Source organism: Triturus cristatus, chromosome 8 (assembly GCF_964204655.1).
Source record: "Triturus cristatus chromosome 8, aTriCri1.1, whole genome shotgun sequence".
Taxonomy (NCBI): Eukaryota; Metazoa; Chordata; class Amphibia; order Caudata; family Salamandridae; genus Triturus; species Triturus cristatus.
This window is the reverse complement of record NC_140591.1, coordinates 1,498,599,877-1,498,671,965: the sequence shown is the minus strand read 5'-3', so window position 1 is coordinate 1,498,671,965 and position 72,089 is coordinate 1,498,599,877.

Here is a 72,089-nt window from a genome sequence, read left to right as displayed (position 1 = left end):
GTGTTCCTGTGCTGAATATACTTAGCTGTTTAAGTGGTGCGGGTTTTACCGGTGCTTAGTTTCACTATCTCTTTTGAGACACTCGTCAATTTTTTCATTCAATTCAATTTAATGTCCTTAATATACATACAATAAAGGGACTTTGTTTACTCTCCCCATCCTCTGCTATACACTATACAGAGTGTTTAAACAACTTTATTAACATACAGATGTATAGGTAGTAAAGGTGGTGTAGTGCCACTGGGCCCATTTATAAACTGTGCTATGGGATGGTTTATGTTTCACCCGACAATTTGCATGTTTGAATACTTTTGGATGATAAGCGTTATGGAAGACATCTTTAAAAATTAAGCCCGAGTATGGGTATAGTGGCGCTACTAGGAATGGTGGCGGTTTCTCTTGGATTTTGTACGGTTAAGCAATGGCGGGGGTGGGGGAGGTGGGTATGTTGGTGAATAAAACACAAACTTTAGTAACCTGCAGATGTCTAGCTACTAAAGGTGATGTAGTACCACTGGGACAATTTATAAAGCGCCCTTTTGCATGGTATATGTTTTACCCGTAAATTTGTATGTTTTAATACGTTTTACTGATGAGTGTTTCGGGAGATATCCGTTGAAATTAAGCCTCTGTATGGCTATAGTGGCACTTCCAGGTTTGCTGGGGCTCCTTGTTTTATTGCGTAAAGTTAAGCAAGGGCGGGTGTGGAGGTGGTGTAGTGGTACTGGGATATTTATAAACCGCCTTATGGTATGGTGTATGTTTCACATGGAAAATTGCAGGTTTCAATACCTTTTGCTGATGAGCGTTCCAGCAGACACCTGTTGAAATTAAGGCTATGTATGGCTATAGTGGCGCTAACGACAGTACTGGGGATTGTTGTTTTGATTTCGTAAGGTTAAGCAAAGGAAGGGGTGGGGGTGGGAGAGGTGGTTATGTTGCTGATTATAACACAGACATTTGTAACGTGCATACGTGTAGCTAGTAAAAGTGATGCAGTGCCATTGGGTCAATTTATAAAGCACTCTATGGCATGGCATATGTTTTATCCAGAAATGTGCATGTTTTAATACCTTTTGTTGCTGGGCATTCCGGCAGAGACTTGTTCAAATTAAGTCCCTGTATTGCTATAGTGGCTCTACCAGATTTGCTGGGGTCTTTCTTTGATTTCGTAAGGTTAAGCAAGAATGGGGATGAGGGTGGTGTACTGGGCCCATTTATGAAGCGGTTTATGGTACGGTATATGTTTTTCTTGCAAATTTGCATGTTTTAATACATTTTGGTGATGAGTTTTCCAGCAGACAGCTAGGCAAATTACTCAATATTTCTGTGTATAACAAATCTTCGTGCTGATAGACACTCTTGCACTGTGGTAGAAGGCTGCCAGCATTGATAGCAAATTATGAAACTTGGTGCAATTGTTCGTTTAAATGGAAGCTTGTACCATTTCTTTGTTACTATGGTGCAGTGAGGACTTTAAGTGGGAAAAAACTGAGGGTGCCCTAAAAGGGGTGGGGCAAACCTTTTAAAGGGGTGTGGGCTATCCAAGTAGGGGTGTGGTCTACATGAAGATAACTAGCATTGTGTGCTTAAGAAAATCCCCTTGAATTATCCTACTTTCGGGAAACAAGCTCTTTAAAGGATTGCCCTTCCTCCTACAACGTGGCTAGCGTAGCATGATGTCTCCACTTCTCAGTAGTGAGCAAAATGAGTATGCGCACATCGATGTGCATGCTCTGACTGCAGTCCAATAAAAAAAAAAGAAAACTTGACTACTTCTACTTTTGCGAGGGCCGAAAATAGAGCCCGATAGAGACCTGTTTCGAGTTTTTCTGAAAATAACTGCCGTTGCTCAGAGCCGGCTCACTTAAAGCCCTGCGTCCATTCATCCTAAGCAATGCGCCATCCAACCATTTTTCAATTCATTCAGACATTCCTACCTACATACATACATCTGTCCCTGCAGTTATTCAATATCTATGAGCCCACTGGCCTATGGTAAGCACTGTGCCATCCATCCAGTTATACCCCCATATATTCATACATACATCTGTCCCAGAACCAATCCTATGCATCTATCAGCCCACCCGTGTATCCTAAGTACTGGTCCATGCATCCATTTATCTTTCCATTCATCCATATATCCATATACTTCGGATGGAGCCTAAAACAGGTTAACTGCCACCAACAGACTTGCAAAGAGGGCTGAAAGGAAGAGTGGTGAACTTACCTTTGGATTTTAAGAAAAATATTGAAACTATTGCTGGAGAGAAAGAGGAAAATGAGGCAGTAGTCATTCTAGTAAGTGGTGTACCGACAAAGACTTTGAAAATATGGCAAGAATTTGTGGATGTTAATAAAGTTGAAAAGGCTACCTTTTATCTTATAGAGAACAATATTTATTACAAAACTGTAAATGTGGATGAACAGGTAATAAGTGTAGAAGATGAATGTGACATTTCAAGTGGTCAAATAGAGAAAGTGGACAAGTCAAGGACTGAAGAGATTTATGAACATTACACAATATGTCCTTTGTATTCAAAAGAAGAAATAGGAAGCAGCATTACGTTATTTCAAATAAAAAAAGCACAGGGAACTCCAATGAGTGTATTGAAGAAGAGCTTGGAAGCTCGTTGTTTTCCACAGCTGTTTCCTACTGGAGAAGGTGGACGATATGATGACTGACCTGTACATATTCCTGCTTCAGAATATCGGTCAACAAGATTGTATTCTGAAGATCCTAGATTTCGACAGTGCATTCCATACATATTTCACCTTTTGTTTGAAAGTGATTTATTTTCTCTGTCGTATGCAGTGAACCACATACTTAAAACTGGAGTTCATCAATCACTTCTTTCTGCAAAAGAATTTGTGGAGAAAGTTGAAAAAATAGATGAAAATTTAGAAGCACATTTAATCAATTTGATGGCATGTCAACGTGGAACAAATGAGTATTGGTATCGTCATCATGGAGAACTCAAGTGTATGTTTTGGAACTTAGGTACACCAACATGGTTTGTCAAACTTAGCTGTGCAGAGTAGGCATGGGAAGATTTGCTTCAGTTTCTAAGAGAAGTGAATTCCAATATTAAAAATGTTGAAATAAAGAGTCCTGGTGAACTGTGTTCATTGGAGCATGTAAATGTGTGCAGATATTTTAATCATAGGTTTCAAGCTATGATGTCTTTCATCTGCAATAAAAAGAATCCACCTCTTGGAGAAGTTACCGATTTCTTTTGGAAAAAGGAGTACCAAGTAAGAGGTGCACCTCATATACATATGCTACTATGGGTCAAGGATGCACACAAAATTTGGAACTGATTCTGATGAAACAGTATTGTCTTTCATCGAACAGCATGTGACATATGATATTCTCAGAGAAGAAGGAGATAGAAACTTGGGACAGCAAGTTTTATGTTTCCAAAGTCACCATTGTGGAAAGTACTGCAGATGAAAATACAAGTCTAAAGGAAAATTTTACACCAAATGTCGGTTTGGTTTTCCACGTCCAGTCATTTGTAAAGGAAGAGTAAATTCTTTTTTTTATTTTCTGTAAGTCACAATCTCCAAAGAATACTGACAACTTAAAAAGAACAGAAGTGTCAAAGTATATCAATGACTACAATCCAGTCATTTTAAAAATGTGGAATGCGAACATGGACATCCAGTATGTTGCAGATAACTCAATTGCTGTTGCCCGTTATGTTACATCGTACATAACAAAATCAGAAAAAACTGAGATGAAACAAATGTGGGAAGAAATTGCCCAAGCAAAAAGCGGTAGCAAAAAATTGTACAGCTTTACTTTGAAAATGCTTTCCCACCGAGAAATTGGATCCTATGAATGTTCAGACTGCTTGAGCACTTCAAGTTTATATTCAAAGTCTCGAGGAATCATTTGGGTAAGTTTAGGTCTTGCCTGCTCAAAGAATAGAGTGTTGAAATCATTAGAATAAATTGAATACTTATCAGCAAATGAAGCAGACAGTACAGACATTCTTAAAACTAATATGTTGGACACATACTACTCGAAAAGGAGTCGACATCTGGAACAGCTATGTCTGTATGAAGTACTTCAACATTACAGCTACAAAAGAAATGTTAAACAGAATTTAAAAGAAGAAAACTATGCAGTAGTTGGATGTCATGGTTGTTTAGTAAAACATGCAAAGGATAATCTTATAAACCACAAGAAACTCAGTTGTGAAACTCCAGATGAGCGAGAATTTTACTATTTATCCCTTCTCAAACTCTTTAAACCATGGCGCAGCGAAAGTGAATTACTTGAAGACTTTGACTACTATGAAGATCCTTTTAATGCATGTAAAGATAGCATTGCATGTACAATTTTCCCTACATATTTAAAAATGTTGAATGAAGAAGTTGAACAGGAGAAGAATATTACAGCTGAAATAGCTAATGAAAGTTCTCAAGATAGTCAAAGTAGTGGTCAATGTAGTCAAGATCCTCTTGCACAACCAATACTGGAAAATGAAGCCGCGATTGCTATGCATGAAGTTGAAATTGCAATGCAACAAGCACACACGGAGAATATTACATTGGAAAAGTTAGAAGAACAACTAAATGTTGAACAGAAAGAAATATATGTGCAAGTGAGAGAATAGATAGAACATGGTTTGTTGCATGAAAAAAAAGAATGTGTATGTTTATCTTTTAAATGTCTTCTGATGTACATCAGTGGTCAAGCTGGGACAGGTAAATGTTTTTTCATTAAAGTTTTGACCAGTTATCTTAAAAAAACTACTGATCCACATGTATGTTCTGTGGTAACAGCTCCAACTGGATTAGCTGCACACAATGTTAAAGGAGTTACTTTGCATAGATTACTGATGTTACGAGTTAAGCATGATAGTAAATTACAATATCAGAAGTTGTCTGAAGAAGCTTCTCATGAAATGTCAAGAGTGCTGAAGAAAATGAAACTATTAATTATTGATGAGTTGAGCATGGTCTCAAACTTAATGCTTGCTTTTGTAGACTTAAGATTGCAACATGTATTAAAAACAGATTATGATGTTCTCTTTGGAGAAAAATATTTAATTGTATTTGGAGTTCTGCTACAACTAACACCTGTAAAAGGAGAACCAGTGTTTAAAACTCTTCTACATGAAGACACAAATACATCTCTGGGAAGTATTGAAAATATGAATCTGTGGTTACATTTTGAATATTATGAATTTACTCAGACTATGCGACAAGCAAGAGATGAAGATTATGCAAATATTCTAAAAGATGTAAGAATTGGTGTTCTAAGCAAACATGGTAAAGAAGATTTTCAAAGTCGTCTACTAAAGAACTTGTTTACAAATGAAAACACACCAGCAGAAGTAATGTACAAGAACATGAAAGAAACAAGTCTATAGTTTGCTTAATTCCTACAGTGGAAGAGTGTTATACATTTAATAGAGAGCTTATGAAATTGGAAAATCAAGAAATAGTTCACATTGAAGCTATTGATAAAATCGAGCATCAAGGAATAACAATTCTTCTTTCAGAAAAACTACAGATTAATTTGGATTCTTTGGAAAAGTCTGTATCAAAAACTGCTGGCTTAGAATTTTTTTTAGATGTATGTTTAAACTGTCGGGTACTTTTGAGGCGTAATCTGAATGTAGAAGAAGGTTTAGTGAATGGATCAATGGTGAAAGTTGTTGATTTTGTGAAATATCAAAACAGAAATGGAATTGAATTCTTGAATGTTAAGTTTGATCAGATTACAGAGGTAAGACAGATTGCGAGTTGTGCTGTACGTTTTTTGCTTGTAAAAGACTTGTATGTTTGTAGAAAACAGTTTCCCTTCTGTTTAGCATATGCAATAACTATTCATAAATCTCAATGTTTAAGTGTAGATAATGCTTTGATAAATGTAGTAAGAACTGTGTTTATAGAGGGAATGGTATATGTTGCATTATCTCGAGTTAGAACGTTGTCTGGTTTGTATTTAATTGATTTTGGTGAGAACAAGGTTAGTGCTGATGTTAATTGTATAAGAGAATATAATCGTTTGAGAATGCTTTATGCTCCAAGTTTAGGTGAATATCCTATTTATGAGAAATGTGTTGTGTGTTCAAAATGCAAACATGGTGAAGAATCAACTATGGTTGGAAAGCAGAAACAAAATCAAGAGAAAAAAAAGATGTAAAGAAGTAGAAAATACAAACAAGTGATGATGTTGTCGGATTCCAATTAGAAAATGCTTCTGGTGTCAACTTCTATGGTAATGGTATTCTAATATTATCTTGAAGATGTTTATGGTGAAATTATGGAAAGTCAGGAAAAAGATTATGTTCGGCACTTTATACTTTATTTCAAGAATTGAGAACTGATAGAAGTATGATCCATTCTGCTTCTGGTATTCGCCAACTGTTGGATACATGTACTGGATCTTTAACGTTCACTGCTAATATACAAGATGCACAAGAATATTTGGGAATTATGCTTGAAGTACTAGAAGATGAAGGAATTCAGATTGAGAGTTTATTTGGACTCAGTTACAAATGGGAACATAAATGTGAACAGTGTTCGTTAACTTCAAGCACTATAGTTGACAGAGAACGATTTCTATATTTGACAATACCTGACTGCAAATCTGTACCATTTTCCAAACTACTAAAAGAAGCAGAAGATCTGTTCTTGTTGTAAATCAACAATGCTCTCTACATTATGCCTACAAAGATATAGAAAATATTTGATTATTATGCTACAACACTGACCAAATGGAAGAAAAGTGGAAACCAAATTTAAAAATATGTTGCTAGTCAAGTATCTATTTCTGGAAGAACTTTTACAACAGTTGCTATTGTTTTCCATGCTGGAAGTACTACCACAAGTGGATATTGTACAGTTTATTTAATTAAAGTGTAATAATGGTTGAAGTCACTGCAACGATACACACATGGAAATGGAACTGAGATTGCCTTATGAATTACCCAACTCATACTTGATATTTCTGAAACAAAGATTTTAGATACACCATTCGGCTTTGTGGGAAGGTGCAAAGATACTATCAGGAATTCATACTGGATGCTTTCAAAGTAAAATCTTTGATACATTATTTGGTGTATTAGGAAAATGTTCACAGAAACTACGAAGTAAAGGTAAGATTTGAAGATTGGAAATAGTATTGGATGTGTTATTTGTGTTGATTTTGTATTATATTTGTGAGCATTAGGGATTTGTTTTTTTTAACAATCTAGTTGATTGTTTTTTTTCCCCTCTGCTGTTTATGATGAAAATACTCTAAATTGTATTCTGAATGTTAAATTATTTTGTATTATTTAAAAACTCACTGTAATTTGTGAAATATATCACATTACATAGTAGTTTTGCAGTTTATTTTATGTAGTTGAAAGGTAGAAAAAACAGTAGTAATGACAAATAGCACAATAGTAGCTCGATATTTAAAAAACCTTTGAAATTCACTGAAAATCCATAGGATTTACAGACGTTATAGTTAGAAATGTGCTTTTAAAAACCTTAGAAATTCACTGAAAAAACCATAGGTTTCAGAGATGTTATAGTTAGTTGGACATTTGACTCATATAAAACCAGAGAAATTCGCTTGTTATAGTTAGTTGAGCTAACTATAACTCGCCCGCTCGCAATGCACTGCTGATGACGTCACATATTACATCACTCATGACATGGTCAGTGACATCACTGATAACATGGCTGATAACATCTCAAATGACATCAGAGATGTCATGAGTGATGTCACTGACCATGTCATGAGTGATGTAATAGGTGACATCATCAGCAGTGCATTTCAGGCGCGCGAGTTATAGTTAGCTCAACTAACTATAACAGGCGAATTTCTCTGGTTTTATATGAGTCAAATGTCCAACTAACTATAACGTCCCTGAAACCTATGGTTTTTTCAGTGAATTTCCAAGGTTTTTTAAATGCTAATTCCTAACTATAACGTCTGTAAAACCTATGGTTTTGTCAGTGAATTTCGAAGGTTTTTTAAATGCTAGTTTCTAAGTATAACATCTCTGAAACCTCTGTTTTTTTCAATGAATTTCAACGGTTTTTTAAATATCGAACTACTATTGTGTATTTGTCATTAATACTATTTTTTCTAACTTTTCAACTACATAAAATAAACTGCAAACGTACTATGTAATGTAATACATTTCACAAATTACAATGAGTTTTTGAATAATACAAAACAATTTGACATTCAGATAACAATTTTTCTCTCTTTTTTTGCTTTTATCAGCTACTACTTAACTTCACTATTACCAGTGATGCCAGCGTAGCTTCATCATAAACAGCAGGGGAAAAAAACAATGAACTACATTGTTAAAAAAAAAAAACGTAATTCTCTCAAATATAATACAAAATCAACACAAATAACACATCCAATAGTACTTCAAATGTTCAAAGATTACCTTTACTTCGTAGATTGTCTGCAAATTTACCCAATACGCCAGGTAATGTATCAAAAAGTTCGCTTTGAAAGCATCCAGTATGAATTCCTTCAAGATCTTACGTAGTTTCTCTGCACATTTTCCCAATACGCCAGATAATATATCTAAATTTTTGCATTGAAAGCATCCAGTATGAATTCCTTAAAGATCTTACGTAGTTTCTCTCCACAATTTTCCCAATACACCAGATAATGTATCAAAAAATTTGCTTTGAAAGCATCAGGTATGAATTCCTTAAAGATCTATACACCTTCCCATTAAAGCCGAATAGTGTAACTAAAATTTTTGTTTCAGAAAAATTAAGTATGAGTTGGGTAATTCATAAGGCAATCTCGGTTTCATTTCCAAGTGTGTATCATTACAGTGACACCAACCATTATTACACTTTAAATGAACTGTATAATGTCCACTTGTAGTAGTACTTCCAGCATGGAAAACATGCAACTGTTGCAAATGTTCTTCCAGAAATAGATACTTGATTAGCAACAACATTTTTAATTTTGGTTTCCACTTTTCTTCCATTTGGTCGACAGCGTTGCAGCATTATAATCAAATATTTTCCATTTCTTTGTAGCATAATGCAGATAGAATTCTTGATTTACAACAAGAACACATCATCTCATGATCAGCTTATTTTACTAATTTGGAAAATGGTACAGATTTGCAGCCAGGTATTGTTAAATATAAAAATTGTTCTCTGTCAACTATAGTCCTTGAAGATAATAAACACTCTTCACATTTATGTTCCCATTTGTAACTGGGTCCAAATGCACTCTCAATCTGAATTCCTTCATCTTCTAGTACTCCAAGCATAACCATCAGAAATTCTTGTGTATCTTGCTGTTTATTAGCACTGAACGTTAAAGATCCAGTACATGTATCCAACTGTTGGCGAATACCAGAAACAGAATGAATATTACTTCTATCAGTTCTCAATTCTTGAAATAAAGTGTAGAGTGCAGAACATAAAGATTTTCCTGACTTTCCATAATTTCACCACAAACATCTTCAAGATAAAATATAAAATTTAGAATGACATTACCATAGCAGTTGATACTAGAAGCATTTTCTAATTGGTATCCAACAACATCATCACTTGTTTGTATTTTCTGCTTCTTTACATCTTTTCTTTTCAGTTGATTTTCTTTTTGCTTTTCAACCATAGTTAACTCTTCAACATATTTGTATTTTGAACACACAACCCGTTTATCATAAATAGGATATTCAACTAAATGGAGAGCATACAGCCTTCTCAAATGATAATATTCTCTTACACAATTAACATCAGCAGTAACCTTGTTCTCATCAAAATCAATTAAATACAAACCAGACAACGTTCTAACTCGAGATAATGCAACACAACCCGTTTATCATAAATAGGATATTCAACTAAATGGAGAGCATACAGCCTTCTCAAATGATAATATTCTCTTACACAATTAACATCAGCAGTAACCTTGTTCTCATCAAAATCAATTAAACCCGTTTATCATAAATAGGATATTCAACTAAATGGAGAGCATACAGCCTTCTCAAATGATAATATTCTCTTACACAATTAACATCAGCAGTAACCTTGTTCTCATCAAAATCAATTAAATACAAACCAGACAACGTTCTAACTCGAGATAATGCAACACAACCCGTTTATCATAAATAGGATATTCAACTAAATGGAGAGCATACAGCCTTCTCAAATGATAATATTCTCTTACACAATTAACATCAGCAGTAACCTTGTTCTCATCAAAATCAATTAAATACAAACCAGACAACGTTCTAACTCGAGATAATGCAACATATACCATTCCCTCTTTAAACACCGTTTTTCCAACATTTAACAAAGCATTATCTACACTTAAACCTTGTGATTTGTGAATAGTTATTGCAGATGCTAAACAGAAGGGAAACTGTTTTCTCCGAAGTCTTTTACAAGCAAAAAACTTGAGGCAGAAAGTGCAATCTGTTTTACCTCTGTAATCTGATCAAATTTAACTTTCAAAAATTCAATTCCATTTCTATTTTGATATTTCACAAAATCAACAACTTTCCCCATTGCTCCATTAACTAAACCTTCTTCGACATTCAGATTACTCTTCAAAATTACCTGACAGTTTAAACATACATCTAAATAAGTTTCTATGCCAGAAGTTGTTGATACAGACTTTTCCAAAGAATCCAATTTAGCCTGTAGTTTTTCTGATAGAAAAATTGTTATTCCTTCATGCTCTATTTTATCAATAGCTTCAATGTGAACTATTTCTTGATTTTCCAATTTTATAAGCTCTCTATTAAATGTATAAAACTCTTCCACTGTAGGCATTACGCAAACTATAGACATTGTTTCTTTCATTTTCTTGTACATTACTTCTGCTGGTGTGTTTTCATTTGTAAACAAGTTCTTTAGTAGACCATGTTTGCTTAGAACACCAATTCCTACATCATTTAGAATATTTGCATAATCTTCATCTCTTGCTTGTCGCATATTCTGAGTGAGTTCTTTATATTCAAAATGTAACCACAGATTCACATTTCCAATACTTCCCAAAGATTTCTTAGTGTCTTCATGTAGAAGAGTTTTAAACACTGTTTCTCCTTTTACAGGGGTTAGTTGTAGAAGATCTCCAAATACAATTATATGTTTTCCCCCAAAGAGAACATCGCAATCCGTTTTTAATACCTGTTGCATTCTTAAGTGTACACAAGCAAGCATTACCTTTGAGACCATGATCACCTCATCAATAATTAAAATTTTCATTTTCTTCAGCACTCTAGACAGTTCATAAGAAGCTTCTCCAGACAACTTCTGATATTCTAATTTATTATAATGCTCCACTGGTAACATCAATAATCTATGCAAAGTAACTCCTTTAACATTGTGTGCAGCTAATCCAGTTGGAGCTGTTACCACACAACATAAATGTGAACCAGAATCTTTTTGAAGATAACTGGTCAAAACTTCAATTAAAAAACTTTTACCTGTCCCAGCTTGACCACTGATGTACATCGGAAGAGGTTAAAAAGATGAACACAGACATTCTTTTTTTTCATGCAACAAACCATGTTCTAGCCGATCTCTCACTTGCACATATATTAATTTCTGTTCAACATTTACTTGTTCGTCTAACTCTTCCAATGTTATATTCTCCTCGTGTGCTTGTTGCATTGCAATTTTGACTTCATGCATAGCAATCACTGCTTCATTTTCCAGCATTGGTTTTCCAAGAGGATCTTGACTACATGGACCACTACTTTGACTATCTTTAGAACTTTCATGAGCTATTTCACCTATAATAGTCTGTTCCTGTTCAAGTTCATCATTCAACATTTTTAAATATGTAGGGAAAATTGGACATGGAATGCTATCTTTACAAGCATTAAAAGAATCTTTGTAGCAGTCAAACTCTCCAAGTAATTCACTTTCGCTACGCCATGGTTTAAACAGCTGCAGAAGTGCAAAATAGTTAAATTCTCGCTTATCTAGAGTTTCACAACTAAGTTTCTTTTGGTTTACAAGATTACCCTTTGCATGATTTACTGAACAACCATGACATCCAACTACTGCAAACTTCTTTTAAATTCTCTTTAACATGTCTTTTGAAGCTGTAATGTTGAAGTACTTCATACAGACATAGCTGTTTCAGATGTTGACACCTTTTCGGATAGCATGTGTCCAACATTTTAGTTTTAAGAATGTTTGTACTATCTGGCTCATTTGCTGCTAATTGTTAAATTTCTTCCAATGATTTCAACACTCTATTCCGTTTGCAGGCAAGACCTATACTTACCCAAATGATTCCTTGTGACTTTTAATATAAACTTGAAGAACAGAAGCGGTCTGAACATTCTTACGATTCAATTTCTGGGTGAGAAAGCATTTTCAAACTAAAGCTGTAAAAAGTTTTGACTCTTCTCTTGTGCAATTTCCTCCCACATTTGTTTCATCTCTGTTTTTTCAGATTTTGTTATGTACGATGTAACATAACGTGCAACAGCAATTGAGTTATCCGTAACATACTGGATGCCCATGTTCACATTCACATTTTTAAAATGACTGGATTGTAGTCATTGATATACTTTGACACTTCTGTTCTTTTTAAGTTGTAGGTATTCATTGGAGATTTCCGAGTTATTGTGTGCCTCACAGAAGAAAAAAAAAAAATGTACTCTTCCTTTACAAATGACTGTACGGGGAAAACCAAACCGACATTTGGTGTAAAATTTTCCTTTAGACTTGTATTTTCTTCTGCAATACTTTCCACAACGGTGACTTTGGAAACATAAAACTTGCAGTCTCAAGCTTCTATCTCCTCCTTCTCTTGGAATCTCACATGTCACATACTGTTCGATGAAAGACAATACTGTTTCCTCAGAATCATTTCCAAATTTAAGTGCATCCTTGATCCATACTAGCATATGTATATGAGGTGCACCTCTTGTTTGATACTCCTTTCTCCAAAAGAAATCAGTAACTTCTCCAGGAGGTGGATTCTTTTGATTTCAGATAAAAGACCTCATAGATTGAAATTTAGGATTAAAATAGCTGCACACATTTACAGGATCCAATGGAGTCCAGGAGTCTTTATTTCAACATTTTTTATATTAGAATTTGCTTCTCTTAAAAACTCAAGCAAATCTTCCCATGCATACTCTGCACAGCTAAGTGTGACAATCCATGTTGGTGTACCTAAGTTCCGTAACATACACTTGAGTTCTCCATGACGACGATACCAATACTCATTTGTTCCACTGGACAAAAGCTAATGCGGCACACCCTAAAATGTTGAAGCAGGTCCCACACAACAATCAGTAAAGAGGACCAAATTTGAATTCATATCAAAAAGAGAATCCAATAAGTGATAGGCTCATGTATGGCAGTCCAAGATCCAGTCCGACAAAAGGAGCAGTCCAAATTATTTTTGATAGGTGATGTTCTTTTTATTATTGTTTCTTCATAAACACGATCCAATTTTCTTTTATTGTTATTTCTTCCTGAACACAGCCAACACATGTTTCGTCAGTACTTATTGGCACAAAGACTTTCTCAAGGCTGTAGACATAAATATTTGCATCATCAGAACAAATCGTACTGCAATACAATCCCACACCCACCTCGGTGCAAAGAGAACGTATGTTCTATAGTGACTCTGAACAAATGTTCCAAAATACACCAACTCGTGTCAAGAAATAAAACGTTCAGAGTGATTGAAGTCAAGAAAAAGAGATGAAGGAAAATCAGGTAAAGATTGAGAGAAACAGAGCACTCAGATGTTAGAAGTGCGTGCTAACGGTGATCCCATATAAGGAAAAAAAAAAAAGGAAGTAGCCACAGGAATATCCACAACAAAAGCTGGCAGTTCGAAACTACCAGTACACCCAATAGAAATATCATGGCACTCAAAAAATGTTTTGAAAAATTAGTGCTGGAGGGTGAGCCATTAAGTAGCTTGTGAGATGTAGTCACTGGACCCACCTAATAAGGAGTTATATAAGTTCCAGCAAGTAAATGAAACTGGATCGTCAATAAAAGTTATGTTGCAAGTCCACATCCTATAACAAACAAGAACTTGTAATGAATCCGAACAAGAAAGAAGGAAATTGTTAGTCAAAAAATAACAAAAAATATGAGAGAGAATCAAACTGCTAGTTATTAAAAAGAAAATCTAAACAAACAGAAGTCTCATGTCATCTTGTGGATTACAAACAATTCTGCTGTACATCTACAGAAACCATATAATACACACGTAAAATGACAATATATATTAAAAAATGAAACGAGAATTGAATCATAAATGGCATACAAGTAGAAACACTAAACCCAATAAGCAGGATAGTGCATACAGCGTGCTCCCTCCACCTAACCAAACATAGTGATAGGTAATTAGATGAATATCATCTTGATAAAATGAAAATTGTTAACTAGCCCCAAAACAACAGAACGCCACGAAGTTTCAGAATACTATTCAAACTATTACTCACAAGTATCACCCCTCTCTAATCATAAAAGTCACCATCCTCCTGTTGCCTAACCTTGTCGGACGAAAAATGCCAATCAAGAAAAATCAAAAAGGGTGTTGGTCATATTTTCATGTTCATATTAACAATTGTCAAGAACAATAAAGCTCACCTATAAAACCAGTGAATTGTGGACAACACATGATAATCACCAAGATAACATCACAATCATGAAGTATCAAGTCCTGAAAAAAAACAACAATGGTGATGTTATAAATAAAGCGAGGAACTACACCTCACTAGTCTTATATTCCTGTTTCAATTACCGAAGTGCTCACCTTATAAGCAGCATATGAAATGCAAACGAAGTACTAGCGCCTGATAACGCTCCCCAGTATGCCATGGTCGTTAGCGAGATGCCATCTTTTAAATAAAAAAAGGGAAAGTCATGTGAAGCACGCGATCACAATAGACATGTGATCTACGAACTAACTATTGAGAACGGACTAGTCTGTCAACGAAGGCACCATCTTATACATAGTAAATAACAAGGCAGTATACTCTAAATCTAGAGTTAAACCAATAATCGCTATTTCTAGTATAAAGTATACCGAATAAGATGAATAATCTATAAAGACTCACATAATACTGAGTAGGTCATATATGCAGTCGAGTAATTTAGCAACCTAAACAATATGCGCGGTAGCAGCATGGTTACTAGTCCGCCCAACTAAATTGGAAATTGTCGTGCAGTTGTATATGTTAATCGGCGTCCGCCATCTTAAGTAGGAATTTGGCAGTTAAGAAAAACGCAAGTATGGTATAAAGTGTGCATGGCGAAAAACAGTGTAAAAAATGAGCCACATTATTAAGCCCAAATGTACCATACAAAAATTGAAGAGAGGCTAGTAGAAAGATAAAAGATGAGCAAATGACAAGCAATAGATAATGTTTGAATATGAAGAACCAATAAGTGTTAACAAAAAACTTAACAGAAAAAAAGTTCATGAACATAGTTGGTAAATAAAAAACAATTATGTTGACCACTTGAAATTTCAAAATCATCTTCTAAACGTATTACCTGTTCATCCACATTTACATTTTTGTAATAAATATTGTTTTTAATAAGATATAAGGTAACCTTTTCAACTTTATTAACATCCACAAATTCTTGCCATATTTTCCGACTCTTTGTGGTGTAGTAAGGACTCCCTTAATACGTACATACATTGTTAAGTTAGCATAACCACGTCAGAAGTTAGAAAGCCATCTTGCTGCTTTTGCACACAACACTGCGTTCACATGTTATTGCTTAAACAAACTGCTGACTCGAGTTTTGCCTCACACGAGAACAATCTGTTGTTACCATCCCGAGCTCTGCGCAGCGACCTTGGTCTGCACACGGTGTGACAAACAGTCTGAGTTGTTAGACAATGCATGTTTTCCACTCTAGGTTGATCGACCCACTATTTAGTCATAACACACAAGCAGCTGCACATACCTGAAAGTTGGTGCTTTTAATATCACGGACATCATGTTTATTATTCAGACCGAAGACGAGCCTTCCTGCGAGAAGACTCCTGATGCTCCTGTGATGTGATTTCACTAAGCTGATCTTTGAGGTATGGGGTCCCCTATTCAAGCCTAAGAGACCTTCTGTTAGTCTAATAATAATATTAGCTTCTTAGTAAAGGGAAGGTGGTAGTATCCACTGTCATTATAACATGATCACCCCTTTTATATTCTATGGAATTGTAACTATGCTGATGGTTTTGATATTAATCATTTGTCTGCTTGTATTAGCCAAAGTACTGCATATTAGGACACGTGGTCTATAAAAATAAACTCTTTTTATTTTCACCGTGTCTCTGTTGATTCTTGTTGTGGATTGATGTGAGAATAATATACGAACAGGTATTTCCGATTCCCACCATTCCTGAGTCGCTTGTTCTGGGTTGTCTTTTCATTGGGACCGCCGAGCTAAATCTCGGATAACGAATGGGACACTTATGCTAGCCGGATACTGGGTTCTGGGTTCTGAGGTGAGTTTCTGGTACACCACAACTCACTGAGGTCCTGGGGTTCTACGCATATTTCTGTGTATAAGCAGAATCCCTGCAACAGTGGGTACACCATTTACTAAAATAACTACTGCCTCATCTTCCTCTTTCTCTCCAGAAATAGATTCAATGTTTTTCTTAAAATCCAAAGGTAAGTACACCACTCTTCCTTTCAGCCCTCTTTGCAAGTCTGTTGGTGGCAGTTTACCTGTTTTAGGCTCCATACGAATTATAGTTTGAAAAGGATGAACAGATTGAATTAGAACCAACTCACATGTATTCAATTTGGACAGCTCCTGCGGAACAGCTACTAACTCCAACTTATTATGCACTGCTGTAGCAGGCATTTTCTTCTCTTCTAATTTGTTTTAACAATATTTACATATACGTTGATCACTACCTAACTCAAATCGACCTTCAACAAACAAGTAAGTTGCAAATTCTTCCCACTTACCATTGTTCTCCTTTTCACTTTTCAAATACAAATCAACATTCCTACTTTGACTTTTATAATGAGTACGTCGCCAACAAACACAAACATATTTTCGTATTTCAGAGCACACTACATTAAACTTTCCAATTTCTTCTTGAAACTAATCAGTGCTAATCACTTTCTCATCTCCTCCAGCATCTGTAATTATCAAACTTTCACTTTCTATGAACAGCTCTTCTGAACCAAAATATCGCATAGCATCACACTTTTTTTGAATATCTGATGAAGAACCATATAAAAGACTTCCATTCAGTTCACTTAAACTTAATGCAGGACTTTTTACATACTACAGTTTCTTTACAAAGTTCTGCATTTCTGAATGGTGTACTGCTAACATCCTCAAATGATGAAAAACACTTTCACAAACTTTTCTTGAAAATCAAGCCAGAGAATGGCCATTCTTCTCAGTATATTTTCTTACATTACATGGATCTAGTCCTTGTAACAACTTAATCTTCTGTTTTATACTTTTCTGAGTATATTCTCGTAACAAATTTCTCATTATATCAATGGATTCCTGTTGAATACTACAAATGCTACTACAACTCCACTTATACACAGGAGCTTGTGGACGTTTCCCTTGCACTTCTTCAGCTATTAACTCTTCTGCACTTTTACCAACCATTTCCTCCTTTGGAAGAGGATCACCACCCTGAACTTCGTAGCAACGACCTCCAGTATCAACTGCAAATGATAAACTATTTTCCTGGAAGTAACTTTCCTCATTAAAAAAATGCAGAGATGGAAAGGGATTTTATGAGATTATTATTGGTAAATCTGGTCACGCGGTAAGATCTGGCTGGTTAATAGATATAATGGAGTATGGCTAGCTTAAAGTTATGCTCGTGGAATATCGCGGGCCTCAACGACAAAGGGAAAAGGGATCGAATGTGGGGAATGATCTCCCAGAATACGTTCGATATAATATGTCTTCTATACCAATAGAACAAGAGGAGTTGCTATTCTGGCAAAATCCTTTTTAAGACCACCTATACGCAAGACAGTTGACCCTATGGGTAGGTGGGCGATTGTTGAGCTCAAAATAGGTATCACGATATGCTCTATTTATGCACCTAACCAGGATGATCCATCTTTTTTTTTCAATCTAGAGTTGGAATTAGCATCCTGGACCTCCACATTAATTTTTTGTGGAGATTTTAACATTTCTCTGACCCACGGAGGCCCGATATGTAACCATGACCAATTTAAATATATTGGATATAAACCAAAGGTATATAGAGCCATATTACAACTAAAGGAAAGTCTAGGCCTAGCCGATGTGTGGGACACGAAACGACATCCGGGGTATACATATTTCTCATATCCACATAATAAATATGTCCGCATCGACTATATCTGGATGACAAGTAGCCAACTCAATGAGACACAAATAAATAAACTTCCAAAAACTATTTCGGATCATTATCCCTTAGTGCTCACAATAAGGACTTTATGATTAGAGAGGGGTGATACTTGTGAGTAATAGTTTGAATAGTATTCTGAAACTAATAATCAGGTCAAGCTGGTCCTTCGATAGAAAATTATTGGTTAATAAGGATTATATAGAATATATCAAGATATGGGCACAGGGATTTATAGACGCTAATCGATATAGCGCCCCACGAGATGTGATTTGGGATTGCTTTAAAGCTTCAATCCGAGGGGAAACAATAAGCTATGTTGCCAGAAAAAGGAAGGAGCTTGCTAGAGCAAATGAGTCATCTCTCCTAGAACTAGCTAGGAAAGAGGAGAAACATACTGCTATAATAATGCAAGGTGGTGATGGAGGGCCAATTTTAAATGAAATGACGATTCTTAAAATGGAAATTAATAGCAGGCTGACCAAGAGAGCTGCAGAGATCTACCAATCCCATCGCAACGAGATATATGAGGCAGGTGAGACGGTCGGCAAGCAATTAGCTCTCCGCACTCGACAAAAACAATCCCTTAACCTAATTGCTAGTATTAAGGCAGACGGTCAAGAACACACAACACCTCAGGCTATTCTAGAAGATTTTAAAAAATACTATCAGAAGCTCTACCAAAGCGAGGATACGCAGGACCCCCTAACAATCAAGGATGAACTTGCTAGGTGGGCAACTGAGCAGGGGGGTAACCTAGGATTAGAGGATAATACTAGACAAGATCTAGAAAGAGATATAACCCTTGAAGAGGTGCAAACGGCCCTTGCAGATCTTGCTCCAGGCAAGGCTGCAGGCCCAGATAAAATACCATTGGAGCTATATAAAATTCTTGGTATTATTATAACACCCCTCCTTCTAGATTTATTTATAAGTATCCAGGTCCGTGCTACCCCTCCTAGCTCTTGGAGGGAAACGAATATAGTTGTCTTTCCAAAAAAAGATAAACCGCCCAATCTAGCTACATCGTACCGCCCAATCTCTCTTATAAATACTGACTCGAAACTCTATTCTAAGATCCTAGCCAATCGTCTCGGGGGGATCGTCGAGCGTCTGGTTTCCCCGTGGCAACACGGCTTCATTCCGGGCAGGGGCACTACGGATCATATCCGCCGTGCTATTGCCCTGTTTGAGGCCGTGGGTGTCTCGGGCGCCCGGATGTCGATGATCCTCCTGGATGCGGAGAAAGCTTTTGATAGGGTTTCATGGGCATTCTTATGGGCGGTACTCGAGCAAAACAAAATCGGTCCGTGTCTCATGAAATCCATCAAGGCCATGTATTTTACACCAAAGGCGAGGGTTCTGGCAATGGGTCTTGAGTCAGGGTATTTTGACATATCTCAAGGGACTCGCCAGGGGTGCCCATGTTCCCCGATTCTCTTCGCCCTCTATATAAACCCCCTAATTCTGAAACTGTTCAAAACAGAGTCTATCAAACCTGTCACAATAGGCCCATTTGACACTAAAATCCTCGCTTATGCCGATGACGTGGCTATAATAACATCTCACCCTGCCAAGGCTTTATCGACAATTGAGCAAATTACTCAAGTCTTCGGCCGCTTCTCTGGATATTCTCTAAATAGAGATAAAACAATGGTTATATGCACTTATAATACCCAATTTGCTGACCCAAGAAGAGTTGACAGTGCAATTTATTTAGGAGTTCGGATATCCTCAAAAATAGAGGAAATAATTCATATAAACTACGACCCTCTTCTCCAAAAGATTAAGAATGACTTAAAAAGAGAAGATAGTCTACATCTCTCAATTATTGGAAGAGGGAATTTCCTCAAAATGAATATACTACCCAGGGTCTTATATTTATTTCGCGCAATTCCGCTACTAGTAGATGATAAAATCATTAAGGCCATGGAATCTCAGATGGTTAGATTTATCTGGGGGTATGGGAAAATAAGGAATTCAATCCTGTTTTCTCTCTCTACCAACTATGAGAGGGGGCCGCTCTGTTCCGAATTTGGGATTTTATTTGTGGGCCACCATGATCCAACAGATGACAACGCTATTCTTCGTTAAAATACCCGAAGAAGAAATAGGGGATAAATGTATACCGTCAATCTATGAGCTCCTCATAGGAGAGAAGGCTCACGGTCTACTAGTAAAACAGTTGGAACCCTCCTACTACAAGAAAACTAAGTTTAAGATCATAACTAGTGCTTGGGGTATCTGGAGGAAAATAATGCGTCATCTTAATATACCCAAATATAATAAGTATATTTCTCTGTGGCACTCTACAGCTCTACCAATACATATATACGATAGTATGGCTAGAAGATGGGAACACCTGGGAGTTCTAACGATAGGGGACTTTTTGCTACCATGTAATATTAATAGATTTCAAGCCCTGCAAGGTAAATTTTATATTCCGGATAACAATATATTTAAATTTATTCAGATTAATACAATCTTAAAATTAAAGAGTGCTGATCTCTCTTTGAGTAATATTCCTATATTTGAATGTATGGCCAAATCTACAACTAGGATTGGCACGCTGTATGGAATTCTAATTGAAAACCACCAGGATGATCTGGAAAATACGGAAAAGAGATGGTCAAGCAATTTAAATAACCCCAACGTTGACATCGATATGTCCCTATACCTCTCAATGAAAGTATTTGTTTCGTCCAACTTGAAAGCTCAGTTATATAAGACCATATATGATCTCTATTTTACACCAGCTAAACATTACTCCTGGGGAAAACGGGCGAATTCAGAATGCCCGAGATGTGGAAAAAGTGGGGCACATCTACTCCATATGCTCTATGAGTGTAGTAAACTTGTTCCTCTAAGAGACTTGATAACTGGTTTTTGGCGCGAAGTGTTTGGGCACTCAATACCTGAATCCCCCACTCTATATATGCTGGGCTATGACAACACACTCGGTCATACAAAGAGAGAAGGAATTTGTTTGTTCCTGGGGACAGCGATCTATAGAATAATTTTAAAAGCCCGCTGGAAGGACACAGACCCCCCAACTTCCAGGTCTGGCTAGCTAGGCTGTTGGCTATGTATAACCAGGAGAAGGCTATTTTTGCATGTAAAGGTAAAAAGGCGAGAGCCTTAGGCAATATGATTTGGAAGCCGATTGAAAATTGGAGGAATAATAATAGAAATGTATGATTATAATATGTCTAGTTATAGTTTCAATGGTCCCCCTGATTGCTTGTTTGTTTTCAAATGTAGTTATTGTATATCTGATTTTCTATATATGACTAATGTCTAATTCAAATTTCCACTTCTGCAAGTAATTTCAATCCTTTGTATACGGAATGTAATTTTTGTAACGGCTGCAATAAAAAAAAAAAAAAAAAATGCCCAGTACTAGAAGTATGTCTCCAATCTTTGAATTGGAACATTCTTCTTTTATATTTGCAGCATGTTTTCAATAAATTCTTAATCACTCTAGATCGAAAAAGTCTCTGACGAATTTCTTGAAATTGTTTTTGTCTCCGAGTACCAGATACTATTTCTTTATCATCTTTCCTTTTCCTCGTATTTGAAATTGAACTCTGCTTCACCTTACTTGAAAAATTCTTCTTTTTGCTTTGTGTGATGTTTTTCTCATTAAATGTTCGTAATATTTTTTTCAAAAATTGTCTTTTGCTTTTACTCGAACAAACAGTTTCTCTACTACTCCTTTTCGCCACACCCCACCACCCCACATCACTTTCTCTGCAACCAACCACACACAACTTTATAAATAGTATTTTTTTAAATGTTAATCTATGTACTTAGAATGATATTATCAACCAAACAGCACACATAAAAATTTCCATTATTACCTAGCAAAATCATTAAACAACTTCACAAACACAACACTGCACGGAGGGCTTCAACTGGAGGGGGTGTCTGTGGGGATGGGATCACCAGCACTTTATTTTTGGGAGCCTCGAAACGGGTCTTTATAGGGCTCTATTTTCCGACCTCATAAACGTAATCCGTTTTTTTTTCTTTTTTGCACTGCAGTGACACTGTGAGAGCATGCACATTGCTCACTACTTAGAAGTGCAGACATCATGCCAAGTGACTCGCATTGTAGGAGATGGGAAATCCTTTAAAGAGAGCCATTTTCTCTCAGTATTTCCCTTCTCTTTTTGCAATGCACCAGCAACATCATCGTGGGGTGATTAGTAGACAGACCACCAGGCGCGCAATGCCCATTGCCCCGGACTCTCTGACACAGAGTAGTTCACCGGTCTTCAAAACATCATTTTTTTGTAAAGGAGACTCTGCTCTTTTTCACTCCTTTTTACAACACCTACATGCCCACTCTGCCTATTGCTGAAAGAATTAGGCTCCCCCGAAATTTCCCTCTGGTTGCGTCTCTGCAAACGACCACAACAAGGCAACTCCAGCACGAACCTGCTCTCACCTTACACACGGTCTTGTTTTAGTGCTACGAAAACACACACTTTGCCTGCCTCACTAAGTTCTCACACCCCCTCTTTAATATGAACATAAAAGCTTTCCAATTACTTTTATATTCCTATACTGTACATCACATGGAAATATAGAACTCAAGGTTCTCACCACCCCAAATTAGCTCTCTGGTATACTTTCTCAAATATAAGAAGTACAGGTATTCAGGTATTCAGTATCTGCCAGTCACGGCCACTTTAAAACAGTGTACCTATAAACAACTCGGCAAAATGTAATGTTTCTAAATTTCCATATTACACTTAAAAGCTCCTTTACATTTCTTTCGCTAGATGTTTAAAACACCACCAGAGAAGGGTGTTGAAGTATGCTCCACAAAGAGTAAGTCAAAGCTTTGTTATTCTTTATTAAAAAATCTGCCTGTCAATGCTTTTCGCAAGTCTTTTCAACGCCTTAAGAGGGTAGCTGGATGAGTATAATACGTCGTATTTAAGATCGTGGCAGACGATGCACGTAAATAAGAACGTATAGTTGAATAAAGGGCGAGTGGATGCATGGCCAGATGCATCAATGGATAGATACATAGATCAATGTATCAATGTATGGATGGATGGAAGGATGAATGAATACAAAGACCAGTACTTACGATAGACGGGTGGGCTGATAAATGCTTAGGATTGATTCTGGGACAGATATATCTATGCATATATAGGTGTATCGCTGCATGAATGGCACAGTGCTTACTATAGGCGAGTGCGCTCATAGCTGCTTAAGATACGCGGACAAATAGATTTATGTATATATATAAGTAGGAATATATCCATCAATTAAAAGATGGTTGAATGGCTCAGTGCTTAAGATGCATGGATACTGCGCTTTAATTGGGCCGGGTCTAGGGACCGGCACTTATTTTCAGGCAGCCTCCAAACGACTCTCTACCAGGCTCTATTTTCGGCCCTCTCAAAGATAGTCAATTTTTTTTTTATTACACTGCAGTGACAGCATGCACATCAATGTACGCATGCTTATTTTGCTCACTACTGAGAACTGGAGACATCACGCTAGGTTACCCACGTTGTAGTAGAAAGGAAAATTCTTTAAACAATGTTTTTTTCCGAACATACGGTAATTGGAGAGGATTTTCTAAAGCACACAATGATACTTATCTTGATTTAGACCACGCCCCAACTTGCATAGCCCACACCCCTTTAAGAGCTTTGCCCCCCTTTAGAGCACCCCCACTTTCTTTCTCCCACTTACAACTCTAACTACACCATAGTAACAAACAAACAGTGGAACCTTCCATTAAAATCTACAATGGCACCAAGTTTCATAATTTTGCATCAACGCTATCAGCCTTCTACCACAGTACAAGAGTGTCTATCAGCATGAAGATGTCCTATCCAAGAAATGTTGTGTAATTTCTGTACCTGTCTGCTGGAACACTCATCATCAAAAAGTATTAAAACATGGAAATTTGCCAGAAAATCATATATCATACCATAAAGCGATTCATAAATGGGCACACTGCCACTGCACCACCTTCTTCCCCATCCTTCCTTAACTTTAGAAAATTAAAGAAAGAGCCACACCAAACCTAGTAAATACACTATACCAATACAAGAACTTCATTTCAATAGCCGTCTACCGGAACGCTCATGAGCAAAGAGTATTAAAACATTCAAATTTGCGGGGAAAACATATGCCATGCCATAGGGCACTATAAAGTGCCCTATGGCATGGTATATGTTTTACCCGCAAATTTGTATGTTTTAATACGCTTTTCTCATGAGCGTTCCGGTGCTCCCAGTGTTACAACATCACCTTCAGTAGCTCGACATCTGCACGTACTAAATTCTGTGTTTTAATCAGAAACATACCCACCTCCCCCACACCCACCCCCCCTTCCTTAACCATACAAAATCAAACAGAAACCCCCACCATTCCTAGTAGCGCCACTATACCCATACACAGGCTTAATTTTAACAGGTGTGTGCTGGAACACTTATCAATAAAAAGTATTCAAGCATGCAAATTTGCTGGAAAACAAAAACAATACCATAGCACGGTTAATAAATATGCCCGCTCAAACTACATTACCTTTACTAACTACACATGCCCACATTACAAACGTCCGTCTTATAATCAGCAACATTCGCACATCCCCCACCCATACCCATGCTTAACCTTACTAAATCAAACAACAAGCCCCTGCACTCCCGTTACCTCCTCTATAGCCATAAATAGACTTAATGTCAACAGGTGTCTGCCGGAACGCTCATCAGCAAAAGCTATTAAAACTTACAATTTTGCAACTCAAACATACACCATACCATAAGACGGTTTATAAATAGTTACAGTACCAATACACCACCTCAACACCCACCCTTGCTTAACTTTACGCAATGAAAGAAAGAGCCCAAGCAAACATAGAAGCGCCACTATAGCCAAACAGAGGCTTAATTTCAACAGATGTCTCCCGAAACGCTCCTCAGCAAAACGTATTAAAACATGCAAATGTGCGACTAAAACATATCCCATTCCATAGGGCACTTTATAAGTGCTCCCAGTGGTACTAGATCACCTTTAGTAGCTTGACATCTGCACGTTACTATATTCTGTGTTTAAATCAGCAACATAACCACCTCCCCACACCCACCCCTGCCCTTGCTTAACCGTACAAAATCAAACAGAAACCCCCACCATTCCCAGTAGCGCCACTATACCCATATACGACGTTAATTTTAACAGGTGTCTGCCGGAACACTTATCAGCAAAAAGTATTCAAACATGCAACTTGGCGGGTAAAACATAAACCATCCCATAGCACGGTTTAATAATGGGTCCAGTCTAACTACACCACCCTTACTAGCTAGACATCTATATGTTACGAAAGTCGTTTAAACACTCTGTAGAGTGTATAGCAGGGCATGGGGAGAGTAAACAACGTTCTAATTCCCAAACTTTTGATATACAGTCCCTTTACTGTATCTATATTAAAGATATTAAATGGAATGAATAAATTGACGAGTGTCTCAAAAGGGAAAGTGAAGCTCACCATCAGTAAAACACGAACCACTTCAACACCTACATATATCCACCACAGCGACACAGCCTGACAAATAGTATCCCTTATAGTATTACATGTAGTTCTCTAATGTCAACAAAGTCATACAGAAAATATACCACATATTTACATTTTTTTTATCTCTCACAGATTTATAAAACATCTCTTCTAAAGAAGCACTCCCCAACTACTTCTATTCCATAAGAACAGACAATAATTAATACTTTTACTACCATATATTTTAGTATATCTACCTTTTTATTATTCACTAGTCAGAAACTACAAAAACTATTACCTCCTCGTTAGTCTTCCTCGCCACATGACTAACAAAGTGAGCTTCAGCTCCACACCAGAACCCTCCAAAGCAAAAAAGTCAGTCTCCCATGTCTCCCATCCCTTCCCAATATGGCGGACCCATTACACCCTTGACCTCTATAAGAGGCGGGCCGGTCCAACCCATCAGCCTGTTTTTTTGGTTCTGCGCTGCAGATTCTCCAGAGCGTCTTTCAGGTAAGTGGTTCCTGCTGTAGTAGAACTTTGGTCAATGGTTGGTGGTCCTGCTCTAGCGGACTCTTGGGATCTAGGACCTCTCTCCCCTTCCTTCCCCCAGGTTCCTGTCTGGACCGGTTAGGCTCTGCCCTAGCAAGACATGGGTTTACAGGGGGTGGCCGGGGTGGTCTGGGGCTCTGCCTTGCGGCCCCTTCTGACCCCCGTCCAGGTTGGCTCTCGGGTTGTGTTCATTGTTGATGCTCCTTGGTTCTGAGGTTTGCTTTCATACTAGCTTTTCCTCGGGTCTGGTGACATCTTGCTTTATCTCCCCATGCCTCACAATTTGGTTGTGCTCAGGTACAGCCCTCTGAGACCCGATTTCGGGTCTCGTGCGCGCTGGGTTTTGGCTTTCGTCTGTGCCTGGGCCTCCTGTTGGTGCCCCTTGCTCCCGGGATTCACCTTGGGTTTCTGGTGGTGCGGCCGACAGGCCGTTTTTGCGAGCCTCGGCCGCGCCCCCATTGGTCTTCTTGCATAGGGTGTCGCGGGCCCCTGCTCTCTGCCCGTGTTTTCTGCGTGGGCTGTGGGGCTTCTCATCTTTTTAGTTTCCGAGCTCCTTGAGGCTTATGGGGCTTTCCTGCTTGTGGCCGGGGCGGATTCAGTCCCCGCACAGGCTGCTGCCTCCAGTGGCAGTCACGGCATCTCCTTCGGGAGTTCCTCGCGGCTCTTCCTCTTCCTTTGGCGGCCTCGGAAGGGAGTAGGCGCCCACGTCCCCAGGTGGTTGCTTTCAGCCTGCAGCCTCTGTTCCTTTTGGTGCTGCATTTCTCCCCGTTCCTCAGGTCGAGGGCGTGCCGCTTGTAGGTTGCTGGGGTCCTTTGCGTGGCTCTGGTCCTTGATGGGTTTTGTGGTGTGTTGTGTTTCTCTCCCCTTATTTTATGGGGCTTCCTTTTGTGTTGTGGTTGTTTGCGGTGTCTGGCACACGCGCATGCGCGCTGAGTTCTTCTCATGCCGTGAGACTATCCCTGACTTTCAGTGGGCTGGACCTTCTGCTGTTTCGTTTCAGGCTTGGTTGGTGCCCTGCGGGGGCATGTCGGTTCTGCGGGATCGTCCCAATGTAAATGTATGTATGTGAATGTATGTGTCTTGTAAAGCGCACTGCTACCCTGAGGCCTCGTAGCGCTGTAGACCGCTGGGGAACCCGTCCTGGCTATCCCTGTGAGATGGTCCCTCCTGGGTATCTCCAAGGTGAAACCAGGCATCCCCGGCGAATGTGGGGGGCCGTTGTGGAGATGAGGCAAGCTAATGCCCAGAGTTGCCGAGTGTGTTCCTGGTTAGAGTAGGTACCGAGGCGAGAATTATCGAGTCAGTTTTGACCCTCGTCCACGACCCTGCCGCGTCGGGAATTAAACCCTGGTCCCTGGCCGATTCTCTGCTTGCGGATCTGCCGCCTCTAACCAGTGAGCCACACCTCTCCACCGTGGGTGAGTGCGTGGTTTCTGTGTTAAAAAGAGTAACTCTGGCCTTATGGTTAAGGTCTTAGCCTCTTACTCTGAAGATTAGGTGTTCAATCCCTGGTCTTTCAAGGTCACTGTTTGCTCTGCCTAAATTGTAGGCAATACATGTGTTTTTTTTATTTCCTGGAGGGTTTTGGATGCTGATCCTGTGCGTTTCTGCTACCTCTCTGCGCCACAACATGTGTGTTTGCGAGTTTCCTTAATACGTGTTTGGTCACTTGTACACTCATGTACGTCTTGTTCTGTGTGGCTTCTGATGTCTCGTAGCGGAGCTGCGGATGTTGGAACCCAGTGTTTGGGGGTTCAGGTTCTGCCCTCAGCATTCGGCCTGGCAGCCACGAATCCTGCGGTTGCCGGGTGGTCTGTGTTTGCCTACCCGCTTTCCTCGATGGTTTGTGCTGACTTTGTCCATTCTGGTTTTCCCCCTTGTGTTTCCAGACCTGCTTCTCCTCACTACATGTGGTTGGGGAGTAGTGGGGGTGTAGCCTTTGGGCTGGGGTCACCCCGGTGGCTGGGGGTCCCCTGTTTGGGTCTCGGCACCGACACTCGGCATCCTGTGATTCTGGCCTTCTCTCTTTCTGGTCAGGCTCTTTGCGTTCTGCGTTTCTGGCACACTACTGGTAGTTTCTGGCTATGTTTGTGGTGCGATGTGGTGACTTCTTTGCTGCGGTGGCGTCCGGGGGACTTGTGTGCGCTGTTTCTGTGCACTGCTTGGGGCGACGTTGGGCTCCTCCGGGTGTTTTCTACTCCGGGCTTTGGCTCTCTGTTGTGTCATGTGCCTCAGGTGCATGGGCTCCCACAGGTCAGGGGTTGAGTCCTGCCTCTGCTTGCATGTTGTCCCCTTATGGTTGTTGTTCATACATTCCTTTTCGGTTGTGTGTTCCTGTCCTGGTGTTTTACTGGGGCGTTTGGGATGTTTCGCGGGGCTGTGGCTTCGTTTGTTGGTGGTGTTTGTCCCTGACTCCTTTTTTTCCCCTTCAGGCTTTGGGCCTGCGGTCCTTCCGTCCTGAGGGCTCCTGTTCACACCTGCTTTCCTTTGGGTGCAAGGTCTATCCTGGTCGGTCTTGGTTGATATGGCCATCCAGGTTTCCAGGGGCTGTGGGCGACTGCATGTCTGATGGGGGCAGACCTCTGTTTGCTCCTGTTCTTCCTTCTTGGGGCTGTTTCTATGGTCTCCGGGTGGGCCTTGGCTTCTGCTCCTGTTCCTGGAGTCCTGCTTTTCTTGTCCAGGATCGCAGCGGTGGCGTCCCCTCCTCCTCTTGCTCCATGGCTCGGCGGGCGTCCCTTGCGCCCTCCTCCTGTTCATGTTTCTCTTTACTTCCTGGGGGTTGGGGCTCTGTTGCCACTGATGGGTCACTCCAGTTGTCAGTTTTTGGGCTCCCCGGGTCGGTTCCACATACTTTTGCTCTGTGGTTGATCTCCTCCCTTGGGTGGCTGTCCCCCTTTGTCTGGTTTTGTGTGGCCCCCCGGCAGTTCATATCTGGGTTGTCTGCCCTGGCCTTCTGTTGGGAGGGTTTTGGGATTCTTGTGCCTTGGTGACTGGCGGTGCTTGCCCGGTCTGTCTGTTGGGGGTCCTCCCCATCTGGTTGGTCCCGGTGCTCTGTGGGTTTTCCCAACTTCGCCTGTTCTCGTAGGTGTCCCTTCTCTTGCCCCTTTCTGCCCTGTCTACCAGTGCGGCCAGTGGTCTTTGTGTTCTGGTCTCCCCTTCCCTGGTGATAGCAGCCTTTTCGGCCTGTGGGGCGTGCATGGGTTCCCGGTCTGTGCTGTGTTGGTTGGTACACCTATTAGCAGATTTTTTGTCTACCTTCTGTTGGCTGTTCCTTGGCTTGTTTGGGGTTTGCCCCTGCCCCGTGGGGTCTTCGTTTTGCTCTCCTGAGCGGCTTTGTACCCTGTCTCATTCTCCAAGCGGTTTGCCCCTTTGATTTTTTGGCAGGGTGAGGCTGTCCTTGCCTCGGTCACTTTCTTCTGGGTGGTGTCCCCGGTGCTGGCTATTTTCTGCCTTCTCCTCTGGGCTCCCAGCTTTGCGCTTCCTATGGTCCCTTTGCTTCCGTGGGATCTGGGCTTGTTGGCCTGGCCGGGACGTTTGTCCTGTTGGTGAGTCTCGCCTGGGTGCTTCTTGATTGGTTTCTGCTCCTGCAATGGTGGACCTGGGTGATTTTGGTCAGTGGTCCGTGTTGAGCCTCTTTGCTGGTTCTCCCAGTTCTCTTCCCTGGACGGGGGCTGGCGCTCCCTGTGCGGATCGTTTCGTCTTCTTCTTTGTCCCTGGTTTTGGGGTGCTGGCTGCTGGCTCGGGTTTGATCCCTGGGGGGTTGACATTACTCGGGCTCGTTCCGCCCGACTCTTCTGTCCTTCTCGCCTTTGGTGTGTTGCTGCCTGTGGCCTTTCATCTGTGTTCACTCCGGTTCCTGTTGGATCTCCGTTGTTCAGCTGGGTCGGTCCTGGGTGTTGGTTGTGTAATTTGTTTGGGTGGGGTGCTGGTTTCCTTTCTGCACCTACGTCTGTTCTTGTAACTCCTGCCGGTCTGGGATGGTTCCATCTGGTTCCTCAGCTTCTGCCCTCGGTTGCCACCTGGCCTGGTGGGTTTTTGTTTGCTTCTCCCCCTCCAGTCATTGGTCTGGGGGTGGTTCGACTCTCTCGCTGTTGGTGGTCCACCGTGCGGTATGGATGGGCTTTGGTCGGACTGTGTCTCTTGGTGCTGTGGCATTTTTTGTTGGGTCACTGTGGTGGGGATGCCCTCTGTTCTTCTGTTCCTCTGTTGCGGCTTTTGCTCCCCTCTCACTTTTGGCTGTCCATTGGGCAGTCTTGGTGTGTTTGGTCCGGCTTGCTACTTTCTGTTCTGGGGCCTTTTTGCTGTTGCTTTTGTCTTCTTGCGGTCTGGTTCCATGCCTTCTCTGTCCTCCTTCGACCTTTAGTTGGGCGGGTTTTCTGGCGACACTTCGTGTCTCGGTGGTCTGGGTTTTCGGCCCTCCCGGTGTCTTTCTGTCCCTGGCTGGTTCTTCCTGCTCGTGGGTACCTCTCTCTTGGGTGGTTCTTCCACTCGTCTGGTCTGTTGGCTTTGCCCTCTTTCATGGGCGTCCCATTCTGGTCCATTGGTTTCTTGTGAGTTTTCATGAAGCCGCTTGGCTTTGGTATGTGCTCTCTTTGTTAGTCATGTGGCGAGGAAGACTAACGAGGAGGTAATACCCCGGTAACCTTCATTACTCCGAGTATAGTCTTCCTCACCACATGAGTTCCCATCCCTCCCTCCCTGTCTGGCTTTCGGCTTCATGTTTGTGTTTGGTAGTTTCAGGCTGATGGGTTGGGCCGGCCCGCCTCTTATAGAGGTCAAGGGTGTAATGGGTCGGCCATATTGGGAAGGGGTGGGAGGCATGGGAGGCTGACCATTTTGCTTTGGAGGGTTCTGGTGTGGAGCTGAAGCTCACTTTGTTATGTGGCGAGGAAGACTATACTCAGAGTAATGAAGATTACTGGTAAGTAATCGGGGCATTCACTATACCCAAATGCATATTCATATTTATCTCAACTTAGGATCACATGATTCAAACTATGCATACATATAAAAGGAACGTATCACTTTTCCTATCTCCATCTCCTCTCCATGTAATCTCCAAACACTGTACACGGCCCCACTGTACAACAACCTACCCTGAATTACATTCAAAGCTACCTCTCAGTGTCAAAAATAAGACCGCAACCTGCCCACATAACATTTCTGCATTTTGTTTTATCGCTTTTAACTTAATAACACATACGTCTCTTACCACCACCCCCACCCCACTATTTCCACAAAAAGTATCAGTTGCAAACGTGCAACATTTTCTTTATCTCCCCAAATCCATTGAAAACTCAAATTAATGCTGTACCTCATTTTCAAAGCAATACAGTCCTATAAAGATGACAAACTACACTTCTTCTCTGTGAAGAATTCCTAAACATATATAAAATACTTATATAACAACAGCTCCAATTTTATGCATATTTCATAACCAATATCAAACACCACACTTTACTAACACTATATTAACTTGAAATATAAAATACTTTCAAAATTAAAAACATCACCTCAAATACTTAATCAATACTATAAAACACATAACACACCTTGTTCATTTCTAACTCACCCTTGTAGTTGTTATCCAGATTTCAAATGACACACGCATACAATTCTCTCTTTCTCACATAGTGCATGTAAAGCTCCGACTTCATCAAGAATGAAACCAGGAATGGAACAATTTCTCTGTCGCCTCGCGCATAAATACATGTAAAGAACAAATCAGAATACCTCATTCCTTCAACGACATTCCAAAACTTACCTCCATTGGTTAATTTTGAATTTTCCTTCCGAAAAGCTACTTAATATTCTGCGCCACATACAGGTCACAAGTTCAACCTATTTTATCACCACACTTTCTGGAACCTTCTATGACACCTGCAGGTTAAAAGTTCATCATTTTTTTAACCTCACGACATACTTTTGCAACATTTTATCAAACATTCAACGGCACGTGCACGTTAAAAGTTCACAACAGGGGTCAGTAGTTCCCAACTCCAACAGCACCTCACCTTATGCCCCCAGCACCATCAGACCCGTAGGAGTCAGTGCTTTCCACTTTCCAAATACCAAAGTAATTTTATACACACACAAATTTACCTTCGCACTCCCTATATAACACCCCCTAAGCACCATACACAAGTTACAATGTTCGAAACAAAAGTTCCTCCAAGTAGCTATAACTACATGCTGACATACTTGCACAGATGTGGCACAGAGGCCAGAGCACATGACTGCACAGAATATGACACACAGTTTGGGCTTACGCTTTCATCCCTGAGTCCGGCAGCAGCACAGCTTAGCAGCATGAGACTCTACACACTACCTCACATATTTTCCGTACCCCAGAACTTTCAGACCAGTACGGGTCAGTAGTTCGTCCTAGTAGTTATAAACACATGCTGACACTATTTCCACAGCTGTACTGCAGCGGCCACGGCACATGACTTCACAGCATAAGACACACAATTTAGACTCAAGCTCTAATCCCCGAGTCCCGCACCACCTCACCTTAGCAGCATTACACTCTGGGCAATACCTCACTTAATTTTCGTAGCCTAGCACTTTCACACCAGTAGGTATGATTAGTTCACTTTGCACCCCTTCTATAGCACACCCTAAACACCCCACAGAGATTATAGTGCTCCTACCCTCCTATTTCCCACTTTTTTCACCCTTTTTCCCCATACTCGCTTCAACGGAATAACAAAATGGCAGCCAACACTTCCTCCTTCCATGAGACTCTAGACAATACCTTACATATTTTCCATACCCAGGACTTTCACAGCACTACTTCACTAGTTCATCCTAGTATGTATAAACACATGCTGACACTACTTCCACAACTGTACTGCAGCGGCCAGGGCACATGACTTCACAGCATAAGACACACAGTGTGGGCTCACGCTTTAATCCTCGAGTCACGCATAAGCTCACCTTAGAAACATCACACACTAGTCAATACCCCAAGAAGGTTACAGTTCTCCTACCCTCCTCTTTCCCACATTTTTCGCCATTTTCCCCCTTACTCACGTCAACGGAATCACAAACAAAATGGCGGTCAACACTTCCTAGTTGCAAACGCTCGCAGCCAATCTGCAGCAAGCTCGTGCTCATAACGCCTCAGCCAATCAGATGGCAGAATTCCCAAATATCGATATCTGTAAATTTTGATATTTCTCAAAAACTACTTAACGGATTTACACCAAACAAAAGCGTGCTTTCTAGACCAAGACCCTTCTCCCTGCCAAACTTGGGGTAATTCCGTACACCCGTTTGACCTGCAGCCTTGTCTAAAGTTTCCTATGGAAATTAACATTGAAAAAACACGTTTTGGGACCCCCTTTTTTCTCGGGCCCCCCTTGACAAATCACCCCCGAACGTTCCACATAGGAGCTGATATGAACAAAGAATTAGTTTTGAAAATTTCACAAAGATTCATCAATCGGCGCCAAAGTTATTGTCGATAGAATGTTGCCATTTTCCTATAGTAATTAGGTCCGAACTATAACTACCTACTGGCAACTGCCAGTAGATAATATATATATATATATATATATATATATATATATATATATATATATATATATATATTCACTTCAAAAACCATAGGTTTCACACATGTTATAGTTAGCAGGACATTTCACTCGTGAAAAACCAATGAAATTCCCCCGTTATAGTTAGTGCAGGCAACTATAACTCACGCGACCGCAATCTTCTGCTGATGACGTCAGATATTACATCACTGTATTTAGACACTTATTTACCCATGTCTTCTTCCATTAATTTTTAGCTATACATATATCCTTTTTTTTTTTTTCAGAAAGACACATATGTCATCAGTGATGTAATATCTGACGTCATCAGCAGAGGATTGCGGTCGCGTGAGTTATAGTTGCCTGCACTAACTATAACGGGGGAATTTCATTGGTTTTTCACGAGTGAAATGTCCTGCTAACTATAACATGTGTGAAACCTATGGTTTTTGAAGTGAATTTGCAAGGTTTTTGAAATGCTAATTCCTAACTATAACGTGTGTGAAACCTATGGTTTTTTCAGTGAATTTGTACGGTTTTTTAAATGCTAAGTTATGTATTTATTAATATATTTTTTTATATTTTTTTTTTCCTTTTAAATTTTTTTTTTTTGGGGGGGTTTTTCACCGGCTAGGGGGTCAGGAACTCTCTACCCTGCCCCCTTTTCACGTTCGCCACCTTCCTTTTTCACTCTCGCACTGAAAACAAACAAAATGGCAGCCGACACTTCCTGATTTCGACCGATTCGAACGTTGACTAACATTTAACCACCAATCAGAATTACGCTCGCGCACGTTAGGGTGCTCGCACGGTGCGCGCACGGTGCGCGCGTATAGATATATATATGCTTTTAAATGCTATTTTCTCAGAAAATACTGAACAGATTTACACCACACCTGCAAAAGGCACTTCCTTGACCCTATGGCTATCTCTCTGCCAAATTTCACGTAATTCTGTGGGACCCCCCTTTTTCCCGGCCCCCGCTTGACGAATCGCCCCGAGACTTTCAGGGTAGGAGCTGAACGGAGCGCCCCATTAGTTTTGAAAATTTTGCGAGGATTCGTCAATCGGCGCCAAAGTTATTCAAAATAGAATTTTGAGATATCCTATGGAAACTCGGTCCTAACTATAACTATCTACTGGCGACCGCCAGTAGATAATATATATATTACCTACTGGCGGTCGCCAGTAGGTAGTTATAGTTAGGACCACGTTTCCATAGGAAATCCGCAACATTCTATTTTGAATAACTTTGGCGCCGGTCGACGAATCCTCGCGAATTTTTCAAAATAGGTGGGGCGCTACGCTCCGCTCCTACCCTGAAAGTCTCGGGGGGATTCGTCAAGCGGGGGCTGAGATAAAAGGGGGGTCCCAAAACGCGTTTTTCCCATGCATTTTTCCATAGGACCTTTAGACAGAGCTACAGCCCGAACGGCTGAACAGAATTTAATGAAATTTGGCAGAGAGGTAGTCCCCAGGTCAAGGAAGTGCCTTTTGTAGGTTTGGTGTAAATCTGTTCAGTAGTTCCTGAGAAAATAGCATTTAAATCAATATATATATCTATGGCAGCTTACGGTGCGCTTACGGTGCGCTTATGGTAAGCTTACCGTACGCGTACGGTGCCGTGCGCGAGCGCGATTCTGATTGGCTGTTAGATCTTAGTAAACATTCAAATCGGTCGAAACCAGGAAGCGGCGGCCGCCATTTTCTCACTCGCACTGTCAGGGGGGTGAATAAAAAAGGTGGATAATGTGAAAAGGGGGCAGGCTCGACAGTTCCTGACCCCCTAGCCTTGGTCAGGGGGTCCCAGAAGGACCCTCAAGGGCAAAAATGAATTATTTTTTTTTTTCGAAAAATCGCCGTATGCGCGGAGCGTACGCGCACGGTGTAACCTGCGTAATTCCGCGAAATTCGTGGAATTACGCGTACCGTGCGCGCACGGCAAAAAAAAAATTTGCAAAAAGGAAAGCTTAAAAAAAAAAAAAAAAGTGAGGTAAGGTTGGCTCTTATAAGAGCCGTTGGGTTAATACAGGGATAGAGGAAAGAAAGAATGGGAATATTATAAGCGTCTACAAACATGCTGGTCTATCTTATTGTTAATAAGGGGAAGACTGATCTCCCCATAAACAATAAGACCACCACATCTTGTACACCTCATTTCAACCCTCCCAAATCGAGGGTTAATGTCCACAGGAAAAGAAGAAGGTGATGCTCCCACCTCAGAGGAAGGGCTCAGCTGAGCTGCCGATGATGTACTCGGCTGAGCATCTGAGGTTGGGCTCTGGTGACTTACTGAAGAGTTTTCTCCAGTATGTCGAGCAAAGGTCCTGGGATGTCTATCCTGCAGGTGTCTTTTCATAGAGTGATTTCCAAAGGAATATTTCTTCCTTGGATTTCCTCTAGATAAAACACGGCCACAGAGTATGCAAGTGACCAATTGAGCATTCACCTTTTTCTCCCCCTCTGGAAAAGAAAAATACTCCCATACAAAAGAAGTCTTTTGTTTCCTCCTTCTCTGGATCATGGTGGTGCTGCTGGCCTCACTCTCAGAAGAGCTCTGCTGTTCTGCCATTGTATCCCAATGTCAATCCAGCTCCTTCTCCTAAGGGATCTCAAGCAGTAATTAGGGGAATGGGTGGGGTGTGGGAAGTTTCTGGAACTGAAAGTACTTTCAACCAATGAAAAGTGTTCTTTCAAGCAGTAATGAGGGGAATGGGTGTGGTGTGGGAAGTTTCTGGAACTGAAAGTACTTTCAACCAATGAAAAATGTTCTTTCTAGCAGTAATGAGGGGAATGGGTGTGGTGTGGGAAGTTTCTGGAAATGAAAGTAATTTCAACCAATGAAAAGTGTTCTTTGTGGATCACATGACCTACCGTGCGCGCTCCGTAAGCTCACGGTACGCGCTCGTACACAAGTACGCATGCGCAAACGTGACGCTTACGGAGCGCTTACGGAGCGCGTACGTAAGACGCACTCACGCATGCGCATTACACGCCCCTGCGTAACCGCGACGTTGCTTCCGTGTGTACGCGTACGTCACGCACGTATCACGTAGGCGCGGTGTACTTATGACTTGCTGAGCACGTAGCGTCAGCTTACGGTACGCGTATCCTATTAAGTACGCGCACCGTACTTATGACGCACGGAGCGCGTACCGTCAGCTTACCGTACGCGCACGGAAAAAAAAGCATAAAAAAAAAAAACCTTTCCATAATGCATTATTTTATACATAGGTTTACAAAAAAATGTCAAAAAAAAATTTGCATTTAAAAAACCGTACAAATTCACTGAAAAAACCATGGGTTTCACACACGTTATAGTTAGGAATTAGCATTTAAAAAACCTTGCAAATTCACTGAAAAAACCATAGGTTTCACACATGTTATAGTTAGCTGGAAATTTTACTGATAAAAAACCAATGAAATTCCCCCGTTATAGTTACTGTAGGCAACTATAACTCACGCGACCGTAATCCTGTGCTGATGACATATGTGTCTTTATGAAAAAAAAATATTTGTAATATATGTATAGCTAAAATTTAATGGAAGAAGACATGGGCAAATAAGTGTCTAAATACAGTATTAGCATCAGCAGAGGATTGCGGTCGCGTGAGTTATAGTTGCCTACAGTAACTATAACGGGGGAATTTCATTGGTTTTTTATCAGTAAAATTTCCAGCTAACTATAACATGTGTGAAACCTATGGTTTTTTCAGTGAATATCTATATATATATATATATATATATAGATATATATATATATATATATACACACACACACCCCCATATGTACCTGTGGTGAATTCTTACATTTTTGTTGTAATGGCAAGTGTGGTAAAGGCATATGCTTATAAAATGTTGTGTGGTAAGGGCATAGGTGTTGTAATGGATGCGTCCGTTGGTAAAGGCTGTGTTGTAGAGGCTGTTTCCCACAGACATACACTTACACTCAGCCCTTTGCTCTCACTCATATAGACAGATTTACAACTATTCACTCTGCAAAACAAACATACATGTACTTAAACAACTACATACATCCATTCACATTCATTCATGTAGATGAGCAACTGGACCCATACATACATATCCTCACACACTCAGTCAAACACATGCAGCCACACTCTGTATACATTCACTCACTGGCTCATATACATACATACATACATACATACATACATACACAAGCAGTGACCTTCACTTAGACACACAGATGCATGTACTCAATCAATCAATCAATGCTTTATTGTTTAAGTTAATAAAAACCATAATAATATCCTTAAAGAAAGAAGGTCAGTTGATTTAAAGGCATTTACATTGTTTAAAGGCATTTAAATGTTTTAAAAAGACTGTTTTCATGTCATGTGAAACAACCTAAAATGGAGCATGTTATTGTGTCGTAAAATCATCCAAGATATTGGTATCACATCAGTGCTAATAAAAAGGGTATTTGTAGAGTGGCTTAGGATTTAGGTAAAGTCAATGGATCACTCGACTGGACTGGGCTTGAGGTATGTTTTTCCTTGGGCCGTATTATCTTTTCATAAAGTGTCAGACATTGCATCGTCTTACAGATCAATTGAGGATGTGTGGTGCCCTGTCCTTTAATAATGGCTGATCTGCAAGTTCAAATGCCCCTGTGATTAAAAATATTGTTAGTAGCAAAACCCGGATGGATTTTAAAAAGGGGCAAACACAGATGAGATTAATAAAATCTTGCCTTACTGCACCACATAAGCTACATGTTCTGTGGCCATTGTACTTCCATGTTGGTTGATTGGCCAGATTTGGCAATGCTCCAAATATGATGGCCATTAGCTTTCATTTCAGCTAAAGTGAATATGTTGTACTTAGGTATTCTGCTGGGCGTGTTGATGTATAAGATTGGAGAACCATCCAGGCTTAGGACCGCTTAGCTAATATGCTTTTATCTTCTAAAAATAAATGGAGTTTGACCGCTTTGTTTATCGCTCTACGAAAGACTTGGAAGGAGGGTAGTGAGCCCAGAGTTCTGTTGCCTTTGTTTCCTTTGATGATGTTTTCAAGAATTTTCCGTAATTTGAACTTTGATTTTCTTCCTGGGCCTGTAGGATATTGGATCGATTCAAATCAAAGTTTGTACCAGAATTTAATTGCAGCCTTTTTTTTCCCAATCTCCTGTTGGATGAGACCGAATTCCAATCGTACCTAAGCCGGAGATGCGTTCCGAGATAGACTCAGAACTTTTTTTTATGTCTTTGTTTGTAGAGAGTCTAGAGGTTTTGCATTTTTGCCATTTAAAGCTATGCTTGCATAAGTTACTATCAGCTTAAAAGATGGGCCCTGTAGTTTCTTTGCCAGGGCACAAAATGAGAAAGTATGGCCATTTCCTTTTTTTTCAAGATATTGTTTGTAAAATTGAAATCGATCGTCTATATATATCCGCAGATATTTATATGACTACTCCTAAGATTGTTTCTCCCAGCTTGATTGAATGTTGGTGTGCCGGTCGATTCATAATTGACATTGTTTTTTTTTTGTGACATTAATTTGTCAGGCAAATGTTGATAATTCATTGAGTGCTCTTTGGAGGCCAACTCTATTTAAACCGAAGAAGTCTATGTCGTCTGCATATGAAAGATGCATTGTGGGTAATGGGCCCAGGCATGGATGTGAATTAACCTGGTTCAATCGTGGTGAGAGATCCGCCATGAATAGATTGAATAAATGAGGATCTAATACACATTTAATCCTATTTCTGTCTGTATTTTCTGAGACAGTCTTGGGACATTTGCTATTTTTACACAGACCCACATGTGCCTGTACAGTTGTATTATGGCTCATAGTATGTTTGAGGGAGGCTCAGTTTCTTTAATTTACTCCACAACAAGCCACGGTTTACACGTTCGAACGCTGCTTTAAAATCTATGAAACATAGTTGTAATTTTCTTTGCAAGAGTTTGCACTTGTCCGCTATTATGGCTAGGGATAGTGTGTTTGTTGTTGTGCCAAACCCTTTGTGGAATCCTGTTTGGTTTAATGGGATCAGCCTGTTTGTGTTGAACCGTTCTGTAGGAAAGTAGTATCTGCTTCTTATGGTTACCACCACTTTTTGCTGATGTCACACTGTTTTTGGCCTAATCTGACTGAGATCCTGCTATCCAGGACCCCAGTCTATCTGCTTTCCCCTGTATATTGATATGCATGTACTTTAGGTACATTCCAGATTGGATTCTGGGGTACCTCTATCAGTCCCTAGTATATGGTATGCCATGTACCCAGGCATAGGTACCCCAGAGGCCTCCCATGGGCTGAAGCATGTATTATGCCACCCCTGAGAGGCCACCCAAATTGACCATTTACCACTTACTTAAGACATAGGTTCACTATATCTATTTAAATCACTACACTTAAATACCTATCAGTCACCCCTAAGGCAAGCCTTAACAATCCTGAAGGTAGGGTGCTGGGTTTTATGTGAGAGGGTGCCCCTGCATGAGCAGAGCCCCTCTGCAGTCTTCAGAGACCATTCTCCGGGGTTGTCTGTGACATATATGTTTAAGTGCATTATAACCCTCGCTGTAAATGCTAACTTTAAAACGGCCGCTTAGAAACATGTTGTGTTTGGTGTCAAACACCTTGGAATCATACCTTCAACTGGCATGGGAGGTATGATTCCACCCTTCTGAAGGGACATATGTGGGTCACCGGTATACCCGGTACCAGCGTCCGTGACCTGCGCAGCACAAAATGGATGTTACCAGCCACAGACACGATTCTGCTCTCTTGCTGCTGAGCCAATCTTGTGCAGAGGAAGGCATTAAATAGGCATCCTGTTACAGGGAGGTGTAACCACCTCCCAGACGGATTTAGTGTATTGGGGTTGGGTGGGTGCACTCTTAGAGTGCCAGAAATACTGCACCGGGGGCACATTTGGTGTCCCTGTGCATAGTCCAGCTCAAACCATTTCCAGGAGCCATCTGCTCCTGCTCTGGCACAAAACTGGGCAAAGGACATGGGTGTAGCCACCCCTCTGCCTGCCCCTCCCCTAGGAAGGACCACAGAATCTTTTCAACCCCTTCCCATGGGTATAAAGTGGGTTACCTGATTACAGGACTTTAGAATTTACCTGGACAAGATTCTGCTAAGAAGAACCCAAGTACTTTGACTGCCTGCACGATGCTGGATGACTGAAGAATCTCCCTTGGAGTAAATGAGTTACTCCCCTGCAAAAGCAGGCACCTTAACTCATCTGGGTTCACGAAGGTCCCTGAGGTTGATCTGCCCTCGCAGCGATTCTGAGACCAGTATCCCTCGTGGGGACCGTGCAACCTGAACCCCATGTGCACCGTGTACTTATGCAATTGTATATGCTTGTTGATGAGTCCCAAGCTTGTGCATTGGACTCCCTGTAGTCCTGACCCCGAGCAGTATTTGCACCAAAGATTTCCAGCCTCCACTCCACGAGTGTCCAGTGGGCTGGTGCTTTGCAGACATGCATGAGGTCTCCTCGCGATCCCTGGTCCGATGGCCTGTGGGTCCTGCCGAGGGTCACCTTGCTGATTCTTGGTCTTACCTAGTTGCTCCAGATGTGCCTTGACTCCCCATTGCTTGGATAGTCCCCTGGACCTTGCTGGTCCACACTGTAACCTGTTTCCTCTGATTGCGTGGGTTGCAGTTGCTAAGGCTTGTTGGTGCTCCAGCCAGACATCGACCCCTCAGCTCTCAACATCCTTCGTGGGACAGCTCACCTCCAGACTTTGGTCATCCTCGACATCTCCTGGTCCCCGTGGCTGCAGAGTCAATCACCCCTTCTTTACACCAGAGGCACTCAACATTGGTGGGCATTCAACTACCGAGCCCCTGGTCACCTGAAGTGACCCAGATTCTGTCCACTCTGCTTTCAGGTTCTTCTCACCTCGAATCCAGGCTTGGATTCCACCAGATATTCTTCGCCCTCCTGGCAGCAGGACTTCTTTGCAGCTCTCCATTGAAAACGCCAATGGTTTCTAACACCACTTGACTCCTATGCACCCTATCTGGGATAGGTGACATGGGTACTTTGGTACTCAGTGGTGGGGTGGCCTTAGAAACTCCTAAGTTCCAAAGGGTTTGCTCGAAGTCGTCTTAGAAGTGTCCTTAACTTGCAAATTTCCAACCGCTACTTTCCCATAGAGTTGGTTGGAGCACGCTTCTGTGTTTCCTCACTGCACCTGTCCTCCGCGGGCTCCCTGTGTCACTCCTCTAGGTGGTTCCTTGGGGTCCCAGTGATTCTACTTGCACTAGGCACTGTATCTATTGAAGTCATTGTTGTTATACCATTTGTTTTAGGATATGGTTCGGTCTCCCCCTGGAGCCCGCTGTACATTTCACTATTTACAAATGTTCTATTGATCTAGTATTGTGTGCTTAATGCCCTAGTCTCATGTAGAGACTAGTAGAGAGTGTTATATTCAGAAATACATATTTTTATATACACACTGTGTGGTTCTCTTTTCATTTAATCATTTAGGAGGTGATATTCTGGTAAAACAAGCTGCTTTACATTCATTCAAGATTAAGCCTGAAGGCAGCTCTCCATAGCTACCACTAGGATAGCTTTCAATAAGGTTATCTTTGACCTCATACATCATAAGGGTCGTGTGGCCTGGTACAAGGTGCCCACTTTAATTAGTGGACAGCATATACCAACCCACCTTCTCACTCATTCTACCTGGTCCTCCAGGATTAATGATGCATAATATTTGGCTTCAATGTCAATAAGTGCAATTAGCCTGTAATTTGTCAGATCTTATCTATCGCCCCGTTGTAGATCAAGTTAGTTATTTACCCTTTCCAACTCATAGGAAGGGTATCCGTTGTACCTATCTACTTATACAGCCCTGACAGCTCATGCATGTATGCACACAACCACAGTCATCCTCCACACTTACACATGCAGATGCACAACTGGACCCAACATTCCCTGCACACTCACTCGCTCATATATACACATACACAACCTTTGCCTGTCACAAACACTCATACTCACACACACTAACGAGACCACAGATATCCACTCACACTCACCTAGATGCACAAACAGACCCAGAAATATATATTTCCTTACATACTAAGTCATACACATACTAAGTCAAACACATCCATTAACATTTCCTTACACACTCACTCACTCACTGACTCATATACACATATACAAAACCATTTACTGTTACTCAGACACACAGACAGATGTACTCCCACAACCACAGTCATCCACTCACACTCACAGATGCACAACTAGAACCAGACATATATATCCTCATACATTATGAGACACATACCTTCAGACTGCCTACATACTCACTCGCTCATCTATACAGATACATAACCATTGACTGTCACACAAACATGTACATAGCCACATGACCACAATAGATAGCCACTTACACTCACGCAGATACATAAATACATACAAAAATACATACGTCACACAGTCAGTCAAGTCAGACACTTGCATTTATACTCCATACACACTCCCTCCATAAATCCCAACGCTTTGACCATCAGACAGAACGGCGCAACACTAGGATACAGACTCCATGGGCAATGTTCAAAGAAGAGTGGTGTTTATTCACACATCAGAGGTCCACATGGCGGTCGCCAGTAGGTAGTTATACTTGGGATCTATTATCCATAGGAAAATCGTAACATTCTTTTCCCAATAACTTTGGGATCGGTTGATGAATCTTGGTGAAATTTTCAAAACTCGTGGGGCGCTCCGGTCAGCTCCTATCTTGAAAGTTTCGGGGTGATTCAGCCAGCGGGGGCCGAGAAAAAAGGGGGGTCCCTAAACGTGTTTTCTCCATGTTAATTTCCATAGGAAACTTTAGACATGGCTACAGCGCGAACTGCTGAATGGAATTACACCAAATTTGGCGAAAAGGTAGTCCTTGGTTCAGAAAGATCCCTTTTTGTTAAATGGTGTAAATCCGTTCTGTAGTTCCTGAGAAATTATAAAATGAAAAAGTTTGAATATCTAGGTGCAGCCTAATGACACATCTCATCGTGAGCTCTGATTGGCTGTCAGCACTTCATCCTGGAATTTCTGGCAGCCATCTTGGGACCAATATACATGATAGTACCCATTGAAATACATTGTAGTGAATCGAAGATTTTGAGGGTTACTAAAAGGAGAACCATAACAGACTTTAATTACATTAGAATTCATTTATTGATGGTACCATACTAATTTCAGGAATTGTGGTGTGTTCTAAGTTGATTTTGCCCTGTGAAAAACCTTCTGCTGGGATATCATGAATCATGTTTGAGAGAAAACTGAAGCTAAAATGAGAGCATATTTTTGGTAAATTCACATTATCTTTCTCAGTCATGTGAGAATGAAGTCTGTCATTCTCAGTAAATCATGTACATCCAACAAGGGCAGAGGCTGTCAGTTGATTCCTTTGTGTTCTACTGAAGCTTCCCAGAGTGTTATAAAGAACAACTAGAGCACTAACAGTCTTACTTATGACAACATTATGGCACACCTGAAGCCATCTTGATTGGAATAAACTGGTAACTCTTAAAACATTTAATTTAAAAAGGAACAAAATGAGGGGGTTCATTTTGTCATAGAAATTATGGTTAGTGCTGTAGAAAGAAAAATTAGGACATGTTTCAAGTGTGATCTAAAATGTCTTCCTGTTATATTTCAACAGGAGCAGCCTGTCAGTTGATACCTTTGTGTTCTACTGCAGCTTCCCAGATTGTTCTAAAGAACAACTAGAGCGCTAACAGTCTTACTTATGACAAAATTATGGCACACCTGAAGCCATCTTGATTGGAATAGAAGGGAAACACTTAAAACATTTAATTTCAAAAGGAACAAAATGAGAGGGTTCATTTTGCCATAGAAATTATGGTTAGTGCTGCAGAAAGAAAATGTAGGGCATGTTTTAAGTGAGATCTCAAATCCTCTTCTATTTCATTAGAATATTCTGACATGCAGACTGAAACAATCACTTTCGATACCAGCAGTAGACTTCCAGTTAACTCCCTGATGAGCAGTAGCTTTACTACAGTGATCTAATGAACAACTAGAGTGCTAACAGTCTGAATGTATGGCAACTGTGTGACACATCTGAATGCCTTCTTGATGGAATCAAAGTAAAAAACTGAAAGCATTTCCTACTGAGGAGACTGCAGGAAATGAGGAAATTAGGAAACTTCATGACAAGTAAGTCTCCCAAGATACCCACCAGAGAAAAAAGAGCCCAAATGTAGCACAAATATCACCCAGATGTAGCCCACATATAGCCCAATGACAGAAGGGTGCAAAACACTTTTTATTTTTAGTTTTTCTGCAGTTTTATATAGTGCAGACTGGTCAGGTATTGTAGCGTTACATCTTACTTGGACCCCTTATTGAGTATTTTGCACGAAGTACATGAGATTGATCTTGCGAAACATTGAACCTTACGATTCTGTTAACCTGAAGTTGCTCTGAACTAGGCTTTGTAACACCCGTTTTTACCTACTGGTTTTAATTAATTCTCACTGTATTGTATTAGGAAAGAGGATATACTGTTTTTATGTGCACTTTTATGATCTATGTTTCTAAATCAGATTGAATAAAGTTTAATGATTTCTATGGTAGGACAGAGGCGAGGATTATGCATATCTTTCCACACTTTATTTTCATAGCAGTTCAAAGAAAACGTAACACAACAATCATTAAACAAAAGACTACACAACCCATGAACCATTAGGGGGGTAGTTTCCAAGGCAACTATAGTCCAATCATATCACAGTCCATCGTATATAATATCATGACGTCCCTTCCGCTTCCTCTTTCTTCACTGCTCACCAGTTAAGTGCATTCCTTACATTCTTGGCTTAATCTGACGTTGTTGCTATTTGTATAGCGGTTTCTTGTGCACGTTATTAGCATTATTGCCTTGGCATTGTTTCATATGCCCTGCGCAGCAGGCTCTTGCCCGAGAGTGTTCTCCCCCTTGCAGTTTCTCCCGCTGTGCGCTCTGCGCACGGCGAGATCCTGTCAGGCGCACCTGGTCCGAGCGAGGCAGCTCCGTTGAGCGCTCCCGCTGGTCTTTATGCGCGTTTGGGAATCCGGTCATTCCTTTAGTGTCCGCTTGATTCCCGACCAACCCTCGCCTAATTTTGACACCGCTACGCGGGGATTTCCCCACACATAGTGATCAGAGCCACCTGGTGGTGGTAATTGGTATTGCGCCTTAGTCTATTCTTATAACAGCTTCGGGGAAAGCCCAGCTGTTGGAGCACCAGCGAGGGGGCTGCCTTAAGTATTTCAAGGGCATTTGTTCTGTGCTCACACCCTCTGCTATCATGTATTCTCCAGAAGACCATTTTTACTCTTCCTACCAGGAAGTGGAGGAGGAATGGCCCCCAGATTCTCCTTCCAGCAGTGGACCAAGCCCTCTCTCTGGCTATTTCTAGGGCGCTGGCTCATCTTAGGGATCAGGTTGATAAGCTGGCGAAAAGCATCCCTGGGGTGTTCAGTGACCCAGATCTGGTGGTGGCGGGTCCCAGTAGCTCCCAGATAGGGAATAAAAGGGCCATTAAGCATGAAACGGGGCACTTGGAAGGATTTGGTAAACTTACGGAGACCTTCCTCAAGAGTGCGCAAACGCTAAAACATGCACCCTGCCGGGAGGAGGAGGGGTCCGGAGACAATTGCGGCCCTGTCACCACTATTGTAGACCCCAACGGTGGATTTCCCTTAGAGGGAGAGGGTGTATCGGAGGACGATTTCTCCTCCGATGAGGATAAGGACTTGGGGCGTCCCTGGCATCCAGAGTCCCAATCCTCTCAGTCCTAGGTCGGCGGAGTGGACCCCTGACACCAAAGTGGCAGAGTATGTAGTGGGGAAAATCCATCAACCCCTTGAAAGGGAGGTCAGGAATAGGAGGAGGGGAGAATGCCCCAGGCCCTCACTGAAGGGGAAGGTGGCACACACGCCTGAAATTGATGAGAAACTATGTACATTTTTCTCCACGTATATGAGGGATCTCAAGAAAGGAATTCATAGGTCTTGGATGTGGTAGGGCCCTTGACCCAAATTATTCAATTGGCGGATCGTTCAAAAGAGTCAGGATCCCCTTTGTCCACGGATATTGTGGCTCGTTGGGCGCACTACCCTAAACCCTAAAACACTACCCCTCCACTACCCAAACACCACTGCACTAACCTAAACCCTAAAACACAACCCCAGCACGATACCCTACACTACCCAAACATAACTGCACTACCCTAAACCCTAATACACTACCACCAGCACAACTCCCTACACTACCCAAACACAACTGCACTACCCAAAACCCTAAATCTATCCCCAGCATGACCCCCTTCACTACACAAACACCACTGCACTGCCTTAAACCCTAAAACACTACTCCAGCAAAACCCCCTACACTACACAAACACCACTGCACTACCCTAAACACTAAATCTACCCCCAAAATGACCCCCTACACTACACAAACACCACTGCACTACCATAAACCCTAAAACACTACCCCCAGCACGACCACCTTCATTTCCTAAACACAACTGAACTACCCTAAACCCTAAAACACTACCACCAGTACGACCCCCTACACTACCCAAACACCACTACACATCCCTAAACCCTAAAACACGACCCCATACACTACACAAACACCACTGCACTACCCTAAACCCTAAAACACTAGAACCCAGAACAATCCCTACAGTACACAAACACCACTGCACTACCCTAAACCCTAAAACACTACCCCCAGCATGACCCCCTACACTACCCAAACACCACTGCACTACCCTAAACCATAAAACACTACCCCCAGCACTACCCCCTATACTACACAAACACCACTGCACTACCCTAAACCATAAAACACTGCCACCAACATGACCCCCTACCCTACTCAAACACCACTGCACTAACCCTAAAACAGTACCCCAGCGTGACCTCCTATACGACCTATACACCACTGCACTACCCTAAACCCTAAAACACTACCCCAGCACGACCCCCTACACTACTGCACTACCCTAAACCCTAAAAGACTACTCCCAGCACAACCCCCTACACTACCCAAACACCACTGCACTACCCTAAACCCTAGAAAATAAACCCCCACCCAATGCCCAATCCCCTTTACCTCTCACTCCTCGTGGTTCCTCTCTCCTCATGGTTCCTGCTTCGCGGTGCACGTCGTTGTGAGGAAATGGAACAGCCTATTTTTCCTTACAACAACATGGATCGTCTACATGTTTTTTAGAACGCATGGTCATTTACCATACATACCTTTACAACACAATTTGTTGTAAAGGCATGCGTGGTAAATGACCATGCGTTCTAAAAAAATATGTAGTAATGACTTCGCGAAGTACAACGCATGCGTGGTAATGCATGCGTTGTAATGGTATCGCAAAGTAAAAAAGTTGTTGTAACGGCTGTTTACTGATCGAAGCTTGCGCCTGTTCTTCAGTGAGATGTTTATTTGATTAATTAGGAGGAATGAATGTGTTTTTTTTTACCAAAAAGTGCATTCCCAGCTGTTGTATTGTGAAAGTGTCCGCGTGGCTTGATTTCACTTCTGGTGAGAAAGTCGAAGAGTCTGTTTGGATCTTAAGGAGTTCCGTTGTTGGACAGGGCCAGCGCGACACGTCATCAGAAAACATAGCTAATGGAAATCGTCCTCCCTGAAGAGTGGTGCAGCGCCATGAGAGGCCAACGAGTGTGAGTCCCCCCGCAGTATGACCATACCGTGTGACCCATGTGCCACCTCCAGGATACGGGAGGCAGAAGTGGCATTGCAGGTCCTCTTGAAGACCGTTGTAGCACTAATTCTACATTTTGGTACTAGGGCATTTTAACTTTGTTGTTCCTGCCAGATACAAAGAGAAGATCCTGTGTTATTCAGTGCCCTTGTTACCTTTTTTGTGGTTTGTGGTGCTTGTCACTTCGCTGCCCCGCCGGTGCACATGACTGGTCACCCCACCTCGTGTGCCATCTGCAGGTCCACTGCCCTCGGATAACTGGTTTCAGTTTCTAGAGTGGCAACATAAACAGTTGCTCCCAAAGGACTAGCCTGAACACTTAGGTGAATATCCCCTGCACCAGCATTCCATGGAAATTCTTTCCTAGCTCTCCCACGTCGACGAGGTCGTGATAATAGCACAGCTCCCTCGCGACACCGTATGATGTAATCGGAGCCATAAGACGACTTCGTCGGCGTGCTGACGTCGGTTCCACCCATTTTTTCTGTGCCACCGAGGCAAACAGGCGGACCAAGACATTTTCACATGTATACATAGTATAAGAAATATATATATATTCACTGAAAAAAACATAGGTTTCAGGCACGTTATAGTTAGAAATGAGCATTTAAAAAACCTTAGAAATTCACTGAAAAAACCACAGGTTTCAGGGGCGTTATAGTTAGTTGGACATTTCACTCGTTCAAAACCATAGAAATTCCCCCATTATAGTTAGTTCAGCTTACTATAACTCGCGCGCCCGCAATGCACTGCTGATAATGTCACATAACACATCACTCATGACATGGTCAGTGACATCACTCATGACATCACTGATGAGAACTCAAATGACATCACTGATGACATCATCCAGTGAATGTGTGTTTTTCTGAAAATAATCAGCCTCATGCATCAAGCCAAAATCCAGTCGGTAAAATACCGATTCGCTAATAGCTCCCGGTATTGAGTTAAAAATACCCAATCCCAATGCATCAACCCAAAAGCAAAAATCGCTATTTAAGGAATCATTAAATAGCGATTCCTTAAATAGCGAAAGCATTTAAGGAATCCCAAATTGAGATTCCTTAATTTAAGGAATCTCAATTTGGGATTCCTTAAATGCAATGCATGAAAGTTAAAAAATTAGCGAATTCGCTAATAGGGGGAGCAAATTACCATGAAGATGAACTGCATGGTAATTTGCTAAAAGTTTGAAAAATGCACTTTTGTGAATTTTTCAAAGTTTCATGTTGCGCACACACATGCCCTTAGATCATGTGTGTGTGCAACATATGTGCACATATCAATTTCAGGGGTGCAATAGGGTGTCATTTTGACACCCTTGCACCCTTGAAATTGCATGAGCAATTTGCGAGAACCTACTGGTACTCGCAATTTGCTCATGCAATCTCCAATTCATTCCAATGGGCCTGGAGGCCCATAGGAATTATTGGGACGGCATTCCTTAATTGCTACTCGCAATTTGCTAGTAGCAATTAAGGAAAGTTAAGGAATCGCTATTTGAATAGCGATTCCTACATGCATAGCCTTTTGCTATTCCTTATTAGCGAATCCTTATTTTTCGCTAATAAGGAATCGCAAATGCCAATGTTGATGCATATGCCCCTAAATGTTTTATATATGTATATCTCAAGGTCGATGCAAGAATAAATGGGTATATAAGTGTCTAAATGGATGATTTTGTCTTGTAAAATTGATTGTATAACTGACTGATTAAGTGTATCTTAGTGAATACATGGGTTAGTGAGTAATATTTAAATATGTAAATATCTGTATCAGTCTCTCACTTTGTGCATAAGTGGCTGCATGGGTTGGTGAGTAGCTACATGAGTGTCTATATGGGTTATTAGTTGTTTTTTGAGTATCAGCATGAGTGTCTGTATGGTTCGGTGTGTGGTATTACTTAGTGCATAGATGCATGAATGAGTGACTCACTGTTTGTATGTGTTGAAGACAGCATGTGTACAGCACTATATAGGTGGATGAGTGTGTGTATGGGTGTGTTAGTGAGTGAATGACTGTCTCAATAATGTCTTTATGAGTAACTACATATGTTTTAAACTAGTATATGTGAGTATTGGTGTATATAAGTGAGTATTTGTGAGAATGAGAGATTGGAAGAGTTCCTGTACAAATAAGTAGGTGTTTCTATAAGTGATTGTTTAAGAGAGGAAGTATGTGTAAATTTCTGTTGAAGTAAGTTTGGTAGTGTGTGTATGACTGTATATGCAACTAAATGGATGTTTGATACTTTGCATGTGTGACTATGTTTGAGAGTAACTCTATGGATGAGTGGCGGTGTGTAACAGGATGTATAGGTGTATGAGTACATATGATGAGTGAGTACATGTATGAGTGACTATATAGGGACTGTTGGTGAATGAGTGGATGTGTGTGTAGATCTTGAAATTACTGAATAGGTGTGTTTTGAAAATGTTAGTTTGTATTTTTGAGTGTGTGTATCAAAGGTTATATTAGGGTGAGAGGAGGTCTGCCACTCTATCACAAGGAGGATGTCATCAGTGATGTCATCAGTGATGTCATTTGAGATGTCATCAGTGATGTCATGAGTGATGTAACTTACCATGTCATGAGTGATGTAATATGTGATGCCATCAGCAGTGCATTGCGGGCGTGCGAGTTATAGTTAGCTGAACTAACTATTACGGGTGAATTTCTACCGTTTTGTACGAGTGAAATGTCCAGCTAACTATAACGCCCCTGAAACCTATGTTTTTTTTATATATACACACACACACACACACACACACACACTTACGCAACCACACACTTTTTCAGACACACACTCACACACAGAAACACATGTACTCACACAACCACAGTATTTCAATGTATTTATTGATTTAGACCTCTTCAGAGATCAACAATTTAAAATGAATACAAAATTGATACATTATTATAAATATAACAAAACATATACATAATTTCTTTTTAAAATAGTGATATAATTTTTTTTTTTAAATGAATACAAATTATAACAAACAAATTCATTTGGAGGTGATCTAATTAAGGCGATTAGGTCGTGACTCGATGGTAAATAGGTTATATCTAAGTAAGACCTCCGACCCTCGATCTAGGTCCACTATCTCCCCAAAGCTCCACTGTGCCATCTCTTGTCTCCAGACCCTGACCTCCTCCTTAGGAGGTTCGAGGCTGCTGCCCACTCCTGCACCTGCTGCCCACTCCAACTGGGAGCAGACTGCTTGCAACCACCGTAACCTTTCTCAGCCGTTTTTTAAAAATTAACTTTTTTCCTGTTGTGCCACTGTTATTGTGCCCATCTGTGTCTTGCTCTAATTCCACCACTGTTTTTATTTTCTCATGCCTGTCTGTTCCTTTTGCCTTTCACCGCTGCTGCCCCTGTGGCCCCTCCCCCCTGGAATTCCCCTGCTCTCACCTCCAAGCCTCTCCTCCCTCCCACCTCCCCTGCTTAATCACGGCCGCTGCACGGTCGTGCAGTGGATGTGCCACTGGCACACTGAAGGCAAGCCCGTCTGCGCCTGTCTGTGACCTGACCACAGCCAGCACCAGGAACCCTGGACCTCCCACTACCCATCGCTATGACACCACCACCCTCCGCTCATTCAACCCTGGAAGACTTTGAGAATGCCAACAATCCTCACCAAACACAACCCATGGCCATTTCTCCTGCCTCCACTGCTGCTAAACCACAGCCGCCACCCCGGCCTCCAACACCACCGATGCCAGCACCGGCAACGTCCTAAAATGCATCCTCCTCAATGTACTCTCCATACACAAACACACCATGGAAATCTGGAACCTACTCATTCTCGCCTGACATCGCCTTCTTCACAAAGACCTGAACCAACGCATCCTCCACCCCCAACACCAGCACTGACATCCCAGATGCATACAAGATCCAGAGAAAAGACCGCCCCAACCACCCAGGAGGGGGCCTCGCCATCGCCCACAAAGGCACCTTTCGCATCACAACCTCCAGCGAAACCTTCCCCTCCGCCAAACACCTGAACTTCCAGATCCAGATCACCCCAAAGCCACACTCCAAGGAATCCTCGTCTACAGATCCCCTGGCCCCTGAACACCCTTCGCCACCACCATCACCGACTTAAGCGTACCCGAAGCCATTGCCTCAACAAACTACATACTCATTGGAGACCTGAACTCCGAGCTTGACAACCCCAGCGACCCCAACTCCACTATCCTTCCTGACAACCTCGCCAGCATCGGACTTAAACAACTCATCAACACACCAACCCACAGAGCAGGACACACCCTCTTCCCCATCTTTGCAGCAGGAAACAGCATCTAATTCAGCCATATTACGCAGCCGCCATGGACTGACCACCAATGCGTACACTTCGCCATCAACAAATCCAAGGCACCCAAACCAGCCCCACGCCCACCACGAAGGAACTGGAGCAAGGTTACCAATGAGCAACATAACTCGTCCCTCACCCAAGACAACCACACCTGGGCACCCGACGCAAATGACGCAGCCAGAGAGCTCCACACCTGGATCTCCAACTGCGCAGATGAGCTCACCCCGCTACGCAACCCTGACAGATAATGCTCCAGGAAAGCCGCCTGTTTCACCACCACTCTCCAAGAAGTGAGACGCACCTGCAGACGCCTGGAGAAGAACTGGAGAAACACCAAGGCCACCAAAAACCACACCACCTACAAGGACGCCATGGCGGGCTACCACAACCAGATCAGAGCCACCAAGAGGAACTTCATCAACAACAAAATCCTAGCCAACTCCAAGGAACTTTTCAGTGTCATTTAAGAATTCACCAACCCACTCAGCGAAGCCACAGACATCGCCCCATCCCAGGACCACTGTGACAAGCCTGGAACCTATTTCCACCTCAAGATCAAAAACCTCCACGACAACTTTATCGACCATCCACCAGGCGCCACAGATGGCCCTCCACCCCACAGAAACACCAGCCTGCCCATCATCTCCAAATGGACACCGATCACAGCCGAAGACACCACCTGGACCATGAAAAGCATCTAATCGGGGCCCTCACCGACCCCTGTCCCCCTCACATCTACCACAGAGCCATGGCCACCATCGCACCCGAACTACAATGCACCATCAACACCACCTTTAAACAGGCACCTTCCCAGATGACTGGAAGCGCGCAGAAGTCAGACCCCTGCTCAAGAAGCCCACAGCTGACCCCTCTGACCTCAAGAACGATCAGCCCATCTGTCTCCTCCCCTTCACAGCCAAAGTTGCAGAGAAAACAGTCAACAGGAAACTGATATGATCCATTGAAGAGAACGCCATCCTCGACCCATCCCAATCTGGATGCCACAGATGACATTTGCACCCTCCTGGACCAAGGCCACTCCGCATCTCTCATCCTACTCGACCTATCAGCGGCCTTCAACACCATCTCCCACCACACACTTGTCGCCAGACAACCCGTTGTAGCAATACAAAGAACAGGCCTGGACTGGATCCGATCATTCCTCACTGGAAGAAGCCAAAGGATCTCAACTCATCACTCACGATGAACTGACAGGTCAACGTCGTCACCTCCAGCTGCTTCAACACCCTCCGCATTGTCCGCAAGACCTTCAAGTGGATCCCCCCTGTGTCAAGGAAGACAGTCACCCACGCACTTATCACCAGCAGACTGGACAATGGAAACGCCGGCATCAACAAGTCCCTACTCGGCAAACTGCAGACAATATAGAACACCGCTGCCAGACTCGTCCTCGGCATCTCCCGACATGAACTCATCAGCCAACACCTACGAAGTCTCCACTCACTCCCCGTAGAGAGAAAAGAGTCATGTTCATTATCCTCACTCACACCTACAAATGTCTACACAACAACAGACCCAAAAACCTTAACGACAGAATCAACTTCCACATACCCAAAAGAGACCTCCGATCTTCCAACCTTGCACTGGCCGAAACACGGCAAATCCACAGAGCCAGAGCAGGCGGAAGATCCTTCTCTCACATTGCAGCCAAGACCTGGAATGAGCTACCGGCAGACATCAGATGCGCCCCCTCCCTGAACACCTTCAGGAAGACCCTCAAGACCTGGCTCTTTGGCTAAACAGATCTGCGGACCCCACCCCTCAGTGCCTTGCGACCCTCACGGGTGAGTAGCACACTTACAATTCCCTGATTGATTGATTAAAAAAACCATGCCCAGCTTCGACCAGGACTTTGTTGGGACAGATATATAACACATAGGTATATCTTGATATCCTCCTCTATATAGATTGCATAATCCTGTCTTGTCACCTGTATCGCTCCAATATTTTTTGTGGGCATTATTTGGTAAGATCCCTAAATAAAGCATAATGATACAGTGTAGGACGCTGTGTTCTAGGGTGAATCTCAAATATTTTTGGTAAGTCTTTTACTCTAGTGTAACTGTGAAAGGCCTATAGTGTGATGACTGGGATCAGTGTGCAATGGCTAGATCCAAACTTAGTAGCGGAGTCATGTTTTTAAAAAATAACTTCAAATGTGCAGATGACCAAAACTGCAAGATTGTTATATAGCATTGAAAGTGCTCTAAAGCTGTTGTGAGATTTTCATTGAATGTATAATATTTTGTTTTGACCTTGAATGTTTTGTGCTTTAAAAGGGCTCTCAAGGAGCCTTTTTCCACATGCAATAGGTTATACGCCCATTTAATTATGTTGGCCAAGGGTCTTGAGTAGGCACTAGTTATCGAGAGTTCTAGATATAGGGCTTGAACAGCTGTAGCTTGGCTCATTGTTGATATTTTTCAGAGTCATTTCCCTTTATTCGTGTTCAAGATATGCCATTTGGTTTTGGAAACATATTCTATTGCATATGACATGGTTTGGGGAATTTTAGCACCATAGATTTCGAGGAGGCGCTTATATGAGCTGCAGCCTTAAGTTCCATATGCCTGAAATGGGAAGTAGTTTCAAGCATCTGTGAAAAAATACTCCCCTGGTAGGTATATGATTTTACTACCTACCTCTGTAGGTCGCCCACCCAATATTTAGTCAGAGTGGATATGATGTTTTCGCCCCTAAATGGTACCATTTTTGTTTTGGAAATATTTACTTTTGAAAAATGTGTTTCAGTGTACCTAAAAACAGCATCCATGTTACGCTCTAAACTGATAGGTGTAAGGTTAAAAATGACCACATCATCAGCGTACATTAAAATGTATATGTTGCGTGGAACAATTTTGGGAGGGAAATTATTAATTTTTAAAAAGCAGTGTGGTAGATTGCTCGGGAATAAGGAAAACGAAAGAGGAGAAGAAAGTGTGGATATCTTATGGGTCAGTCCCTAGACACCCCTTATATGAAATCAACACCAAGTTGATGAATGTAGGGTAACAATTAGCCATAAGAAAGCTTCAGGAATCTCCATTTTCATTAATTTCCACCACAGAACCACAGACATACACTCACTCATGCAGATGCACAACTGGACAGAGACATATATAACCTCGGACACATACACTCACACTCCCTACACACTATCTCCTGGCTCATATACACGCATACACAACCACACACTGGCAGAACACATACACAGACATGGACATGGTTGCATGTCCATTAGCATTTATCTACACTCATACACACACACACAAACAAATATTCACTAACACTAACCCTGGGCGTAGTGGGCATAGCGGGACTACGTGGAGGGCAATGGAGTTGAGAATGAACCCCATGGAACTCCGTGGTGCTCCGCTACGCCATCGCCTCCCACCCCCTATTAACAATTGCTTAAAACTTAAATAAAAAGACATTAATGTACATAAAAACCACATACATTGGCTGTGGCGTCCCCGGGCTGCCCTCATCTTCATCTCCATCTCTGGGAAAACTGTGCATGCAAACCTCTGTTTTTTATGTTTTTTAAACATTCTTTGATTTTTTGGTATTGCTTAACTGGATGATCAAAATGAAAGCTTTGTGTGGGGCAAATGTGACTCAAGTCTTTGGTTAATTTGGCCACGGGGGATGCGCCTCTTCAGGGGAGGCACAACGAGGAAAACTATCACTGTTTCTCCTCTTATCCCCCTCTTTCTTCCCTTTTTCTACGTGTGCTGCATTCTGTAGCTCACAAATAAAGAGAAAAGAGTCTCTTAGGATTGTTTTGGTGCAGGAAGGTGCCCCTTCTTACACAAAAACAACACTGACTACAACACAAGCATCCTTGCACCATGGCATAAGGGTGTCTGCGGTGGTTCAAGGCTGCCTAATTGAAGCTAGTGCAATGGAAAGACAGGGATGCATTGTGTGGCCATAAATATAACACATACCTGCTGTTTCCCTTTGGCATGGGGCAGCAAAGTGACTTTCTGCGCTGCATTAAAATTTTTTAAATATGTCCCTAAGTACTTATTATAACATATAATAAGTTAAAAAAAGTACAAGAATACATTTAATAAAATTGATGGTGAATAGGAAACCTACCAAATGCATGACTGTGAGTTAGTTACACACAGGGGGTTGCACGCAGGGACTGGACATAGGGCAGACTCTGTGGCCAAGCCCAGGTTGCATATAGTTAAGGTTGTGTGCAGCATGGGGATGGTGCTACATATGGTAATGAAAGTTTAACTTAGAAAATAGCAATGGTTAAAGTGACGTTATAGTTAGGTATGATAATATTAGTTGACTTTACATTGAAAAAATATAGAAATTCACTGAAAGAAACAACATGTTAAAGGGACGTTATAGTTAGTAGTGCATGTAAATTAATTTAATATTTTAAGCTTTTCTTAAAAACCAATGACGTTCACAAAAAAATCTAAAGGTTAAATGAACGTTATATTTATGTGTATATGTAAGGTATATTTAATATTAAGGGGACGATTTCAATGTTGTTTGGAAGGGCTCCAAATCAGATTTGTCGAATAAGAACTGGAGCCCTTGTTTCCAACCAATTTGTACGCACTTCCCAACGACTGAGTACGATGCATTGGAAAAACATTTGGACTGTCTGAATCGGTCCTGAAAGGCATTCGTACAGGTCGAGCCTTTCGGATCCGACTCGTACAGCTCTATTGGCTCATTTTCCGAGCGAGCAAGTACGATGACCAATTTGGACAGCCGTCCCAAATTGGTTTCTCCAGAATGGATAGGCTGCCGGAATCGGTCTTTGGGAACCAAAGGAATCCCCCTTTCCAACCATGCACAGTGTGGCAGGAACCATGGGGGGCCTGCCACATGGTGCAAGGTTTTCCCCAACCTTCAATGGGAGCCTGTGTTCTCGTTCTGAATCCAGGCTCCCCATTGAGTTCAATGGAAGTCTGACTGAACCGAATCCGTCACTATACATTCACATCAAACTCGGCCGCTCAGAAAGCTCTCTGGATCCGATTCGTCCGGAGGGCTTTCCTAACATCAGAATCGGGCCCTAAATGTTAAAATACTCTAAGAAATTCACTGAAAAAAACCTAAAGCTAAAGGGACAATTAGATGTCACATTTCACTGAAATAATTTTGTTGTAAACATAAGAAAATTCTGAAAATCACCATTATAGTTCTCTGTGATAACTCTAAATTGTGACCCCACCATGCATTGCCAGAAAAAATAGGGCTCAGTAAAAAGGCCAAAAAAACAAAACCAGGGTAAGTGAAAAGAAAAGGGCACATTTCCAGCAGCAAGAGTCTGAGTGGGGTGTCCTCCAAGAGTACTGGGAATAAAGAGCCTCTCACTTTTTGGGGGCCCTCAAGGTTCAAGATAAGGAGATCAGTGGAATGATTAGTAGGTATTGGGAGAGCAGAGACAAGCCTGTAGTTGCATAGAGCATCCAGAATGCTTCTTTGAGAATCCACTGGGTAAGGTACGCCCCATTGTGTGTGGGGAATCTTTTAAACAGGATGTAGGTATGGAGCACTCCATCCTGGGTGTCGGAGAGCACTTCACCCTGGGTGTGAGTAGACCACAGGATGAAGTGATGAGCCAATCCCTGGGTGTTATTGGCCTGGGTACATGGGTTGGAATTTTACAATAAAAGCTCAGGGTTTTGGGAGCTGTTTATGGAAATGTCCTCTTTCATCAGGAGTCATGTAACATCATGGATTTTTTAACAGCCCATGGACATCACAAGTAGCCAGAATAAGTCATCTGAGAGCGGCACTCAGAAATTGCCTTTTAAAGTAGGATTTATGGCCCCAGGCTCCTCGAGGTAGACTGGACCCTCACTTTTGCACACATATTCAGGTGCCATCCAGCATTCAGATCTGCACTCTACAATGCACGGATGCTGCTTGTTGTCACTCTCTACCTTCCTAAATACCCAGGACCTCATTTACAAGGCCATTGCACCACTGGAGCGTCACGTTATTTTGACACACCAGCAGCGCACTGTGTCTGCCCATATTCACAAGGCCACATAAATTCGCACTGCGTGACTTGTCATGGCCTTGTAAATATAGGCCTCTTTCACGCATTACTCTGCGTGAAAGGTGCGCTCCATGGCTGTTGCTGTGGATGTTCCCATGTAACATCCATGGAACCTGTCACATTCCCAGATTGACAACGTTTTGTAACGCTGGGAATGCGTCTGAATCTAGGAGTGGCGCTATGTGGAGAAATACATTTATTTCTCCTTTAGTTCACTCTTTCCTTGTTTTTTCTCCGTTCTATGTGTGCTGTGAAAGAGGAAAATGCAATCAATGATTGTTTTTGTGCAGTAGGGTGTCCCTTCCTGTACAAAAACAATCATCGCCACAATGCAGGCACCATTGCAACATGACACAAGGGGGCCTGCTTTGGCGAATGGCAGCCAATTGTGTTCCAGCACAGGGAAAAGCAAATGGATACATTGTATTGTTGTTAATACGATGCATCCCTGTGCTTTTGAAATGACGCATCTTGGCGCAGCAAAATGGCTTGCACGCCGTGCTGTGTCATTTTTTGTAAATGAGGCCCTCAGTTCGATTACGCAAATGGTTTGTTGATTTTTGTCATTCAATGTCCCTCTCCATTAAGTTGCTCTGCTTCATGTGCCTTCCTTCCTGTTCACCGTAATATTATTATAATGTATTAGACCCGTTAAATGAATTTGTTGTAATGTTAGAGACCGGTGTCTTGGTACAGACATTTCTGTGTCTGTCTCTTTGAAAATAACAGATAGTTCATCCAATGCACTGTTATTGGAATTCACATGCTACAAGAAAAGGCAGAAAACACTTAATAAAGTAACAGCATATATGAGCAGTACATTTGTCACATCCTTTTACCTGTGGATGGGAGTCAACAAAGTCTACAAAAAAAATGGAAACAGGCACAAAGAAGGTTAATAAATACTGCAGTTAATATATTTGTTCATTATTGATAATTTGATCAGCAATAGTAATCCCATCTCTTGCATATCCTGTCTAACTGATATTGTCTCTACCTTCAAGTTCCTCCTGAAATTAAACAGATGTGATATAAAAATAAGAGGGACATACTTACCTACTGTTAAGTTGTTAAACCAAAATTCCGTTCACGGAATTAACTAGCAGAAAAATGCTGATGACTTCTTTATAGATAACATCTGAAGTTAACGTAAAACTACCCACTATTGTTTTTTCTTTTTTTAAAAACCCATGAATAGATTGGACACAAGAGGGTTTGGTAATGATTGACAAAACAAAGGACCTCTTCCTGAGGTTCCTGTAGTAAAGACTCTACAGACTGCCAAATGCCCAACAAATGACACAATACAGGATGAACAATATTTAAAGGGGGAGAGCAAAGTTAAGTTTTTGGTTTTCTTATGCTAGGATTTTAGCAGATAATTAAAAATATTTCACAAAAGACTATCCTGCCCTATAAAATTCACCGCTTGCTCCATACTCCATCATTGACCACTGATACAACAAATAATGTGTAGGTCGATAACAAAGTTGTCTTCCTAGAAGTGAATTCACAAAATGAAGGTATGTCTTGAGATGTGATGTCCCACTCATTACTAGTGAAACTCATTGGGAAAATGGTTTGAATTTCGCATTTTAATTTCTTAAGGGCATAAAACCAAAAAGGCATCAAAGAGCTATAACTGACAAGGGCAAGCAGGAGAGACCAGCAGAAGCAATTATGGTTGCAAAAAGAGCCAAGTGTTTACTTGCATACAGAACATGGAATTAGAATTAAGGCTCACAATATGCATAGGGAGAGTGTTCCAAAGCCTGGCCGCTGCCAAAGATGAGGCATGCTCACCCCATCTTGCCTTCTGGAACCTGGGAACAGTCACTTTCCTCTGAGCAGCTGATTTCAACAGTCTGTTTGGAAGGTATCAGTTGAAATCACTTCTCACATAGCAAAAGCCCTGCTAGTTAAGGGCCATAAAAACAAAACACAGGGCTTTGAAAATCAACAGCTTCCTCATTGGGAGCCAATGAAGTGTCGGCAAACCCTCCCTCACCAAGAGATGTTTAGGAACGCCCAACACCAAGCGAGCAGCCATTCAAAGTTCTCCTGTTGTCCAGCTTCTGGGAGCTGATGATGTTGCATCTCATTGCAAAGGCAGCCCATGAATGAGACAAGCTACTTAGGATACACCTTATTGCTTCTCCAGTACAATGGGCTAATGTATGTCTAGTGTTTAGTCTAGGTACCTCCATGTAGTATCCATTGGGTGTAATTGAAAGACAAAAATCTATTTTAGATTGATTGAATTATTTTATTAATTTAGAATTCTTTGCTCTTATCTTTTGACTAATGTCACTTGTCAATCATGTAACACGTGACATAACTTCCTATGTTGTTTTGTATTATATGATATGGTACTGGCATTTGTATATTTATTTTCATACCCGTTGTAAGGCCTAAAGTGTTTTTCTGATTTTTCTGGTTGTTTTTCTTCTTTATATAATGCTTCATACCCCTCACAGAATTAAAATGTCCTCTAATATTCATTAGGGTCAAGGGTGCCCTAGTTCTTTGTGGTGTGGCTTATGTGAAAAATATTTGCTGCCCTTAAGCACAAACAGTGATAATAAATGTAACCATACATGCAGGTATTTAACTTCTTATGGGAGAGCAGTGATGTTGATGTGTATCATTTGGGTCCATCAAGGTTTATGGGGTTCACCAAGTAGCATCAGCGAGTTAAACCATTGAAGGTACTTTTAAACCAGCACGGATTATTGCTATATAGAGCACTACGATGCAGCTACACAGGAGCTAGAGAAGAGCAGCACATTGGAGGCACTGTTCAAACATCAAGGATTTGTATGTGGAGTATATCCAGGAGCAACAGAAAAGCAACTCATTAAAGTCAATTTTACACCATCCAGAAATATTATTATATAGAGGTCTGTCCAGGGCTGGGAGAAATGAAACAGAAGTGCAACCTGGTGGAGGTATAGTTAACCCTACAAAGAACATTATATAAACAGTAACTATCAGATGCACTGGCAAACTACCAAAGTAGTAAATGATAGTGTTCACCGAGAATCAAATGGGGAGAAGTCATGGAGGATTTGATGAGGGAGGAAAACAGAGGGTCTGGTCCGATGCCCCTAGCAGGCCATAACAGACCCAAACAGGGAAGATGCCACAAGAAGACAACCTTAATGTTTCACCCTTTACCTTATTGTACTGGAAGGAGGGGTTAAATAGGAAAGGACAGGTGGTTGTGAGACCTCCATCAAAATTAAATCCACACATTAGCCCTCTGCCTGCTCTGATTTGTATGCTCCAGTGGAACAACAGTAGTGAGGTAGGCTAGAGATGGAGAGAAGAAATGGGAAAATTACACATGTATCGGTAAAACCAACAGTTCTCCCCACTGAAACTTATTAGGTTTCTAAAGGATTGTTTGGTTACCATTATGAGATGTATATCTGCCATCTTGCAATGCTAAATTAAAAAGAAATGAATACAAGACAGCAATCACAGTTGGCTAACACGTATGCATGCCCATGCACGGTGGCCATCATGGAAGGGTTTCTCTTTGAGTGGATTGTGGTGCAGAGGGAGGGAGCTCAAAAGTGAGCAGTCCATTAGCAGTGTGCAGCTGATGGGTTCTTGCTAACATAAAAAAAGTTAATTAATAAAGACTGTGGGAGCTTGGAAAAGAGGTCGCATAGTGATAAACTCCTGTGAAGTTCTACAAGCAGAGAAAAAATAGAATTCCATGGAGGTCAATAGTGGAAGGATACAAGACAATCAATAACACGATAAAGAAGAAGTAGCTCAAGAGCAGTACAAATATAAGAATAGGGAGAAAATCGAGCAAATAAGGAGCAGAAAAATCATGAGCAAGGTACTAAGCCAAAGAACACTCTGTTTATATTTTATGTTGGGCCTTTGCCACCCGGCAGCACAATCTGTGTGTACAACCTGCATATAGGTTGAGACCTAATAACCTGGAGAAAATTCATTGTGGCACATAACATTCCAGCAGTAGCTTGTAAATGGAGATACAGTTCAGAGAATATAAATCTTTGCTTTGCAGTCAAATAGCAAAGATCAAGCTTGGGTCAGGAACATGATTTACTCATCAAAGTGCATACTGCATTTTAGGTTGAAATGATTTAAATTAAGTGAGGATGATGTGAACAATACACACCAGGCTTTTTGGAATTGTCAATTTATGTGGAGTCAGGGCATTCGAAATACCATAAGGAATACTGAGGCTGTTAGGCCTCAGGTGTTTCTCCTTTGAAGGTATCTCAAAAAATGCATTTAGTCCTGACAAATAATTCACATATCCACAGCAGGACAGTGAGAAAATTATTGTTTCCCAAACTAATCAGATAAAAAAGAGAATGGCGTCCTCCAATTAGGTATAAACAAACAACACTCTCTCAACCAGTCCTTTCTTGCAACGTTTTGTGCATGCCTAATTACCAGTCTTTTCAATAATACCGGTTAAGATATTGCTGTTTAATTATACCTCCTCACCCAGATCTCAACTAGGTCTATGGGTTTACTCCTGTTGCTTATACTTATTCTCCAATTAGGGTCACTTGTATGCTGTGTGCACCACTTGCAAGTGACAAGAGACATAACATCCAGGTGGTATCATTCTTCCAATGTGGGCTTTTTGCCCAACAGTACCCTGCATGCCTAAAAGGTAATCCTTGAACTATAACGATGAAAAATAAATGTATAAGTTGAATAATGCAAAGTGCTGTTGGAAAAAAGGGTTGGCAAAATGTGTCATGTTTGATACAGGGCCATTCAGCAGCTGTGGGGAAAGGCACCAACATCCAACAACCCTGGCAGAATGGCACTACTCTCAAATGGAAAGACTGTAAGTCTGTCCCACAAACTTTGAAATGGTGGCTCGACTTGCCTTTGGTGCTTAACTATTTCATTATTTCCAATCTGGAGTGGCTCTGTAGAAAATAGATATTTTTAAAGAAAGAATGAGGGGTACCTCTTCTTATTATGCACACTGGACTGATACAGAATGGGCAGATGATGATAACCAAAGTTAACCCACATAATTTCTCTCTCTCTCGTCAGCTGTCACAGGTCTGGTTCACTTCTTGTGTGGGCTGCTAGCAATACCATTTGCCTGAGGTCCAGCGGTCTCCTCTTTATGCCCAGTGACTCCTTAAAGCATTAGATGCATGCTCATCGCCTCCTTGTCCTGCACACTGCTGCAAGCAGTATATAATGGGGCATATTTATGAGGCCTGTTGCGCACACAGTGCACTGTCATCACAGTACAACAAAGTAAAAGCAAACTGCTCTAATATGGGGGGGCACATTGCTTTGTTCCTCAAGCACTGATTCACATATGAAAGGCAACACTGCTTTGAGGTAAGTGCCCCTTCCCTGGACAAATGAGACTTTCTACCCCCTGGTGGGTGATGGGGTGTTTATCCCCAATGCCCCCCTAGAAGGGAAGAAAGTCCTCTAGGTACAAGAAAATTGCACAATTCCCTATTTAATGGTGTGCCACATTTTGGCATATGACTATGTCCCCTACCCCAGGCACAGCATTCTTCCTACCCCCTGTTTGGTGGATAGGAAGGGTATACCCCTAATCTGCTCTGTGGGAAGAAAGCCTACTATGCCACAAGGGAATATTTTTGATTTACTGGTCTGGCATAGTCCTGTGTTCCTCCAAATGGGCATAAGAATGTTTTAACTGCAGAGGACAGCGACAGTGTGTTTACCCCCAATCTGCTCACTGGGAGAGGCAGAAAGCACCCTAGACCACCAGTGAATATTTTGAATGTATTGTTTGGTGGAAGGTGTTCCCACTAGGCATGGCCTATGCACTCCCCACCCTGATAACAACAGTCTTTCTGATCCCTACAGGCAGATTGGGAAGTGTATCCCCAATTTGCCCTATGGAAACAAAAGTCCACTAGAAACCAGGGAACAATACTCCAAAAATAGGTGTGGCAGCCAGCTGGCCAGATATTGGGCTATTCCTCCACCCCAAAACAGACCCAACAGATTTTTTGCAACCTGGGAGTTGATTAGGGTTTTTATTGTACTTCTGGCCTGTGGTGTTGTGAGTGGAACTCCACTCTACACTAGGGATATATTTCTTATTGTAGTAATTAAATTGGGTGTGGGAGGGTCTATCACCCACCCCTAAAGCCCCAACAGACTTTCTACCCACTTGGAGAACAGAGCATCTCCATTTCCATGGTAAGCACGACGAAATGTAGATTCTTTTGAGGGTAGTTTTGACATATGAACTGCCTGACTGGTGAAAATTCCAAATTATTTCTTACTTCCCATGCTGAATGATTTTATTACTCAGGCCCAGGCTCAGCTGCCACCCAGGTCAACTTACTAACCCAGACATTCCTGAAAACTAGACACCCAGGGGAGAACTTGGTTGTGTATCTTGCATAAATGCAACAATGTTTACTTGCGCAAAATGCCTTTTAATGTGTAAAATATTTCAGAATTATTTCCCATGGAGAGATTGGTGTTTCACTACTAAGTGTGATTCACCTATTAATTCTGATGGGGTCTGTTACTGCAACTTTGTGGGAGGATAAAACCAGACGAAAATCCAGGCAACTTATAATGAGCCCCTACTGCTCAATAAGGCTTCTTTTTGCCTCAGCTCTTGTCCTTTAGGACCCATTCACTTTTATTATTGAAATAGAGTTATAATACTTTGCTTGCAGATTTAAAATGAAAGGAAACAGTTATAGGTCAAAACCATGGACAAATGTGTGGTTTTACCCCTAATAGCCCACATGTAGAATCACAGTTTATTAGCAGCACGTCACTCAGATAGCACGTAGTGATGATGCTGGCTCTAATCAAGAGTATCCCAAAACACTGGCACAATCAAGTGTGAAGACTCTGCACCTGGCTGTCATTATGCTGCCACCAACAAAGGATCTGGACAATGTCAGCAAATAGGGCATATTCGGTGCACTCTTCTAGGACACAAAACAAGATCTGGATCTTGGATTCACCCTGAACAGGCCAAAGCCTGAGTACACATGCTAAAATAGAGTGTCCACTGGGACAGCAAAAAGTCAGGATACTAGTTCCATATGCAGACGGATCACTCAGGGCAGGGATGCATGACAATTTACCATGCAGAGAACAATGTCATTTCAGCAGTAGTTTTCCTCATAGATGTCCCAAAAAACAAACACCTCACTCCATTAAATTAAATTATCCATGAAGCATGCCACTTCCTGACTAACACATCACTTCTACCCTCTCCAGCATGAATTGCTTGTTTTGAGTTTATATGCTGCTTCAAAATAGATCTATCTGTTCACATTAACACCCCTAACAAAGCAACTTAAAGTCTTAGGCTGCTTAGCAGCAGAAATAAACTTCTGCTTAACACCCCAATTGTCAAGACTAGAGCTATCTTCTAATTCTCAGGATACAAACCCAACATATGAAATTACCCCATGTCCTTATCACAAATGCCCCTTTTTTAACTATTCTCAAAAATCTACTGAAATATATTCTCAGAGATTAACATGCAAACGCTTGAGCTTTGCTCATTATAAATGCCTCCAACAAGACACTAAAAATTAGTCCAAAGCCATCAGGCACTGCTTGACAAAAAAGCGAGTGATCTCAATCTGGTAGCCTTAGGTGCTCCAATTCTTCTTTTATTAGGCTAGCATGTGGTCCTCTATAACCAACATGTGTTTCATCATTTATGACTTCATCATGGCTCTAATTATCAAAGTGCATCAAACCTACATTCATAGATTTAAGATCAAAAAACGTTCCAAGTCATCTCATCCATGTTTAACTCAGATGGTTAGTAAGAAGCTCTCCTAAATGGGTTCATTTGTCCTCCTTAGCCTCATGTGTTCAGACACCACAAACACATGGCACTACAGAGGACGCATTAGCTCAAGAGACACAGTACTTGATGTACATCGAGAAATGTAGGAGAGTAGGATCTGCACCTTATGTTGCCCCCATTTTTTTTTCTGATGTTTACACTGGTTTCTGGCTATAGTCTGGCTGGGCCCCTGCTAATCAGGTCCCCAGCCTCTCTGTTCTCTCTAAACAACTTGGAGTGCATATTAGATGCACTAGTGATTGGTTACTGTGGTACCTTATGAGCCCCTAGTACATGGTACCTTAGGTACCAAGGGCATAGGTACTTCACAGGCCTACCAGGGGCTGAAGCATGTATTATGCCACCCCTGGGAAGCAGACTAAATCTGACACCACAGGCCTGCTACTGCAAACACATTTAAACCTATCAGTCACCCCTAAGGCAGGCCCTATCAATCTTGAGGGCAGGGTGCTTGGTTTCCATGTGAGGGGGTGCCTCTGCCTGAGCAGGGCCCCTCTGTAGCTCTCAGAGTCTATTCTCTGGGGCTGTTTGTGAATGCAGTTAAACCATATACTCTTAAGTGCATTATAACCTCGCTGTTAATGCTAACTCTGGGATGGCTGCATCAAAACATGTTGTGTTTGGTGTCAAACGCTTTGGAATCAAACCCCCGCACCAGTAACTGGTGTGGGAGTATAATCCCATCCTTCTAGAGGGATAGACATGTACCTACTGTGGAAACACGGTAGAATCCTGAAGAGCCCTGGCACCACAAAATGGATGCCACCAGTCACAGACACTGGGCTGCCCTCCTGCTGATGACCGAAACTCGCAGTGGAGGAGGCCCAACAATAGGCATCCTGTCACAGGGAGGTGTGACCACCTCCCAGACAGGGTTTAGTGTATTGGGGTGCACTCCTAGAGTGTTTTGAAGTCCTGCACTGGGGGAGCAGTAGGCTCCTCTGTGCATATGCCAGTTCAAACTGGCTCAGGGGCTACCTGCCCCTGCTCTGGCATGAATCTGGACAAAGGGAAGTGGGTGTGGCCACCCACTCCCCTGACCCTCCCATAGGAGGGGTCATAGAGCTAGTCCCTCCCTTCCTTGTAGTATAAGTTAGGGAACCCTTGCCATTGCAAACTAGATATCCCTGGATGGCGCTCTGAAGAAGAATCCTGGACCTTCGACGTTCCACTACCTCTGGAAGACTAAAGAATCTCCCTTGGAGTCAAGGAGTGACTCCCCTGCTTGGCAGGCACCAAAACTTTGAATCAATGGTCGCAAACTTTCCCGCCGCGACCCGACACCAAAAGACACCTATGCACCCGGCTTCCCTGGGTGAGGTAACTCCAGCACTACGGTGCTCCTGTGTGTGTTGGCTCTAGAACTACTTACCTCAAGCAAGAGGAGGGAAAGAAGGGCTTTAGATAATAATGGACAATCTTATTATCATCACAGGTCCAGCATACATGCCCGTCAATAATGGAAAAAAAAGGGTATGCAGTTCCTAAAGTACACGCAAGGTGTGTTAGATTCACTACGAGGTACCAAGGTGGGGGTGAGGAAAATGATGTGAAGGACAGGAGTCAGGTTTACTCCTTTTTTTTGGAAAAGAAGACCCTCACACACCCAACAAGCGGGTGTCTTGCTTCATCACCGGGTCTTTTCTCCTTATCGGGCCGGCAGGTGCAATGCCCGATCAGGCACCCAATGGGGGCCTTCCTATCGGAGATCTTTATTTCCAACGCCGGTGAATACGGTGTGTGTGGGGGGAAGATATTAATCACAACAGTGAGTGTAGGTGCAAGTGAGGTGAGGTATAGTGTGTTAAAACAGGGGTAGGTGATCCACTAAACAATTTTAATAAAGCATGGTCACCATCCTGATTAAAACAAAAAATAATAATCTGCACATGTCTCACCTTAAGTTATGTGAGTGAATGTGCTAGGGGGATCAATTGGTCAACATGTTTCTTGCCTTAGATTATATTAAATGGCAATTCTTCAGGACCGGGGAAGTGTACGGCTACCTACACTTTTTTGGTGGTGCCCACAACCTCTAAGAGGCAACAGTGGTGGACACACGTACAGCACCCTAAAAATGTGTGGTACCGGGAATAAATGAGCACACCCTACTGGGCTGTGCCTCTTACAAGGCCGGGGTGCGAGAGCACTAAATTTAAGTGTCAGTTCCGTAAATCTGGAAGCACCGTCCGCCTATAATCTCGCCAGCCATTGGAGAACTACTTACCCTGTAAGTGACTTGCTTGTAGACTCTTCCGAAGTATCCTAAAACTTTAAAATTCCATCCGCGACTTGCTCCATAGAAGTCATTTGGGATCCGCGGCTGTGTTCTCACACTGTATGCATCTCCCCTGGGTCCTTTACTTACCTGCCTTGGGTGTATTAGTGAGGCCCCAGCGCTTCTGAAGGTCCTAGGCCTTGTCTCCTCTCAAGTCGTTATCCTTAAGTCTCTTTTTTAGTATATGGTATGGTACGCCCCTAGGGTCCCAGCCATACTTGTGCTGAACTTGTTGTGAAATGTTGAATTGTTCATATGCTCCTGACTTCTAATCTCAGAAAGAGATTAGCAAAGAGTTGTTAGTAATAAATACATATATATTTTATATATATATACCTGTGTGGTGTCCTTTCATTTAGTGATTCAAGAGATTATAAGGTAAAACAAGCTGCTTTACATTTCTCTAAAGACTTAGCCTGGAGGCTGCTCTCCACAGCTACCACTAGGATAGCTTTCTTTAAAAGGTTGTCTTAAACCTATCTACCATAAGAGTCAAATTGTACTGGTGCAAGGTGGCCACTTTAACTAGTGACCAACATATACCAGGCCATTTTCTCACAAGTAAACTCCTTATATTTTGATAGGTTACCTTCATATTGTTTTTCTGATTATGTCCAGCCAGGTATGCGTTTGTGCTTACTTCATGTTTTTAAGTTTATTTCAGAAACGTTTGGCATTTTCAGAAAAAATAAATGATAAAAACATTTATACACAAACGCATGAACGTAACAAACGGCTCCTCCAAACAAATGTTTTGAAAAAAATTAATAATAGGGAGAATACAAGGCATTACGAATGCAAGACACACTTAAGGGGCATTTTTGGTTAAAAAAAATTTACATTTTGTATTGGCGCAAAAAAGGTCAGTCGAATTTTGTTTGAATTTGGTAGTATTGTAGATTATGGTGCTTAGATGATCTTTTTTGTGGTGGTATCAGAAAAAGGTAAGTATTTATAGAGTTATTGGCAGTTTTAACTTAATGATATCTGTTGTTCCAATAGTTACCCCGGTACATAGTGATGACAAGTCATTATCTGCTTTGCAGGTGTTCTGGTATGGAGCCTTAAATATAGTTAAATATTTAGGTTTATATGTTTCCTCTGCCTATTACCAACTGATTTAAGTGATAATAGGTAGGGTAATATAATTTTAAGTTTCTAAATATTTGAAAAAAATATTACATAGAGCATAGTACTGAGGTACTACCTAGGTAATACTGTTGTACCCTAAAAAAAATTACAAAATAATTAAATATGTAAACACATTGAAAAAGCACTGTAGTATACTATATATCACAAATATAGGATACTAAAGTGTCTTGACAATTTTTCACATATTTAATTATGTCCATAAATGTCTACACAATATCGCAGTAATGCCTACAAATCACTGCGTTACTTAAAAAAATTACAAAAAGGTAAATATATATGTATTTTTTAATGTATTTACCAGTTTCACATGTGATACAGTCGATCCATGAGAACTCACTGCGATGTACTACAGTTAAAGAAAAAGAACAAAAGCAATACAGAACAGACAACTTTTATAGGTTTGTCAAAGGAGGATTTCTCTTTTCACTCTGCCCGCCCCGTCTGCCTGAGCATATCTTCCCTACTCCATTTGGACCATATAAAGCATCATCCTGCCCAGAATATGCATCTAGTAATGTATCAACTGATATTGAGCTGAATCCCCGATCTAGCCACTAGTCGGCACAATCCCATGGTTCTGTTGCAGAACAGTTGATGTGTTTGGTGCTGGTGAATAACTTTTTAGATGGCTCCAGATGTCTTTCGGGTGGGAAGTACGTGGCAAGGTGCTGGCGTACAGGTTGCTATTTATGTTACATTACGCTAAACTGTTTAACCAGCTTTCTAATGTTGGAGCTGTTTTACGGCCCCATTTAACGGCTATCTCTTTCTTCGCCAGTAATAATCCAATGGCCATGAATTTTCAGTCTCCCTTTGGGATATTCACCACATAGCCCATCAATGGAGTTTCAGGTGTGGGTGCAATCTCCAGCTCTATTTCCCCAAGTGCTTGGAAGATTTCACCCCAATAGGTCTTAATTTTAACACAGTTCCAGGTGAGATGTGCGAAGTCTGCGTGTGGAGCATCACACTTCAGACAACAATAACGCCTGTGGGGGTCAATCTTGTGTGTTTTCTCGGGTGTTATGTAAATTTTCTGCAAAAATTTGAAATGTATCAATTTGGGTTGGCTATTCAGGGATATTTCCTTTGTCTGCATGAAGCAAAATGACCAGTGCTCATCAGGAATGGGATGACCCATATCGGCCTCCCAGTCCTCTCAGATTTTGGCGTCATCAATGGAAAATATTGCAGCACACGCTCTGTACAGTTTGGAGGTGACTTGTTCCCCCCTGCGCTCCCAATTACCGTGGGAATGCCGGCATTACCACTCTCAGTGCAGAGCACACCCGGTTGAGGATACATGTGTCCATAAATTATGCCTCACTGAATTGCTCTTCCTCCGTGCTAGAAAATACATGCCTTCTTGTGAATAGGTCCCCAATTTTACTAATAGCATGGGAATCCACAAGTTATTTATAACTGGGATATCCGGAGAAAACATGTGTGCTCCTGTGATTCTAATCAGTTTTTTCTAATCCCACCAGGTGGTGGAAACTGTTTGGATGTCACTCGGGTCACGCGGGAACCCCTGAGGCAGAACAACATTGAGGGAGCCAGGCAGGACTAGGTCCTCTTCCAGCATTAGGTATGGTATTCTGGCATCTGGCTGAAACCAGGAGTGTGCCTAGCCACATTGTGTGACTAGATAATATAACTGAAGGTTTGGAACGCCAAATCCACCTCTATCGTAGGGTAGGGTCATAATCTTCCAACTAACCCTT